Source organism: Scyliorhinus canicula, chromosome 27, assembly GCF_902713615.1.
Source record: "Scyliorhinus canicula chromosome 27, sScyCan1.1, whole genome shotgun sequence".
In the NCBI taxonomy this organism is placed as follows: domain Eukaryota; kingdom Metazoa; phylum Chordata; class Chondrichthyes; order Carcharhiniformes; family Scyliorhinidae; genus Scyliorhinus; species Scyliorhinus canicula.
The window spans coordinates 16,308,057-16,378,718 of record NC_052172.1 but is presented as its reverse complement, the minus strand read 5'-3'; the positions used below and the strand labels follow the sequence as shown (position 1 = coordinate 16,378,718).

Sequence of the window (70,662 nt, the reverse complement as noted above, 5' to 3'; positions counted from 1 at the left end):
CCCATTGAGTCTGCACTGGCCCTTGGAAAGAGCACCCCCTACTTTAGCCATCCCCATAACCCAGTCTAATCTTTTGGACACTAAGGCAATTTATCACGGCCAATCCACCTAACCCGCACATCTTTGGACCGTGGGAAGAAACCGGAGCACCCGGAGGAAACCCACGCAGACACGGGGAGAAAGTGCAAACTTCACACAGACAGTAAACCGAGGCTGGAATCGAACCTGGGTCCCTGGAGCTGTGAGGCGGCAGTGCTAACCACTGTGCCACCCTACTAAGTATGAGGGAGATGGAATAACATCGGTTGAGATATATTCACTAACAGGGCTGGGACAAGACGTGCAACAGTAGGAGGAAGCTGCATTGTCAGTCAAGCTATAGCTGGTAATGGTGGGTTCTAACTGAGCAGGTGCCGTCGTGACAGTGCAAGGGGTAATGAGCCCCATGTGGGGGAGACCGATTGAGGTTGTATTACTGAACCGACAGGGAGGGCTAAGCAACTGGGCGTTACTGTGGTTGGAAAGGTCAAGCTTGAGCAAGTCTGCAGGCCAGATCGCAGCTGAAGGCTTCAACATTTCCGCTCGAGGCAGCACGGTGGTGCAGTGGGTTAGCACTGCAGTCTCGAGGCGCTGAGGTCCCGGGTTCGATCCCGGCTCTGGGTCACCGTCCGTGTGGAGTTTGCACATTCTCCCCGTGTTTGCGTGGGTTTCGCCCCCACCCACAACCCAAAGATGTGCAGAGTAGGTGGATTGGCCACGTTAAATTGCCCCTTAATTGGAAAAATGAATTGGGTACTCTAAATTTATTTTTAAAATATTTCCGCTCAAAACATAAAAACCCAAAAGAAAAGACATCATCATGAATAGTTTTTTCTTTTAATTCAAACATAAGGCCCTTAAATCAACAAGTAATGTTTAAAAAAAACTCAAATCTACAAATGAATGTTCTGTTTAAAAAACAAAAACTCAAGTTGTGTTTTCACATCTCTGCCCGTGAATTAGACCCACGTGTCGTACAACTGAGCAGATACCGACATCGGGCAAAGATCACCAACTGTGCCAGTGTGTGTCTCCCTATGCCCCCACCTCCTCCACAGATGCCACTGGCTCCTCATTGGCATACAGGCTCCGCACGGGTCCCTGGCTGATTTCCCCCACTTCCCTATAGTGTCAACAGTAGGGCAGTTTGTATGAACGGGTAAGGGGTTGGAAGATTTCTTTCTGGGGAAGGACAGTCATCCGAATTCAATCCTGCCCTAGTTCAGCCCCGTCTCTTTAAATTTACCAATCACCCACCTCGTGCCCCCTGTGGTGACTTGCGCCCCGAAGATGCACTTGTAATCAACCGGGATTTAAAAACACAAACGGGAGCCAAGGAGTTGGATGGGAGGACCAGCACGATGATATGCGGCAAGGAGAGGAGAGCCACAGTACGAGTGTAGCAGCAGGTGGCGGGGAAGGGCACGCAGACACGGCATGGGGCAGTTCCCCAGCCAACTGCCCACACTCCAGCTCCACGTGGGTATGCCCTCTGTCCGAAAGCCCTTCGCTTCCACATAAGAGTGTCTCATCGCTCTGCGATCCAGGTGCAATCCGCTTCCTTGTCCCTGAAGAGGTTCACAGGGATGGAAAATGCAAATCCCGGGATGATCTCAACCCCCCTCCCCCCCCCCCCAACCCATGGAAGCAGGGATACTGTAATCAGTCATAGCCAATCCTACCCCATCCCTCTACCTGTTCAAGAGAGGCTAACTCACCAACAGGGCAAGAAGTCAAACCTAAAATCTTCCTGTTTCGTACAGCTCACTCAATAAGCCAACAATGCAGTGGGAGATTCTGTATTACAACGATGGCTTATTTGTTTGGATGACCCGAAGACGTGTCCAGTTCAGAATCCAACAACCTCTTTACCCAGCAGCTGGTACCATGCGTCACCATGTCCTTCTTCAGCTTGAACTTCTCACCGCACGTCCCACAGGGGTAGAAGTGGCTTTCGAGGTGTTGCTCCAGGTCGGCCGCACTGAGGACAATCTCGAAGCAGACCTGGCACAGAGCCTGGCCCTGGGTCAGGTGGCAGGTCATGTGGCGGAGGTGCCTGTGTTTCCGCTCGTTCCCCAGGCCGCAGAGCTGGCACTCGTAGCGGGCGGTGCCGGTGTGCGTGGCCACGTGGAGCCGCAGCTCGCGCTCCCGCGGGTACCCCTGCCCACACACCTGGCAGAAGAACCGCCTCTCCTTGCCGTGGGCGGCCAAGTGTTGAGTCAAGTGGCCTCGCTTGAGGAAGCCTTTCCCACAAACCTCGCAGGAGTGTTTGCGCAATCGTTTTTGTTTCCTCGAGCCGGCCGCTGTTTTGCCGAGATGGCGTTGCTGCTTCCCCTCTGAAGCCTTGCCGCCCTTTTTGCAGTGAGACGCCCGGACGGGTTTGCCCGGCGCCCCTTCTGACCCCTTCTTGCTGCTGGCTGGCGCCTTGGACCCTTTGGCCAGCCGGCACTCCACAGACTGTATCCTTTCTAAACCTGGGTCCTGGCGCTTGTGCTGCTGACCGCTGCCATGGCACCCACGATACTCTGGTACACAGCGCCGTGAAGAGGAGCGGGTGGCTATGCCATTTTTCTTCCCACCGGCCTTTCTCGCCCCCAGCTGGCTCATCGGTTGATCCTCCGAGGGGTGGCAGCCATCACATGCCTGGCAGCGCCACCCTTTCCCCCGCCGCCGCAACACCTTGCGCTCCTCCGTGCCAACGATACTGCAGGTGTGGTGGTCAGGAAAGCCTCTGGCGGCGGACGCCATTGGTGGTGCCCTGGGCCCCTCGCTGCCCGGCGTGTCCTCGTCTTCGCTCAGCTCGGTCTGCTCCGAAAGCTCACTGTCGCCGTCCAGGCTGCTGTCGGAGCTGCTGAAGAAGCCGCCTTCCCGGGCGTTCTCCAGCACCAGGTCGTCATCGCCCGGGAACCTCACTTCGCCCTCCTCCAGCTCGTAATCCTCGGCCTGCTCAAAGAGAGGGGGCGGCAAGGCGGCCCCCGCTTCCTCCCCGCCAACTCTCACCACGGTGACGCCGCTGAGTTCCAGAACCAGGGGCGCCTGCTCCTCCTCCTCGGGGTCTTCCACCTTCGGCCACTTCAGGCCAGGAGGCCCCGCGTCCTTGCCTGCTGCCTCCTGGCTCTCGGAGCAGCTGTCTCCCCCCGGCCTCTCGGCCAGCTCTGCTTCCCGCTTCACCTCGGGGGCGACGCTCCAACCCTCCACCGCCTTCGGGTCTTCCTCCACTTCCCTGGGGGGCAGGCAGCTGGTGACGTGCTCCAGCAGCCGTTGGGTGCAGTCAAAGGCCAGGCCACAGTGCGGGCAGTGACACGGCTTCTCCGCGTGGCTCTGAAGGTGCTCACTCAGGCCCTGCTGCTCCTCGAATGCCAAGTCGCAGTGGCGGCACAGTAGCTTTTGTAATTCCTGCGTAACCTCCGGGGTCTCGGCTTTGATGGATATCGGGGCCTGGTCATTTTGCTTGACCGGCGGTGCGGCGGGCGTACATTGGTCCTTGTCCAGCCCGGCACCAAGGACGAGCGGGTCGCTATCGCTGGAGGCGAGGGGAGCCCCCTCCTCGCTCTGCCTCTCCCTCGGCGCTGCCTCGGCCGCCGGGGCGGGAAACAAAGCCGCATTGTAAAGTTTCAGGAAGCTGAGCGAGGCCCTGAACCGCTCCGGGTCGGAAGGCGAAGAGTCCAGGCGGCCGGTGTACATCAGCTGCAGGATTAGGTCGAAGTGGTCAGGGCTGACGGCCTGCGAGCTCAGCACCACCTGTGAGGCCTCCTCCGGCTGGTTGACAAAGAGTCTGTGGAAGTACGAGCTGCAGGCCGCCAGCACCACCCGGTGGGCCCGAAAGTGGACGTCGCCCACGGCAATGGAGCAGTCGCACAGGAAGCCGTACTCCAGTTGGGAGCAGAGTTGCTGCAGCACATGCTCGCTGTGGCTGCACGTCTGCATTCTGCCCGTCACCTAAAACAGACCAGAAACCCCACCGTTAATAACAACGTCCGACACAAACACTTCCAGCTGAGAGCAAGAACTCTATAAACATATAAAACACGGAGGAAAAATCTAACATCAGCCACACAATAGGTACAAGGACAGGTGGCCAAAAGCTTGGTGAAGCCAGTAGGATTTATGGAGTAAGGGCAGCACGATGGTGCAGTGGTTAGCACTGCGGCCTCACGGCGCTGAGGTCCCAGGTTCGATCCCGGCTCTTGGTCACTGTCCGTGTGGAGTTTGCACATTCTCCCCGTGTCTGCGTGGGTTTCGCCCCCACAACCCAAAGATGTGCAGGGTAGGTGGGTTTGGTACTCTAAATTTATTTAAAAAGAAGAGGATTTATGGAGTATTTTATGAAGCAGGAGAGGGTTAAGAAATCCCTGTACGACCTTCCCACCTATAGTTCAGCGAAGAACACTGTGGGGGGGATGTTCAAGAAGCCAGGTTTGGAGGCTTTTTTAAAGTGTTTTCTTTCATGGAATATTTATGTCACTACCACGGCCAACAATCATAGAATCCCTACACTGCAGAAGGGGGCCATTCGGCCCATCGAGTGCACCCACCCTCCGAAAGGGCACCCCCCTTCCCATCCCCATAACCCCACCAGACTTACACAGCTTTGACAAAGGCTCATCTGGACCCGCAACGGCAGCTCTTTTCTCTCCCCACAGATGCTGTCAGACCTGCTGAGATTTTCCAGCATTTTCTCTTTGCTAACCTACACATCCTTGGAACACTAAGGGGCAATTTTACAACGGCCAACCCCACCTAACCTGCACGGGTTTGGTCTGTGGGAGGAAACCGGAGCACCCGGAGGCAACCCCTGCAGACACAGGGAGAACGTGCAGACTCCACAGTGACCCCAAGCTGGGAATCGAGCCCAGGACTCTGGCGCTGTGAGGCAGTAGTGCTAATCGCTGTCCCAGCGTGCGCCCCATCCCCCTGAACTGAGTGTCTCGCTCGGCCATTCCAGAGGGACAGTTAAGAGTCAACCCCATCGCTGTGGGTCTTGAGTCACGTGAAGGCCAGACCGGGTAAGGACGGCAGATTTCCTTGCTTTCCCTCAAAGGGTTTTTACGACATTCAATGACAGGTTTAGGGTCACCCTTACTGAGACTCGCTTCATATTCCTGATTTATCAACTGATTCCACCAACTACCGTGGGATTTGACCAGTAAATATTCCTGCTTTCAAACCCCCTCCACCAATATCAGTCAAACACTCTTCCTTAGGGCAGCACGGTGGCCTAGTGGTTAGCACAACCGCCTCACGGCGCTGAGGTCCCAGGTTCGATCCCGGCTCTGGGTCACTGTCCGTGTGGAGTTTGCACATTCTCCCCGTGTCTGCGTGGGTTTCGCCCCCACAACCCAAAAATGTGCAGAGTAGGTGGATTGGCCACGCTAAATTGCCCCCTAATTGGAAAAAATAATTGGCTAATCTAAATTTTTTTTTAAAAAACACTCTTCCTTGACTAACCGATAGGAATCAACCAAGTATTATCCAGTCCAAAGATGTGGTTAGGTGGAATTACAGGGATAGGGCAGGGTAGTGGGTCGCGGTAAGGTGCTCTTTCAGAGAGCCGGTTCAGACCCGATGGACCGAATGTACAATAGGGATTCTATGATTATTTGCCCAATTGAGCCCCGCTCCCCATCTTCTTTGCCCAATTGTACCCCATTCCCTCCCCCTTTGCCCAATCGTACCCTGCCCCCTCCCCCTTTGCCCAATTGTACCCCATTCCCTCCCCTTTGCCCAATTATACCCCATTCCCGCCCCCTTTGCCCATTTGTACCCCGCTCCTCCCCTCCTTTACCCAATCGTACCCTGCCCCCTCCCTCTTTGCCCAATCGTACCCCCCCCCTTTGCCCAGTTGTACCCAGTCACACACCCCTTTGCCCACTTGCACCATACCCTTTTTGTGGGGCAGAGCAACCGATCGGCCCATCCAGAAGGGTGCAATGGCACGGCGGGGCCGCGGCATGTTCGGGTCCGCGCTGACCTCCTGCCGAGGCTTTTGTGTGGAAACGTGGGGATGTTTTTGTGTGTGTGTGTGTGTGTGGTTTTTTTTGCACGACCTGCTCCATTCAAACCGGATGGCTCCGGCGCCCGTGAGGACCCTGCATCGACCCCCGATTCACCCCCCCCCCCCCCCCCCCCCGGTGGGAACTCACCTGCCCTCCGCCGCTTTCTGCTGCTCTCCCGCTGCAGAGTGAATTGCTACAGTCTGAGTGACAGCTGCTCAGCCAGGCCTCCCTCCCGGGCCAACGCTCCAAGCACTTCCGGTGGCTGGCCGCACATGCGCGGTGCGCACCGCCGCGGCCCGCTGCACGCCGGGAGTTGTAGTTTCTCTGCTCAAAACACTGGCTCCCCCAACATTGGAGCTGACCTTTCCAGCCCTGGAATCCACACTCTGGGAGGGATGTGATAGCCCTTAATCATATAAATTTTTTTTTTTAAATTTAGAGTACCCAATTCATTTTTTCCAATTAAGAGGCAATTTAGCGTGGCCAATCCACCTAGCCTACACATGAAATGAAATGAAAATCGCTTATTGTCACGAGTAGGCTTCAATGAAGTGACTGTGAAAAGCCCCTGGTCGCCACATTCCGGTGCCTGTTCGGGGAGGCTAGTACAGGAATCGAACCGTGCTGCAGGCCTGCTTTGAAAGCCAGCGATTTAGCCCAGTGAGCTAAACCAGCCCCTTTGGGTTTGGGAACATCTTTGGGTTGTGGGGGCGAAACCCACGCAGACACGGGGAGAATGTGCAAACTCCACACGGACAGTGACCCCAGAGCCGGGATCGAACCTGGGACCTCGGCGCCATGAGGCAGCAGGGCTAACCCACTGTGCCACCGTGCTGCCTCGCATTTGAGATATACATAAACCATTGGCCAAGGGGCGGCACGGTGATGCAGTGGTTAGCACTGCTGCCCACAGCGCTGAGGACTCGGGTTCAATCCCGGCCCCGGGTCACTGTCCATGTGGAATTTGCATATTCTCCCCATGACTGCGTGGGTCTCACACCCACAACTCAAAGGTGTGCGAGTTAGGTGGATTGGCCACGCTAAATTTTTTTAAAAATAAATTTAGAGGACCCAATTCATGTTTTCCAATTAAGGGGCAATTTAGTGTGGCCAATCCACCTAGCCTGCACATCTTTGGGTTGTGGGGGCGAAACCCACACAGACACGGGGAGAATGTGCAAACTCCACACTGACAGTGACCCAGAACCGGGATCGAACCTGGGACCTCGGTGCCGTGAGGCAGCAGTGCTAACCACTGTGCCACCATGCTGTCCCATATTAATCTTTATTAGCACTGCAATTAAGTTACTGTAAAAAGCCCCTAGTCGACACATTCCGCCGCCTGTTCGGATACATGGAGGGAGAATTCAGAATGGCCAATTCACCTAACAAGCACATCTTCCCGGAGTTGTAGGAGGAAACCGGAGCACCCGGAGGAAACCCACGCAGACACGGGGAGAACGTGCAGACTCCGCGCAGTGACCCAAGCCGGGAATCAAATCCTGGCAGCAGTGGTTACCACTGTGCTGCCTTGCGAAGGGGGCAGGGTGTTGCCTGACCTGCGAGTTTCAGTTACGAGGGAGGATTGGATAGACTGGGGTTCATAATCATAGAATCCCTTCAGTGCAGAAGGGGCCCATCGAGTGCACTGGCCCTTGGAAAGAGCACCCTACTCAAGCCCATACCTCCATCCTATTCCCGTAACCCAGTAATGCCACTTAACCTTTTTGGACACTATGGGCAATTTAGCATGGCCAGGGCAGCACTGTGGTGCAGTGGGTTAGCCCTGTTGCCTCACAGCGCCGAGGTCCTAGGTTCGATCCCGGCTCTGGGTCACTGTCTGTGTGGAGTTTGCACATTCTCCCCGTGTTTGCGTGGGTTTCACCCCCACAACCCAAAAGATGTGCAGAGTAGGTGGATTGGCCACGCTAAATTGCCCCTTAATTGGAAAAAATTAATTGGGTACTCTAAATTTATTTTTTTTTTAAATTAAAAAAAATTTAGCATGGCCAATCCAGGCCAGGATTCTCACCCAAAGTCAGTGGAGTAGCTCACCAGGCTAAATCGCTGGCTTTTAAAGCAGGCCAGCAGCACGGTTCGATTCCCGTACCAGCCTCCCCGGACAGGTGCCGGAATGTGGCGACTAGGGGCTTTTCACAGTAACTTAATTGAAGCCTACTCGTGACAATAAGCGATTTTCATTTTCATTTTCATTATACGCGGCGTTCTTGTCCGACATTCTGAAAGAGCACCCTAACAAGGCCCACTCCCCCCCCCCCCCCCCCCCCCCCCCCCCCCGCCCTATCCCTGTAACTCCAGTCTAACCTTTTGGACACAACGGGCAATTTAGCGTGACAAATCCACCTAGCCCGCACACCTATTTTTTGTACTATGGGAAGAAACCAGAGCGCCAGGAGGAAACCCGCGCAGACACGGGGAGAACTTGCAGACTCCACACAGACGTGAGCCAAGGCTAGAATTGAACCCGGGACCCTGGTGAGGCAGCAGTGCTGACCACGCCGCCACCGTGGCACCCATTAAGAAAATGGGTTATAAGACCATAAGACAGAGGAGCAGAATTATGTCATTCAGCCCATCGAGTCTGCTTCACCATCCAATCATGGCTGATATGCTTCTCACCCCCATTCACCTGCCTTCTCCCTATAACCCCTGATGCCCATATTAATCAAGAACCTGTCTATCTCTGTCTTAAAGCGACTTTGCCTCCATAGCCTTCTGCGGCAAAGAGTTCCACAGATTCATCACCCTCTGGCTGAAGAAATTCCTTCTCATCTCAGTGTTAAAGGATCGTCCCTTCAGTCTGAGTTTGTGCCCTCGGGTTCTAGTTTTTCCGACTAGTGGAAACAACCTCTCCACGTCCAGTCTATCCAGGCCTCTGAGTATTCTGTGTCATAATATGCACTCATGCACATAATGAGGTAAAGACAGGCAGTGACAGACACCCAGGCTAGCCAATCAACACACAGGACAGAACACAACCAATCACCAGACAGAACATCAGAGGGTGGTCTCCTACTATAAAACACACGAGGCATCAGCACTCTGCCTCTTTCCACCTTGACAACTGTAGTGACAGTCAGGGTGTATATATCATTTAGCACCTTCTACACGTGGCTCAGAGCTAGTCTGGTCTAGTGAGTTAGAGTTAGCACACTTCGAGTAGTAGAGTGTCAACCTACAGCAAGCTGTGTGCATTGTTACAGAAGTTCAATAAATCGTATTGAACCAACGTCTAAGTTTGGTGTCGGCTTTCCAGTACAACTGCATCCAGTTACAGTCCGTGTTACCCCAGGGTGAATAACACGACATTCAGTAAGCTTTAATAAGATCCCACCCCAACCTTCTAAACTCCATGTTTTCCTTCGAGCAGAGTTGGTTGGGGGGGGGGGGGGGGGGGGGACAGGGCTAAGGTGAATAACATTATGAGGGGCATAGATAGACAGGAAGAAACATTTTATCTTGGAGGAGGGATTAATGACGGAGGAGGTGGACGGCAGGCATCATAGAATACCTACAGTGCAGAATGAGGCCACTTTGCCCACCGAGTCTCCACCAGCCCTCCGAACGAGCAACCCATTCAGGCCCACTCTCCTGCCTTATCTCCGTAACCCCACCTGACTGTTGGACACTAAGGGGCAATTTAGCGTGGCCAATCCACCTGACCTGTATATCCTTGGACTGTGGGAGGAAACCGGAGCACCCGGAGGAAACCCACGCAGACACGGGGAGAAGGTGGAGACTCCACACCAACAGTGACCCAAGCGGGGAATCGAACCTGGGAACTTGGCGCTCTGAGCCAGCAGTGCTAACCACTGTCCCACCGTGTTGCCCTGTCGAGAATGATTGACATGTATAAAATTATGAGGGATAGAGTAGAATGGAAGAAATATTTTCCCTTGGTGGAGGGATCAATGACCAGCACGGGCAGCACGGTAGCATAGTGGTTAGCACAATTACTTCACGGCTCCAGGGTCCCAGGTTCGATTCCCGGCTTGGGTCACTGTGCGGAGTCTGCACGTTCTCCCCGTGTGTGCGTGCGTTTCCTCTGGGTGCTCCGGTTTCCTCCTACAGTCCAAAGATGGGTGGGTTAGGTGGACTGGCCATGATAAATTGCCCTTAGTATCCAAAATTCCCTCAGTGTTGGGTGGGGTTACTGGTTTATGGGGATAGGGTGGAGGTGCGGGGTTGGGTAGGGTGCTCTTTCCAAGAGCCGGTGCAGACTCGATGGGCCAAATGGCCTCCTTCTGCACTGTAAATTCTATTTTAAAAATTTAAGGTTGGGGCAGGAGGTTCGATGGGGATGTGAGAGGGAACGTTTTTACCCAGAGGGTGGTGGGAGTCTGGAACATCGCTGCCTGAAAGGGTGATGAAGGCAGAGACCCTCATAACATTTAAGAAGGATTTAGATGCACTCTTGTGAGCCCAGGGCAGACAAGGCTATGGGCCATGTGTCGGAAAATGGGATTAGAATGGTTAGGTGGTTGTTTTTGACTGTAGCAGATGCGATGGGCCGAAGGGCCTTTTCTGCGCTATAGACCTCAAAGATGCTATGACCAGGTGCTATGACTCTGTCAAAACTAGGATGAACTGCAAATAGGATGAGATTTACACTGTTGTGGGGGTGGTGAGGGCCTCGTGGAGCAGTGGGGCTGGATAGAGGGCCAGCCATGAGTGGAGATTGACCAAGGCGTCATGGACTAAAAGGACAAAGGGAGGTGTAAATGGTGGTGAAGATGGTGGCACATTCAGACATCAGAATTATAACTTTTGTTAAGCCACAGCTAGAATACTGGGCACGACTTGACTAAATGGGAACAAAGTCTCATAGCGAGCAGGTTTAGCCACGTGTTTCCTGGCACTCACAGCACCAAGTAACACATGGGTATAAAACGGCACTCGCATTAAATAAGGGGCCTCAGCAGGGAACACACAGCCGAGACTGCACATAGCCCCGTTTTCTACATCGAGGAGCTCCGCTCGCTAGAAATCTGCGTTATAGCGAGGGTATAGCGCCATTTAAAAATGGCGTCCCAATCCTGAAAAAGAAAATCGCTTATTGTCACGAGTAGGCTTCAATGAAGTTACTGTGAAAAGCCCCTAGTCGCCACATTCCGCCGCCTGTCCGGGGAGGCTGGTATGGGAATCGAACCGTGCTGCTGGCCTGCTTGGTCTGCTTTAAAATCCAGCGATTTAGCCCAGTGCGACCCCCAACACACTGTGGGAGAGTTACCCCCCAACACTGGCCCAATCACCAGCTTGGCCTTGCCATCCTGGCAGTGCCAGACTGGCACCCACAGGTGGGGGTGCAGTTTGGCCCTGCCAAGGTGCCCAGGTGGTACCAGCAGTGCCAGGGTGCCACCCGGCCCAAAGGGCATGTACCCGAGGGGCCTCCGATCCGCTGGGGGACCCCCCACGAGTGCCGATCGGCGCTCGCCCCAGGTCCCCGAGGCGATGGGGATCAATCCCAACTCCTCGGGAATCTGCACATGACAGGGAGACTCGCTGTCTCACTCTAATAGGCAGTGACCCTGCCCACAATGGGCGGGGTTTACATCGCAACATCTCCCAAGGTTGCGTTAGATCTCGCGAGGCGTTGCGAGCCTGGTAGATTCCGGGAGTGGGGTCTCCCGGCTTTTATCGGCCATTCTGTGCCGCAGCTAGCTACTCTCTCGGTGGAACGTGGCCATTCAATCCCGCCCATTGTGTTCAGTATTGGTCACTGCACTACAGGACGGAGGTAATCGTACGGGAGAGGGGAGGCAGAGGCGATTCTCCAGGATGTTGCCTGGGGTGGAGCATTTTAGCTATGAAGAGAGGCTGGTTAGGCCGGGGTTGTTTTCTTTGGAGCGGAGAAGGTTGGGGGGGGGGGGGGGGGGGGCTGAGGTGTACAAAATTCTGAGGAGTTCTTTATTACGGGGAGTTTGTTGCTGTCGGGAGTGAGGAAAGCGGAATACTCGGCGATTGTCTTTTTGGATCATTTGGTGGATGTGGGTCCTGGAGAAGGGGCCAGCACAGAGGCCGGTGTGGAGGTTGGATGTGGGGCTGGTTTCAGATCCGAGTTTTAGTGTGAGGATGGGGACGGTGATTGATGATTATGTGGGTTCAATAAGAAAAGGGGAGGTCTCACCATCAGTGGTTTTGGGAGGCGCTGAAGGCAGTGGTGAGGGGCGAGTTCATCTCGTATAAGTCGCAGGTTGACAGGGAGGCAAGAGGGGAGGGGCTGGTGGATGAACTCTCGGAGGCTGATGGGAAATTTGCGTAAGGTTCCACTCCAGAGTAGAAAGGAACTGCAGGCGCGGTTTGACCGTCTGCCTCCGGGGAACGCGGTATGTCAGTTGAGGCGGGCGAAGGGCTTGTGTGCGAATGCGGGGACAAGGCCCGTCGCTTGTTGGCGGTGCAGCTCTGCCAGCAGGTGGCCTCGCGAGAGTTTGTTCAGGCCCGGGATGGGGCGAGGGGGTTAGTGGTGGCTCCTGAGGATTTGAGGAGTTTTACAAAAGATTGTATAGGACGGAGCCCTTGGAGGATGAGTCGGATATGAGGGATTTCTTGGAAAGGGGGGGGGAGTGTCTTAAAGTAGTACAGGAGGATAGTCATAGAATTTACAGTGCAGAAGGAGGCCATTCGGCCCATCGAGTCTGCACCGGCTCTTGGAAAGAGCACCCTACCCAAGGTCAACACCTCCACCCTATCTCCATAACCCAGTAACCCCACCCAACATTAAGGGCAATTTTGGACACTAAGGGCAATTTAGCATGGTCAATCCACCTAACCTGCACATCTTTGGACTGTGGGAGGAACCCGGAGCACCCGGAGGAAACCCACGCACACACACGGGAAGGACGTGCAGACTCCGCACAGACAGTGACCCAAGCCGGGAATCGAACCTGGGACCCTGGAGCTGTGAAGCAATTGTGCTATCCACAATGCTACCGTGATAGGGCAGGGTTGATGGGGCCAGTGAGGATTGAGGAGGTTTGGTAGGGAAGATGGAAACGGGTAAGACACCGGGGCTGGATGGGTTCCCGGTGAGATTCTATCAGATGTTTTTAGATACGTTGGTGTCACTGCTGGTGCCGCTGTTTGAGGATGGGGGTGGCTAAGGGGACGCTCCCAGAGACGATGAGACAGGCATCTATTCCGCTGTGGAGTGTGGGTCATATCGACCAATATCCCAGCAAAATAAGGATGTCGAGATTCTTGCCATGGTGTTGGCACTTAGGTTGGAAGAGTGCCCTGCGCAGGTGATTGGGGAGAGTCAGACAGGGTTTGTAAAGGGTAGGCCGTTCTCCTGAATGTGCGGCGCTTGTTAAACGTGGGGCTCTCCCCATCAGAAGGAGGGGAGTCAGAGGTGGCAGTGGCGCTGGATGCGGAGGAGGCGTTTGATCGAGTACAGTGGAGTTATTGGTTTGCGGTGTTGGAGCGGTTTGGGATTGGACCTAAGTTTGTGGCGTGGGTCTAATTGTTATTTGTTATTTGGGGCCTCACGGTAGCATGGTGGTTAGCATCAATGCTTCACAGCTCCAGGGTCCCAGGTTCGATTCCCGGCTGGGTCACTGTCTGTGTGGAGTCTGCACGTCCTCCCCGTGTCTGCGTGGGTTTCCTCCGGGTGCTCCGGTTTCCTCCCACAGTCCAAAGATGTGCGGGTTAGGTGGATTGGCCATGCTAAATTGCCCGTAGTGTAAGGTTAATGGGGGGATTGTTGGGTTACGGGTATACGGGTTACGTGGGTTTAAGTAGGGTGATCATTGCTCGGCACAACATCGAGGGCCGAAGGGCCTGTTCTGTGCTGTACTGTTCTATGTTCTATGTTCTATGTTATATAAGGAACCGAAGGCGAGTGTTCATACAAATGAGGTGAACTTGGGATCATTTCAGCTGCATGGGGGAACAGTGTAGAGATGTCCCATGTCCCCTCTCTTGTTTGCACTGGCCGTAGAGCCCTTGGCCATTGCGCTGTGGTGTTCAGGTAAGTGGAGGGGGATAGAGAGGGGGGGGTGTGCATAAGGTGTCCCTGTACACCAATGACCTTTAGTTGTATATTTCTAACCCGGGTGTGTCGGTGGGGGGTTTAATGGGGCAGCTCAAGAGGTTTGGAGCATTTTTGGGATATAAACTGAATTTGGAGCGAGTGTTTTGTTGTTTCTTTTCCGGGGGCGGGGGCCGGCTTGGGGGGGATTGCTGTTTCCTGTGGTGACCACTCACTTCAGTGCCTGGGGGAGGTAGGTGGTTGGAGACTGGGCGTTTTATGGAAGGATTTTGGAAGAGGATATGGCGTGGCTGGAGGGGATTAAGGCCAAGTGGGAGGAGGAGCTGAGGGTGGCGCTGGAGGAGGGGTTGTGGTGTGAGGTGTTGTGGAGGGTGAATGCCTCAATCTCTTGAGAGAGGCTGGGGTTAATACAGTTAAAGGTGATGCACAGGCCCAACCTGACGAGGTCGAGGACGAGCCGGTGGTTTGAGGGGGTGGAGGACATTTGGGAGCGGTGTGGGGTGGGTCCAGCCATATGTTCTGACCCCCTGCCCAAAGTTGGAGAACTTTTGGAGGTTGTTTTGCGACCATTTGCAGGTAATCAAATCATTACAGATCCAGGATTATCCCTCTCCCTGGATCTGTAATAATTTGATTACCTGCAAATAGTCGCATTCCAAGCATTGTCCAGCATCTCTGACTTTGTCTATACTGTATAAATGTTTCTGGAACATACCTCTCCATTCACCTGAGGAAGGAGCTGTGCTCCGAAAGCTCGTGTTTGAAACAAACCTGTTGGACTTTAACCTGGTGTTGTAAGACTTCTTACTGTGCTCACCCAAGTCCAACACCAGGATCTCCACATCATGGCTACCTTATTTTGAGGCTATGTCCCCTAGTTCTGCTTTCACCCGCCAGTGGAAACAACCTGCCTGCATCTATCCTATCTATTCCCTTCATAATTTTAAATGTTTCTATAAGGTCCCCCCCTCATCCTTCTAAATTCCAACGAGTACAGTCCCAGTCTACTCAACCTCTCCTCATAATCCAACCCCTTCAACTCTGGGATTAACCTAGTGAATCTCCTCTGCACACCCTCCAGTGCCAGTACGTCCTTTCTCAAGTAAGGAGACCAAAACTGAACACAATACTCCAGGTGCTGAGGTCCCAGGTTCGATCCCGGCTCTGGGTCAATGTCCGTTTGGAGTTTGCACATTCTCCCCGTGTCTGCGTGGGTTTCGCCCCCACAACCCAAAGATGTGCAGGGTAGATGGATTGGCCAGGCTAAATTGCCCCTTAATTGGAAAAAAAATTGAGTACTCTAAATTTTTTTTAAAACATCGAGTTCAACAACTTCAGACTGTCTCTCTTCCCCCCCACCCCATCCCACTTGGGCCGTGTTTCTTGTTCCTACTTGTCTTTTGACACACTGGTCACCTTTGTTCTGCTATTAACACATTCTGATTTCTGAATGGGCCCCTTTAGCATCTTCTTAGCCTTAATCACCCACATTTACATTCCTTTTGTCTTTATATCCACAAATATCTTTGTCAATCTCCACCTATCGCTGGCCCGGTATCCAGCCCCACCGCTCCACACCTCCCCACCCTCCATAACAGTATAACTCTCATCCTATCCCCAACATTGACAAAGAGTCATCCAGACTCAAAACGTTCCCTCTCCACGGAGGCTGTCAGACCTGCGGAGATTGTCCAGCGTTTTCCTGTTTTTGTTTCCGATTCCAGCATCGGCAGTAATTTGCTTTTATTTTGTGTCCCGACATTATTGGTTGTCAGTGACGCCCGGGGAGGTTACCTGTTGGAAGTTAAATATTCAACCACCGTGTTCTGGCAGCTTTCACGCATGTGGCCGTGTTGGCAGCAGCTCCAATGCTGTGTATAGAACATAGAACATAGAACAGTACAGCACAGAACAGGCTCTTCGGCCCTCAATGTTGTGCCGAGCCATGATCACCCTACTCAAACCCACGTATCCACCCTATACCCGTAACCCAACAACCCCCCCCTTAACCTTACTTTTATTAGGACACTACGGGCAATTTAGCATGGCCAATCCACCTAACCCGCACATCTTTGGACTGTGGGAGGAAACCGGAGCACCCGGAGGAAACCCACGCACACAGGGGGAGGACGTGCAGACTCCACACAGACAGTGACCCAGCCGGGAATCGAACCTGGGACCCTGGAGCTGTGAAGCATTTATGCTAACCACCATGCTACCCTGCTGCCCCTTCGCCTAGAAATCCTACGGTGCAGAAGGAGGCCATTCGGCCCATCGGGTCTGCACAGACCCTCCAAAAGAGCACCCCCACCTAGGCCGACTCCTCCCCCCCCCCCCACCTTATCACTGTAACCCCACATCTTTGGACTGTGGGAGGAAACCAGAGCACCCGGAGGAAACCCACGCAGACACAGGGAGAACTGGGCATTAAAGGGGCAGCAGGGTAGCATGGTGGTTAGCATAAATGCTTCACAGCTCCAGGGTCCCAGGTTCGATTCCCGGCTGGGTCACTGTCTGTGCGGAGTCTGCACGTCCTCTACCTGTGTGCGTGGGTTTCCTCCGGGTGCTCCGGTTTCCTCCCACAGTCCAAAGATGTGCGGGTTAGGTGGATTGGCCATGCTAAATTGCCCGTAGTGTCCTGATAAAAGTAGGGTTAAGGGGGAGGTTGTTGGGTTACGGGTATAGGGTGGATACGTGGGTTGAGTGGGGTGATCATGGCTCGGCACAACATTGAGGGCCGAAGGGCCTGTTCTGTGCTGTACTGTTCTATGTTCTATGTTCTAAAGAGTGCCAGATTTCAAGACACTACCTGTATTACCAGAAAACCCAGACACCTGACTGGAGTAGTCACAGAAATACTGTGGCTACCAGAGCAGGTCAGAGGCTGGGAATCCTGCGGAGAGTAACTCACCTCTTGACCCCCCCCCCCCCCAAAGCCTGTCCACCATCTACAAGGCACAAGCCTGGAGTGTGATGGTTATATACTCCGCTTGACTGGATGAGCACACTGTGTGTGTGTGTGTGTGTCTCTCTGTCTTTCTCTCCTTGTCACTGTATACAGTAAGAAGTCTTACAACACCAGGTTAAAGTCCAACAGGTTTGTTTGAAATCACTAGCTTTCAGAGCGCGGCTCACCTGATGAAGGAGCTGCTCTCCGAAAGCTAGTGATTCCAAGCAAACTTGTCGGACCTTAATCTGATGTTGGAAGTCTTTTTACTGTGCTCACCCCAGTCCAATGCCGGCATCTCCATATCATGCCTGGATGAGTGCAGCTCCAACAACACTCAAGAAACTCAGCACCATCAAGGACAAAGCAGCCCCACTTGATTAGCACCCCATCCCCGAACTCCCAGCACCACCTTCAATATTCACTCCCTCCACCACCAACGCACACTGGCAGCCGTGTGTACCATCGACAAGATGCACCGCAGCAACTCGCCAAGGTTCCTTCAACAACGCCCCCCCCCCCCCCCCAAAGCCCCGATCTCTACCACCCAGAAGGACAAGGGCAGCAGATACCTGGGAACCCCACCGCCTGCAAGCTCCCCTCCAAGTCACTCACCATCCTGACTTAATAATAATAATCTTTATTGTCACAAGTAGGCTGACATTTACACTGCAATGAAGTTACTGTGAAAATCCCCTCGTCGCCACATTCCGGCGCCTGTTCGGGTACACAGAGGGAGAATTCAGAATGTCCAATTCACCTAACAAGCACGTCTTTCGGGACTTGTGGGAGGAAACCGGAGGAAACCCACGCAGACATGGGGAGAACGTGCAGACTCCGCACAGCCAGTGACCCCATTGGCCGTTCCTTCACTGTCGCTGGGCCAAAATCCTGAAACTCCCTCCCTAACAGCACTGTGGGTGCACCTACCCCACAGGGACTGCAGCGGCTCAAGGCCACGGCTCAACACCGTCTTCGCAAGGGGCAATTAGGTATGGGCAATAAATGCTGGTCTAGCCAGCGACGCCCACATCCTTTGAATGGTTTATTTTTAAACCCCCACACTCACCTCTCCTGTTCACAGTGCACAGAAATCCAAGGAAAAGTAGCCAAACTTAACAAAGAAAAGCAAGCTTTATTCTACAACCATGTTTCTGGGGTATTTTTTAAGACAAGTCATTTTTTTGACAGCTTTGTGTCCAGCCTCCTTCCACTGTCCAAAATAAAAACTGACCGACAATCGACTTCAATATAAATAAACTTAAAACTTTCCCCCTGTTCCCTGGGAGAAGTCCCTCAGAAACCTGTCCCTATTATAAACATTATTATCGTCGCCATTACTATCTACAGATATTATTTTACATCTGTACATTTAGCCAAAAGTCTTTCTTCTTGTCCTCCTTACGTCTCACTCCGCACTTAGCGCCTTGGCTTCTTGCCCACTGAGTTGCGCCCGTTGCTACGGTACAGAGACTGCTTCTCCGGGTTGAAGCCGCAGTATTTCAGGGTGTGGGCGCCATCGCCCGTGGCCCGGCAGAGCGGGCAGACGTAGTTGCGCAGGATGGGGCACAGCACCCTCCCGCCCTCCGCCTTCAGCGTGTGCGAGGAGTACACCTTGCGCGACTCCCCGTTGTGCTTGCAGAAGGTGCAGATGCCGCTCGCCTTCCTGGCCAGCTGCTCCAGCCCCGCGCTGCTCCCGTCCGAGGAGGGGTCCCTCTCCTCCACCACCAGCGGCCGGAAGGCACCTTCGCCGGGCGGGCTGACCCGGCCGTGCTCCTGCCCGCCGCTGCCAGGCCGCCAGATCTCCTCGACCCTCATCGACAGCTGCAAGTAGTCCTTCCATAGATCGAACTCCTGGTCTGCAGGAGGGCGTTTGTGAGTGACTCTCTCCATGGCTGCCCTCCAGCTGCAAGCACTTTTTAAACAGTTCTCCACCACAAGTCATTAAAGGTGGAGAAGGGAGGGGTTCTGGCACTGAAATAACAAGGGGGTGTGTGTGTGTGCACAAGAGTATTTTAATTTTAAAACCCAGTTTGTTGTATCATCTAGTCCCTGGATACTAGACAGATGACAGGTTGACAGACAGATAATTCTGCACCCTCTCTCTCTACACACCTCCCCAAGCCCCTGACATAAGTGCCAAACTAATACGTTATTAAATTGAATAGAAGTGCCTTGTTTTCTTGCATTTTTTCACGGAATGAATGCAGAATCAAAAACAAGACAGCGAGATTCATGTGCAATGAGTTGCATTCGCACATAAATCTGCAGAGCAGACTGCACGTCTGCTGAAGTTGCACTGTGCAGTTTTGTGTGTGTGTGTGTGTTGGGAGAGGGAGGTGGGGCGCGGGGGCTGCAGGAAGGGAAAAGCAGTAAACAATGTATTGCCTTAAATATCCACGGGGCTCGCTTGCACAGAGCCACCTCGTCTGACTGTTTCACCCAGACCCAAGAGTAACCCTGCCACGCACTGAACCGCGGACAGGGCGGTGCCCATTCCGTCAGCCCACGGCCAAAGCCAATGGAAGTACCAGCCTCCCCGGACAGGCGCCGGAATGTGGCGACTAGGGGCTTTTCACAGTAACTTCATTGAAGCCTACTTGTGACAATAAGCAATTTTCATTTCATTTCAAGTGCTTTCCAAGCGTGGCCGCCGCCAATTTGCGCACAGCAAGATCCCACAAAACAACAACGCGATCGCGGCCGGAGAATTTCTTTTTATTTCCCGGCCGCATTGGTTGAGGGATGGGCCAACGACACTGGGTGGAGGACTACTTCCCCTTCCCCCCCCCCCCACCCCCCACCCCCCTCAACTCGCCACGGGATCTTTTCCTGAGGGTGGCCGGACAACGGTTAAAGCCTCATCGTTCCAAAAGGCAGCAGATCCGTGGGCGCAGCACTCCCTCAACTCCCGGGGTGCTGTGCTCGAGTCTCCTGAGCGGGACTCCATTCCCTTGCATAAGGGCTCCCAGCAGGCCCGAGGAGGTGGATACAAACGGCAATTTATTTTAAGCCAGGAGAGAAGGCCGCAGGGCGACGTCCAGCACAAAGGCCTCAACCGGGACTACCGATCATGCCGGTCCCAATCTGGGCCGGCTTTTATGAGGCGATTACCCCGAGCCCCGGCTGGTGGGCCATCGCCTATTAGCGGAAGATCTCGCATTCCACGAGCCCCACGTGGAGATCAATCAGGCCGTCCCCGTGAGTTCCCGTGAGGGCCATTACACCTCGGAGCTACGGACCCACTGCAGTTTCAGTTCCTCATAACTGAACTCCCCTCCTTGGTAAACACCCTCTCCCCCGGGGCTGGCCTGGCCATTCTTCCCAATGCAGCATTGTACATCACGGTTGCCACTCGAGGCGCATGTGGCAAGCTGGTCCAGTAGCTGGTTCTATTCCCGATTAAGACATTGAAAAACGATCAACGCCATACGCCCTGATGTGGCCAACATTCACCTTCATCTCACGGAACGTGGATGTGAACTTTAAACATTTTGAGAGCATGAGGACTTAAGAAATGGGAGCCATTTGATCCCTCGAGCTTGTTCGATAAGGTCATGGTTGATGTTCGGCCTCAATATCAGCTGCTCCGCACGTATCCGCTGATTACCTTAAAGGTCATAAATCTATCCATCTCATTCTTGAATATACTCAATGGGTATCTCCAGCTCCCTGGGTAGAGAATTCCAAAGATTTACAGGCCTGTGCGTGAAGAAATCTCTCCTCATTTCTGTCCAAAATGGCCGACAATCCTGGGACTCAAACCTCCTGTTCTGAACTCTTCAGCCAAAGATCGAGTCACTCAGCATGTTTGGTTTAGCACAGGGCTAAAGAGCTGGCTTTTAAAGCAGACCATGGTAGGCCAGCAGTGCGGGTTCAATTCCCGTACCAGCCTCCCCGAACAGGCGCCAGAATGTGGCGACTAGGGGCTTTTCACAGTAACTTCATTTGAAGCCGACTCGTGACAATAAGCGATTTTCATTTTCATTTTCATTGTTGGCAAAATGGTACCGTGAACAGCAGAGTGTGTGTGTTTTTTGATTGTTGAGAGGTGTTATTTCCTTTGTCGATGGTTAAGTAAATATTCACCAGTAAAGTGAATCCCTTTACCTGCATGTGTGTGTCGGTCTTTTCAATTGAACATAGAACAGTACAGCACAGAACAGGCCCTTCGGCCCTCGATGTTGTGCTGAGCATTGTCCGAAACCAAGATCAAGCTATCCCACTCCCTGTCATTTTTTAAAAATTTAGAGTACCCAATTCATTTTTCCAATTAAAGGGCAATTTAGCGTGGCCAATCCACCTACTCTGCACATCTTTGGGTTGTGGTGGCTGTGGTGAATGTATTATACTAATAATCCACCAGTGTATTTGTATCTGTGCTATGCTGTTGCCATTGTGGGCTTCTCCTATGGGCCATTGTATGGCATTATCCATAGGGGAACATGTTGGGGCATGTATGGGCTCCGCCCATGGCTCCTCCCCTTGAAGGGAGGTATAAAGAGCAGTCGACCTGCAGGCAGTTCTCAGCATTGGTTCAGTCGCAGGCAGGCACTGTTCTAAGTTGATTAAAGCCACGGTTTACTTCTACTCATGTCTCGAGTGAATTGATGGTCGCATCAGTGGCGAAACCCACACAGACACGGGGAGAATGTGCAAACTCCACACGGACAGTGACCCAGAGCCGGGATCGAACCTGGGATGTCGGTGTGCCGTGAGGCAGCAGGGCTAACCCACTGCGCCATCCCACTCCCTGTCATTATAGAACATAGAACAGTACAGCACAAACTTGGTGCGTGTGACAGTCACCGACTGTAGCAACACCTAGTCAGTGACTTCCATGCCTTGCTATCGCGAGCTCCTGTTTTCTTAATATCTCAAACGGCCGATGTTCCAGTGGAGGATTCGGGCGGCACGGCGACGCAGTGGTTAGCACTGCTGCCTCATGGCGCCGAGGACCCGGATTCGATCCAGGCCCCAGGTCACTGTCCATGTGGAGTTTGCACATCCCCCCCCCCCCCCCCCCCCCCCCCCGTGTCTGCGTGGGTCTCACCCTGACAACCCAAAAGATGTGCAGGGTCGGTGGATTGGCCGCGCTAAATTGCCCTTTAGTTGGACAAGAAAGGAATGAGGTACTCTAAATTTAAAAGAAAAGTTCCAGGGGAAGATGAAGAAAACGCTTCAAAGACACTCTGAAGCGCGCCTCGAAGCATTGACATCAATGACTGGGAGGAGGTTGCGACAGTCGTTCAAAATGGTGACAACGTCGTTGTCCATCAAGCTGATTTTAAGTCACTCACAACGTCTCCAGAATGAGGTGGAGAGGAGGCGGGAAGGCCAAGAAAATGGAAGCCATTATAACCCCCATGAGACCCACTGGGGGAGGGGGGGCGGGGGTGACCTGATTAATCTCCCGTGAACCTAGTGGAGTAGAAGCTCCCCCCTCGAGGGGCCTTTGCCCCCTCAGTGGCCCTAGTTAACTCAGTTCCTTAAAAGCCGGCCTAGGTAGGAGCTGAGCGGCAGAATAGTCCCGGCTGGGACTGGGACTTGTAAATACTTGACTTTTGGTCATAAACCTTCCCGGCTCCTCCTTGATTCCTAAAGAAGCATATCCTGCTCTCCAGGATCCACTGCCTCTTGGGAGCCCCTGCCCCACCCGCCCAAAGATCTGCGGGTCGGGATTCAGTTGCATGACGAGCCATGCAGAAACTTGAGGCCCGAGCTATCACCCTCGAATCGAGGGAGAGCCGCCGACAATTGGACATCACCAGGAGATCAAAACTAAGGGGGCCATCAATGTCGGAAGGTCGCTGATAAATCCAGCAGGGAATTTAGGAGAAACTAGAGTGGTGAGACTCACTACTACAGGAAGAAATTAAGGTGAATAGTATAGATGTATTTAAGGATTGTGGTGATATGATTTGCATACCTGTCTGCCATTGGGGCAGAACACCGGCTTACCATTGGCCCTGGTCGGTCATGTGCCTCTCGACCGATTGGTCGAGAGGCTGAGTTAACCACGCCTCCTTGCCGAGGTATAAATAGTCAAACGCCCGGCGGTCGTCTATTTTATTGTAGACAACCGCAGGGCTAAGTTCTAGTTTATTAAAGCCTAACTTTTGTAAAGCAACTTGTCTCTCGTGCAATTGATGGCATATCAAGGATACATGAGAGAGAAAGGAATAGTAGGTTATGTGGATAGAATTGTGTGAAGGGGGATGGAAGAAGGTTTATATGGAAAATAAAAACCAGCATGGACCAGTTGGGCCAAATGATCTGCGGGAATGTGCTGTAAATACTCTGTAAAATACACCTAAGATTCTAACAATGGTTTAACCAGTGATTTGTGCAGGTTAAGTATTGTCGCTGCTTAGGCCTTTATGTATAAAAGCTTGGTTTGAATATTTCACTTGACCATATCAGCTACTCATAAAGCCTTAGGCTTAGGCCCATACTGCCATCTCCGCTCCTTGTTAAAACGGTGCCTCTTCACGCACCGCCGTACAATTCTCGCTTGTTCTTCACGACTCACACTCCTCCACCTCGATTTTCATCTGACATTTACCCAGCTGATCGTGGTCCCCTCTGAAGAATTTTGTGTTCCAGACTACCGCATGCGGTGGAGAGTGGAGGGGGGGGGGTCCCGTGTTCTGGACGTCCAAAGGGAATGGCGGGGGCTGCCCGAGGGGTGATGGTGGTGGGGGGGGGGGGGGGCGGGGGCTGCCCGAGGGGTGATGGTGGCGGGGGGGGGGGGGGGGGGGGGGGAGAAAACACCTCCAGTGGTAATCGATGCCCTGCCATGCGCCGAGATGAAGCACGTGTTTAACCTGGCCTGTCCCTTTAAGGCTGCTGCAGAGCTCATCCATACATCCTGAGGCCAACTCCTGAGTTTGGGTTTGGGTGCGCAGCTGACGGCTGCTCATCAATACCGGACTTCTCTTATGAGAGTCACAAAAAGCCGGCACACGACGTTTGTTTGTTTTTCCCCTTTCAAGGTTCAACCAAACTGCAACCTTTGAAGATGAGGCGAATGGATCCACGCCAGATTTAGCTAATCTCCGCTACTCATTGTCAGAGGATGTGCCATTTTCAAAGAGAATGTCTGACATTGAAAGAGCGCCTTCCACGACATCCCAAGGCATCTTGCATCCAGTACAGTATACCGTTGTTGTGGGGACTGTGGCAGCCATTTTAAATGTGCATCGCCGAGGGAGCAGCCATTTTGTAAATGCCGTTGCAGCCAGCAACCATTTTGTGAAGGGTGTTCACTCTTGTCGGAGGGAAGCACTGCGGCTTGGCATGTTCCCACAAACAGTCATGCGATAACAACTTATAGTCACATAGGGCCTTTATCGTACCATGAAACATCCCTGTTGGCACTTCACAGGGGCGCCATGAAATAAAGTTTGACACATCGAGCTACCTGGAGATCAGATAGTTAGATTTTAAGCAGCGCCTTAAAGAGTGGCAAGTGCGGAAAATTCCAGAGCTTTGGGCCCGTGAGGGCAGCTGGCTGCCATGTTTGGGGGAGCAGTCATTGCTGGGAATATATGCACAAGGGCCCAGAGGAGATCTGTGAGGTAACCATATCAAATTGTGAGGTTGATCGAGGGATAAATATTGATCAGGGCATTAGAACATAGAACATAGAACAGTACAGCACAGAACAGGCCCTTCGGCCCTCGATGTTGTGCCGAGCCATGATCACCCTACTCAAACCCACGTATCCACCCTATACCCATAACCCAACAACCCCCCCCCTTAACCTTACTTTTTAGGACACTACGGGGAATTTAGCATGGCCAATCCACCTAACCCACACATCTTTGGACTGTGGGAGGAAACCGGAGCACCCGGAGGAAACCCACGCACACACGGGGAGGACGTGCAGACTCCACACAGACAGTGACCCAGCCGGGAATCGAACCTGGGACCCTGGAGCTGTGAAGCATTTATGCTAACCACCATGCTCCCGTGCTGCCCACAAAAAGGCATTAGTGGGGACTCCCTCCATATTTCAAAACAGTACAAAATAGGACTGAAAAAGAGCCGCACAACATCTTATCTGAAAGACATCACTCATTCGGTACTGTACTGGGAGGGGTGTGAATCACAGTTTTCAAAGTCAGAGGTGAGGGTTGTAGCCATCTGGGATGGCCACTTCCAGAATACAAAATGGATGTTTGCAAAGACTATAGGGAAACATGGACAATGTTAGGAAAGCAGGCAGAGAGCCTGGATGCATATTGAGAAGGCAACTCCCAGACGAGACTGAAACTGTAGGTCAATTAGCATATTGATGGCCCATCTCCGGGAACAAAGGAATAACATTTAAGTAACTGATCTAGCTCCAGACACCCCGGCGCCAGAAAGACACAAACAAAGCAAGGCCAATGGCCACCAAAGACACACCCAGCCATCAGGGCACCCACCCCTTTATTGGTCGAGATCAATACCAGTGATCAAGATGCGGTCCAATTAATTGGGGCCAAGTTCAAGGCCCGCCCTAAAGTGCGCGAAGCCCCTTCAGTTATAAGAAGAAGCCCCCGAGAGAGAATCGCTCTCTTGGCCTCGGCTCTAGAAGCGGAGAGACCCGTCCACCAGCTGAATCAGAAGCAGTAAAGTCCAAGGTCAACGCTCGCCATCAGACGGACGACCTTAGCTGTTCTCCTATTACACCTTCACACCCAACATCCTCAGATCCGAACGGCCATTGTTCCTCTGACTGAGTGGGCACCCGAAGCTGAGGTATAGGCGTTAGCGTTAGAGATAGTTTAGTTTATGGTATTTTGTGCATGAGGTAGATGTTACTGTGTGTGTAAATAAATAGTACTGACTTTGATCTAACTAACTGGTGCATTGGTTAGAACATAGAACATAGAACATTACAGCGCAGTACGGGCCCTTCGGCCCTCGATGTTGCGCCGACCCGTGAAACCATCTGAAGCCTATCTGACCTACACTATTCCATTTCCATCCATATGCCTATCCAGTGACCACTTAAATTCCCTTATCGGGTTCTTTGCTCAGTATTCGGGTTTGAACCTTGTGGCGGTATCAAAAGATACCTGGCGACTCTAGAGCAAACATAATCAGGATTAAATGAAATGAAAATCGCTTATTGTCACGAGTAGGCTTCAATGAAGTTACTGTGAAAGCCCCTAGTCGCCACATTCCGGCGCCTGTCCGGGGAGGCTGGTACGGGAATCGAACCGTGTTGCTGGCCTGCTTGATCTGCTTTAAAAGCCAGCGATTTAGCCTTGTGAGCTAAACCAGCCCCTAAGGAAGGCGACCATATTGACCGCCATATTTAGAACCAGATAAACAGAGCAACAGGGTGCTCCCAACCAAGATGCAAGTCTGTGCCATTGTTCCAGGACCGGTTTAGCTCAGTGGGCTGGACGGCTGGTTCGTGATGCGTAGCGAGGCCAGCAGCGCGGGTTCAATCCCCCGCACCGGCTGAGGTTATCCGTGAAGGCCCCGCCTTCACAACCTCGCTCATGGCCTGAGATGTGGGCGACCCTCAGGTTAAATCACCACCAGTCAGCTCTCCCCCCCCCCCCCCCCCCCCTCAAAGCAGCCTATGGTCATCTGGGACGAGGGCGACTTTATCCAGGAACAATATAATCTGATCAAGCAGAGGTGGCGGTGGTGTTGAGGGAGCCCTTTCAGATTAAACTGGGGGTTCGTATGTCTGGTAGATCTGGATCAGTTCATGTAAAGGTTAAATTGTATTCAGTGCTGGAGACCAAGAGCACAGGCCCTATTCCGGGAGCAAGGTTACTGTAAGCCTGCAGACTTCACGGCTCCGCACTGCTTCGTCCCTGGAGAAGTATTCTATACATTGTTGCTTTGCATACACTTCAGTTTCAAACAAAACTTTCCTCTAACTTTGCACCAGCAATATTTCAATTCTCCAACAATCTGAGCAGGGCACGGTTTTGGAGAGCGGGGTGGGGGGGGGGGGGGGGTGACGACAGAGGTTGAAGGGGCTGATTTAGCACAGTGGGCTAAATGGCAGGCGTTTAAACCATGCCAGCAGCGCGGGTTCAATTCCCGTACCAGCCTCCCCGAACAGGCGCCGCAATGTGGCGACTAGGGGGCTTTTCACAGTAACTTCATAGCGAGGCTGTTTAGCACAGGGCTAAATGGCTGGCTTTGAAGGCAGGCCAGCAGTGCGGGTTCAATTCCCGTACCAGCCTATTTTATTCAATCATAGCATCCCTACGGTGCAGAAGGAGGCCATTCGGCCCTTTGAATCTGCACCGACCCTCTGAAAGAGTCCCCTACCTGGGCCCACTACCCTGCCCCCGTAACCCCAACTAACATTTTGGCCACTAAGGGACAATTTAGCACGGCCAATCCACCTAATCTGCACATCTTTGGACTGTGGGAGGAAACCGGAGCACCCAGAGGAAACCCACGCAGACACGGGGAGAACGTGCAGACTCCACACAGTCACTCCGAGGATGGAAGTGAATCCGGGTCCCTGGAGCTGTGAGGCAGCAGTGCTAACCACTGTGCTGCCCTTTCTGACTTAGAGTTATAGCCCCTCCTATCCCACCAAGGTACAACAAAATGGCGACGTCATTTTACATTGTAATAGGCGGCCACATTTTCAAAAAGCACTTTGCTGGTTGCAATAAGCACTTTGGCAATTCCTGAGGTCATGAAAGGCAGTCACACTGCAATGAAACATTTCCCCTGTGGAGGTGCTGCAACGCCACCCATGGCAGGAGGCTAGAGCTGCAGTATGGGAAGTTTACATAGGACTTCCCATTACTCTACAAGCGAGGAGGCATAGGAATTTAGAATGAAGATGTGATGATGAGAAATATATGCTCTGGGCTGAATTACATAGCCACAATTCACCATCAACAGCAACTTGTACTTACGTGGCACCTTTGATATCACATAAGACCAGAAGATGGAGGAGCAGAAATAGGCCATTCGGCCCATCAGCCATTCAATGAGATCATGGCTGATCTGATATGATCATAAAATGCCCCAAGGTTCTTCACAGGAGCGTGGACACAAAATGTGACACTCCTGGCCACGCCAAATTGCCAAGACTCCTTCAACAGCGCCTCCCAAGCCCACGGCCGCTACCATCTAAAAGGGCAAGGGCAGCGGACGCAGGGAACACCATCACCTGAAAGTTTCCCCGTCAAGTCACGCACCATCCTGACTTGGAAATATATCGGCCGTTCCTTCACTGTCGCTGGGTCAAAATCCTGGAACTCCCTCCCTAACAGCACTATGGGAGTACCTACACCACATGGACTGCAGCGGCTCACGGCGGCAGCTCGCCCACCACCTCAAGGGGCAATCGGGGATGGGCAACAAAATGCTGGTCAATAGCCAGCGACGCCGGGAAAGAATAAAAGAATGTGCGAGTGTTGTCCATTGAGCAAGGCGACAGTGTAATGCAAAATAAAAAGTTATGTCTTTCAGGCTCAGGCAGCCTTGCTGTGTGTGCCCCAGCAGTTTCTGTACGACTCAAGCTTTGCAGTGTCCACATTTTCTCACTATCTCCGATAAATGAACACAATGTCTCATGGGCCACTTGGAACAGAAGACGTCACCATTAGCTACCCCGGCTGCGATCCAAAACCTTTTTCCCAAAGAAGGATCTAGGCAAAGGGACACACTGTGACTTTAAAGTCATGCGGGCTGCACAAAAATGAAGTTAGATTTTTATGCCAGCTCCACCCGTGCTGCCTTCGGGCGGTTACATTTGTACTAGCGAGGAACACATCCATCCTCCCCTATTCCTACATGTACTAGGATGGCCTGCCTCAAGGCCCCAGGCCGCCCCTCCAGTCGGAAAGATCTGTTGCCAGTTTCCTGAGCTCCCAGGGATGGTATTCTTCACGTGCAAGTGGATCACTTCTCTCTGCTGAGCAGGAACCGCAGCGGAGATAAAATAATGAATGCCCAGCCCCACAGTTATAGAACAGTGCAGCACAGAACAGGCCCTTCGGCCCTCGATGTTGTGCCGAGCAATGATCACCCTACTTAAACCCACGTAACCCGTATACCCGACAATCCCCCCATTAACCTTACACTACGGGCAATTTAGCGTGGCCAATCCACCTAACCCGCACATCTTTGGACTGTGGGAGGAAACCGGAGCACCCGGAGGAAACCCACGCACACACGGGGAGGACGTGCAGACTCCACACAGACAGTGACCCAGCCGGGAATCGAACCTGGGACCCTGGAGCTGTGAAGCATTGATGCTAACCACCATGCTACCGTGAGGCCCTTGAATGCCACAGTCCCACCACCGCAGATTGGTAAAATATGAATTCAATAATAAAATCTGGAATGAAAAATCTCACGGTGGAAGCCCAGGGCAACACGGTGGCACAGTGGTTAGCACAGTTGCTTCACCGCCCCAGGGTCCCAGGTTCAGCTCCGCACTGTCTGTGCGGAGTCTGCACTTTCTCCCCGTGTCTGCGTGGGTTTCCTCCGGGTGCTCCGGTTTCCTCCCACAGCCCAAAGATGTGCAGAATAGGAGGATTGGCCATGATAAATTGCCCTTGGTGTCCAAAAACAATTGGCTGGGGTTACGGGGATAGGGTAGAGGTGTGGGCCTCAGGTAGGGTGCTCTTTCAGGTACCGGTGTAGACTCGATGGGCCGAATGGCCTCCTTCAGCACTGTACATTCTATGATTCTATGAATGAAACCATTGTCGATTGTCGTAAAAGCTCATCTGGTTCACTAATGTCCCCTTTAGGGAAGGAAATCTGCCGTCCTTACCCGGTCTGGCCTACAATGGTCCTCAGCAATGGGGTTGACTCTTAAATGCTCCTCTGATATAGCCCCAAGCGAGCCACTCAGTTCAAGGGCAATTAGTGATGGGCAATAAATGCTGGCCCATCCCAGCGACGCCCACATCCCATGAATGAATGGAAAAACATAGAGTCGCATCAAATTTGAAAGCACGGTGTGTTGTCCTTGAAGGGACAGATGTCGTGATTGTCTCTTTAAGGGCAACACAACAGATTAAGTCACATGACCTGTGCTGTCCTTAAAGGGACAATCACCGCACATGGCAAAAACATTGCCCCAACAAATGTTGGAGCTCCAAGCTTCCTGCACCTTACCCTATCTAACCCTATCACCATAACCATCCAGTTTCTTCTTCAATGCATTGGTAGTAATCACCACTCTATATGACAGCGCGCTGGCATACTTGAGTCAGTCTCGACCCCAGTGGCTGGGTTATACAAGTCAAATGGACGATGGCTGCATTAATCCGAAAGATGTGGCCCATGGTAAGCTTGCTATGGGCGCGAGGCCAACGGGTTGCCCACGTCTGCAATACAAGGATGCCCAATACAAGCGGGAACCCAGGCTAACCGGGACCGCATTCGATATGTGGGAGGTTTTTCCTGCTGACTGGGGTGTCTTAGTCTCATACAGTTTTACAGCACCGAAAGAGGCCCTTCGGCCCACCATGTCTGCTCCGGCCATCAAGCACCTATCTATTCTAATCTCATTACCCAGCACTTGGTCCGCAGCCTTGTGTGTTGTGGAGATTCAAGTGCTTCTTCAATGATGTGAGGGTTCCCGCCTCCACCACCCTTTCAGGCAGGGACTTCCAGATTCCCACCACCCTCTGGGTGAAAAGGTTTTTCCTCAAATCCCCGCTAAATCCCTTGCCCAATACCTGAAATCTATTCCCCCACCCCACCCCCTGGTTATTGATATCTCTACTAAGGGGAATAGTTCCTTCCTGTCTACGTTAAGTAAGTCCTTCCCAATTTTCTGCCTCTCGATCAGGTTCCGCCTGAGCCTTCTCTGCTCCAAGGAAAACAACCCCAGCCTAACCAGCCTCTCTTTGGTCTGGAGACCAGCCAGGGAGGGAGTGTAAGAGGTAGAGAGAAGAAGGACCTACCAGATGGTGGAAAAGAGAGTGCGGCGGAAGGGAAAAACATCAGTCGATCTCAGGCCGATGCTATTCCATCCGTGCCAGCCTCAAGGAGGGGCCTGCCATTCGCAAATTGGCCTCTACGGCCACAGGTGATGTTGAGTCCAGATTTAACATACACCCCAGGCGCAGTCCATGGTCCTCTGGGAGGGATGGATGTCTGCATGAATGTGGCAGAGAGTGCCGCTCGCAGTTTCTCCTTCGTTCTACATGGGATTTATTAATGACGACCTTTTATTTATGATAACTACTGTCGGACGCCCCACAAGTCAAAACATCTCTACCGTCTCAAGTCATCTTTTGGTAAGACTTCCTAAGAAGACGAAAGGCCGGATATAAATTCAAGGTATTAAGGTATACAGAGGTCAGTTAAATGCCACCCACAGCAGATTGCACAGCATTGATTTTGGAGCTTGACACCCATAAATGGGCAGCACGGTGGCACAGCGGTTATCACTGCTGCCTCACGGTGCTAAGGACCCGGGTTCAATCCTGGCCTTGGGTGACCGTTTGTGAGGAGTTTGCACATTCTCAGGGTGCTCCGGTTGCCTCCCACATTCCAAAGATGTGCAGGTTAGGTGGATTGTCCCTGAGAGTCCAGGGATGTGGGGTTATGAGGATAGGGTGGGGGAGGGGGGCCGAGGTAGGGTGCTGTCTCAGAGGGTCGCGCAGACCCGTTGGGCCAAATGTCCTCCTTCTACACTGTCAGGATTCTATGGTACCGTTGAAATTACTCTTCGATGGGTCAACAAGGATTAGGCCTGCTCTTTAATGTCTCAATGGGGCGGGCATGGTGGCGTAGTGGTTAACACTGCTGCCTCATGGTGCCTAGGTCCCATGTTCGATCCCGGCTCTGGGTCACTGTCCGTGTGGAGTTTGCACATTCTCCCAGTGTTTGCATGGGTTTCGTCCCCACAACCCAAAGATGTGCAGGCTAGGTGGATTGGCCACGCTAAATTGCCCTTAATGTGAAAAAAAATGATTGGGCATTCTAAGTTTAAAATCAGGAGAGAAAATAAAATTAATTAGGGGCAGCGCGGTAGCATTGTGGATAGCACAATTGCTTCACAGCTCCAAGGCCCCAGGTTCGATTCCGGCTTGGGTCACTGGCTGTGCGGAGTCTGCACATCCTCCCGTGTCTGTGTGGGTTTCCTCCGGGTGCTCCGGTTTCCTCCCACAGTCCAAAGATGTGCAGGTTAGGTGGATTGGCCGTGATAAATTGTCCCTTAGTGTCCAAAGTTGCCCTTAGTGTTGGGTGGGGGTTACTGGGTTATGGGGATAGGGTGGAGGTGTTTTTTTTATAAATTTAGATTACCCAATTATTTTTTCCAATTAAGGGGCAATTTAGCGTGGCCAATCCACCTACTCTGCACATTTTTGGGTTGTGGGGGCGAAACCCACGCAGACACGGGGAGAATGTGCAAACTCCCCACGGACAGTAACCCAGAGCCGGGATCGAACCTGGGACCTCAGCGCCGTGAGGCGGTTGTGCTAACCACTAGGCCACTGTGCTGCCTAGGGTGGAGGTGTTGACCTTGAGTAGGGTGCTCTTTCCAAGAGCCGGTGCAGACTCTATGGGCCGAATGGCCTCCTTCTGCACTGTAAATTCTATGATAATCTATGACAATCTCAATGGTCGTGGCTGAACTACAATTCCCAGAAGCCAATGGGAGATAAACTACGACTCCCAGAGGGCACCGCGGGTCGCGCCCCGCCCACTGCTGAACGTCATGACGTTTTGTCTTGTTTTGAACGTGGCCCGGAAGTGGGGGTTAAAGGCCCTTCATGGGGAGGAGCTGAGCTGGAGGGACAGGTAAACACCTCACCTGTTGCACCTGGGCAGCAGGAGAGGGAGAGACACATTTACAAACTCTGCTTTCTTTCAAAATGAGCTGTGGGAATGATTCATTTCATTAAATTAGATTAAATTCTAATTCAGGAGGAAATTGAAACTGTGACAAAACAGACTGCTAAGTCAGCAACAGAGGGGTGTATCCTGGTAGCCTTGCTAACTACTGCCAGCAGACTTAGCACAGACTGTGATCAGGCCCCAGATTGTCCTGAGCCTCTGCTAGTTGCTGCTTCGCCGAGACGATTGTCTGATGTGGCACCTCATGGCGCTGAGGACCCGGGTTCGATCCCGACCACGGGTCACTGTCCGTGTGGACTTTGCACATTATCCCCGTGTCTGCGTGGATCTCACCCCCAGAAACCCAAAAAGATGTGCAGGGTAGGTGGATTGGCCATGCTAAATTGTCCCTTCATTGGAAAAAAAAAGAATTGGGTACTCGAAACCCTGCTTCCCTTCGAAGTGCTGCACGGGGATCTGAGAGACTCCTGTGCAAATAGCGACACTTCTGGGAGTCCCTGCATGTGCCGACGCACGCCCTGAAGTACTGAACAATCCTTGGATATCTCAGTACGCCCCAGGGACTTGGTAAATCACCCTCTAAATACTGGTGGTCTCCTGGGGATCCCCTATAAATATTGACACACTCCTCGAGACACCATGTAAATATTCACACACTCCCAGGGACCCTCTGTAAATACTGACGCACTCCTGGGATCGCCTGTAAACAGTGACAAACTCCAAGACTCATCCTGTAAATGCTGCCACACTCCCCGGAGACCCCCTGTAAATACTTACACACTCCTGGAACCCCCTGTAAATACTGACACGTTCACTGGGGACCCCTCTGTAATACTGATACACTCCCCGACACCCCCTGTAAATACTTACACACTCCCCAGGGACCCCCTGAAGATAGAGCCACACTCCCTGGAGACCCCTGTAATTGCCGACACACTCCCCAGGGACCCCCTGAAGATAGAGCCACACTCCCTGGAGACCCCTGTAAATACTGACACGCTCCCCGGGGACTCCCTGTCAATACTGAGGCACACCCCGGGGACCCTCTGTAAATACTGACACACTCCCCGGGGACTCCCTGTCAATACTGAGGCACACCCCGGGGACCCTCTGTAAATACTGGGCGAAACTATCCCCCTCACGACGCTGCAAACACAAATCCCTCTTGGGCCTAGAATCGGACGTCCGGCCAAAATCGAGATCCGCACCAGGCGCCGATTTGGGCGCTGTGCTCCGGTCCCTCTCTGGCATTGATAACGGGATTTGCGCCCCGTGCCGGGGGCAGCATGCAAAAGCGGCATTTGCACGCATTGAAATGTGATTGGCGCTTTTGTCCCCGTTTGCTCCGGGCCTTCGCGTTGCCCCGTCCCTGTCACGAAGCGCGGTTACCTACGGGCATTTACAAACGGGGACCGGGGTCCGTGGCTGCAGAGGGGGATAGAGAAGGTGAGCAAAGTTCAAAAAAATGTTTTAAAATTGCACTGCATGCTGGGGGTGGCTGCCGGGGCTGGGGGGTGGGGGCGGAGGAAGAATAGCCGAAGAGCGACGTAGTGACAGCTCCGAGGGTTCGGAGTCTGTCCCTGCCATTGGGGTGGCAGGGCTTCGGCTGCCGTTGCTGCAGGATTTGTTTTAACCGCACCCATTGGTGCCAGTTACAGCTCTCTGGCTGTCTGCTCACTGTGTCTCCTGTAAATGTTCACAGAGCCTCTGATCATTTGGGAGCCCACCCAGGCCGCCCCTGTGGAAACCCTCAGACCCCAGCTGACCCATCACCGGGGTGGTTGTGGCCAAGTTCAATCAGTGTCGACCAGGTGCAGCCACTCCTCACCGCACTCGTCAGCGGCACAGCCCCACTGCAGAGGAAGCAGGGGAATAGCTGAGCTCACCCCAAACAAAGGACACACGCACCCTGGCCGCTGGCACCCTCCTTGGCACACTGCCCCATCTCAGGGCAGAGGCCTCACCTGTGACACTACCAGCTAGCCCCCCCCCCCCCCCTCCCTCAGGACCACCAGCAGTCCCCAAGCCCTGTCCACTGTGCCCCTGCCCCAGCCAGGTTGTCAAAACGTGTGTGTCACACCCAGAGCCCCACATCACACGGCAGCTACGCTCCCAGCAGACGCACACGTCCCTTCCTCACCCCCCCCCCCACCCACCCTCTCTGTAGGACCTGCCCACACACAAGCCTCCAAGCCTAGAGGCGATTGGTGGCACACGGTGACCCTCTCCACCCCACAACCAGGTGCCACCCTGCTGGCGAGATAACACACGGCCCTCCCATTGAGGACACCCACAGTAGACGGCACTGGGGAGAAACAGGACAGGGGTCGCAGAGCCTATCGCTAACACAGGTTACAGCAGCCACCGATACTCCCCACATCACAGGCCCGGTGCCACTCACTGGGACGGGTGTAGTGTGGAAGGTAACATATTGGGGGGAGAGGCTGAGGGGTGCAGGTGGGTTTGGGGGGGACATGTGTGATTGAACCATCAATTCACCAGACACGTGTTTCCGATGTGAATCTAGGCTTTAATCGACTTACTTCAGAGCCAGCCTGTTACCTGTCGATGAACTCCTAGTGAACTCAGGCTGACTCTGGACAAGGGTATTTATACAGCTGCACTAGGGGGAGGAGTCGTGGGCGGAGCCAAGGGTGGAGCCCAGTACAAGTACCTGAGTGCTCCCAGCGCTACTCCCCCTAGTGGTAGGATAGCGCTACTGCGCTTACAATAACAGTGTGAATTAACATATATACATCTATATTACATTCACCACAATGTGGAGCTGGAGTGTAACTCAGGGCGACCATGTGGCCTGTTGGATCTGGATGGACTCGGGAATACTCACCTTGCTGACGTGTCTTCACTCCCCCCCCCCCCCCCCCCCCCCCCCCTCCTGCAGAGAATAGATTTCGGAGTACACCCAGCCGTACTCACTGTCTACCTGGCCGCAGCTGCCGTTGTGGACGAACGGAAGCTGGAGGCATAGGGCCTGTGTTCCGGGAGGATCCTTCACAAGAGGAGCCTGCCCCAGCAGGACAGGGACCAGCCGGTGAGGCTCCAGTGCCGACCGTCCAACAGGCCGAGGAGGAGGTGTGAAGGAGGCAGCGCATGATCGCAGGTGCATACCGCAGGGGGCCTATCCTTCAAGGAGATGCCAGACCGCCTGGGCCACCAAAGACTTTGACTGACCAGGGACACCCTGGCGCACCTGGCACAGTGGGGGTCTGGAGGAGGGCACCAGCCCCCGGTGACCGGCAAGGCGACGGTCACCCTGAGCAGTTATGCCTCTGGGTCTTTCCAGGGTCCAAGCAGGCAGGGCAGTCTGGGACCTTTCAGACATTGGCACACACAGGCATCTGCGCTGTGACGGATGCCCTATGCGCCCAGGCGTCAGATTGTATAATCTTCAGTCTGGACAGGAACACGGGCAGCAGGATTTGTCACCATCGCAAGCATGCCCCAGGTCCTGGGAGTGATTGATGGCACACAGTCCCCCTACGAGCACCGGCTGATCAGTCAGACAGTCTTCCTACTCCCCGAATGTGCATTGGTGTGTGTGACCACCAGCTGCAGGTCTGCGCCCGACATGCAGGTAGCGAGCACGATACATGCATCCTGGCGCATCGGTTCCCGGCACCTTCAAGGCGCTCCCTCGGGTGAGGGGTTGGCTCTTGGGTGATGAGTGTTACCCACTGAGGTCATGGCTAATGGCGCCTGACCCCAGACCGACGGGTTATAGCGGCGCCCATGCGGTAAGCGGGAACATCACTGAGCGGTGCATCGCCATGCTCAAGGTTCACTTCCGATGCCTGGAACGCTCCGGTGAGGAGCTCCAATATAGCCCCAGGAGGGTCTCTCACATCGTGCTGGCCTGCTGCATCCTGCCCAACATCGCGCAGCAGAGGGGGTACATGCTGGAGGAGGAGGAAGAATGTCAGGCCTCATTTGACGTGGAGGGTGAGGAGGATGGCCAGGGAAAACTGGGCATGGAGCCTGGGTTGGCAGGGCAGGCTGCCCAACGTGTGCTCCAGGGCCACTACACACAGGACAACCTCATCACCTCCAGATTTGCCATAGAAGAGGCAGTTCCGTTGCCCTGCCTCACCTTTCCATACTCCCCCGAGCCCCCACACCCCCTTCCAAGTGGTGCCCCCTCCCCATAGCCGCTCTCGCCTTCCCCGTCTCTCCTCCCTTCACTCCATCCCATCGCCCCCCACCGAGGGTCCTACCACCATCACCTGGGTTGGCAGTATCTTGTCCACGGGATGGAGGATGATGGCGACTCGCTCTGAGATGAGCTCTGGTGCTCCTCATCGTTTGAGAAAGTCTGACTCCTACCTTCAGGATCGCTTTCCACTGTCCGCCCGGACGTTCCCTGCATGTGTGCTGGCCAGTCTGTCTCAGAGACACAAATATTCTTTGAGGTGGTGGGGGCCGGGGCGGGGTCGGTTATGGAGATGGGCGAGTGGCGATGGGTCACTCACTGAGTAAGCTATCCTACAGGCCGGCCTCACCCTTCTGGCCACGTTCCCAACCGCCTCTCACACACTCCCCAGAGACTTACCCCCTAGAAATACCAAAACACGCCTCAGGGACCCCCTGTAAATACTGACACACTGCCCGGGGACCCCCTGTAAATAGAACATAGAACATAGAACAGTACAGCACAGAACAGGCCCTTCGGCCCTCGATGTTGTGCCGAGCAATGATCACCCTACTTAAACCCACGTAACCCGTATACCCGTAACCCAACAATCCCCCCATTAACCTTACACTATGGGCAATTTAGCATGGCCAATCCACCTAACCCGCACATCTTTGGACTGTGGGAGAAAACCGGAGCACCCGGAGGAAACCCACGCACACACGGGGAGGACGTGCAGACTCCACACATACTGACACACTCCCCGGGGATCCCCTGTAAATACTGACACACTCCCCGGGGATCCCCTGTAAATACTGACACACTCCCCGGGGACCCCCTGTAAATACTGACACACTCCCCGGGGACCCCCGTAAATACTGACACACCCCCCCAGGGACCCCCCTATAAATACCAAAACACTCCCCAGGGACCCCCTATAAATACCAAAACACTCCCCAGGGACCCCCTGTAAATACTGACACACTCCCCGGGGACCATCTGTAAATACTGACACACTCCCCAGGGACCCCCTGTAAATACTGACACACTCCCCGGGGACCATCTGTAAATACTGACACACTCCCCGGGGACCCCCTGTAAATACTGACACACTCACCGGGGACCCTCTGTAAATACTGACACACTCCCCAGGGACCCCCCTATAAATACCAAAACACTCCCCAGGGACCCCCTGTAAATACTGACACACTCCCCCAGGGACCCCCTGTAAATACTGACACACTCCCCAGGGACCCCCCTATAAATACCAAAACACTCCCCAGGGACCCCCTGTAAATACAGACACACTCCCCGGGGACCCCCTGTAAATACTGACACACTCCCCGGGAATCCCCTGTAAATACTGACACACTCCCCGGGGACCCCCTGTAAATACTGACACACTCCCCGGGGACCCCCTGTAAATACTGACACACTCCCCCGGGGACCCCCTGTAAATCCTGACACACTCCCCCGGGGACCCCCTGTAAATATTGACACACTCCCCGGGACCCCCTGTAAATACTGACACACTCCCCGGGGACCCCCTGTAAATACTGACACACTCCCCCGAGGACCCCCTGTAAATACTGACACATTCCCCGGGAACCCCCTGTAAATACTGACACACTCCCCCAGGGACCCCCTGTAAATACTGACACACTCCCTGGGGACTCCCTGTAAATACTGACACACTCCCCGGGACCCCCTGTAAATACTGACACACTCCCCGGGGACCCCCTGTAAATACTGACACACTCCCCCGAGGACCCCCTGTAAATACTGACACATTCCCCGGGAACCCCCTGTAAATACTGACACACTCCCCGGGGACCCCCTGTAAATACTGATACACTCCCCGGGGAGTGTATCAGTATATTCTGTTTATATATAGAATAACAGATACCCGGGAGTGAGTTACAGACTGGAATCTAATCGAGGGGTTCAGGGTGGTTTATATATAGAATAACAGATACCCGGGAGTGAGTTACAGGCTGGAATTTAATCGAGGGGTTCAGGGTGGTTTATACATAGAATAACAGATACCCGGGAGTGAGTTACAGACTGGAATATAATTACAGTGTTTATTACTGTGTTAATTACAGAGACTAACACTTACCCAGCATTGAATCCAATGAGGGAGAGGGATTGATTTTACTAAAAGAAACTGATAGATAAGAAAACCTTTCCAGCTCCCCAGAGGATAGGGAGTGGGTGAGTGGAAGTTAGTGATGATTCCAGTGACTTTCCAATGGCCCTTGGCTGGAAAGTGTGCGTGTGGCGGCACATTGGGTATTGGTTTGAACTGTGATGCCCCCCCGTACAGGAATAGCATGCCGACGCACACACTGTCTGAGCCCAGAGGCAAAGGGGTGCAGAGCCGCGGAGAAGTTTGAACTCCGGAGCCATGAGAGAGACGCCGTACAGATTTTGGAACACAAAAAACCCAGCTCGTTCTTCGGTTTTCTTTCTTTTAATAAATTTAGTGTACCCAATTCATTCGTTTTTTTCCAATTAAGGGGCAATTTAACGTGGCCGATCCACCTACCCCGGCACATCTTTGGGTTGTGGGGGCGAAACCCACGCAAACACGGGGAGAATGTGCAGACTCCACACGGACAGTGACCCAGGGCCGGGATCGAACCTGGGACCTCGGCGCCGTGAGACAGCAGGGCTAACCACTGCGCCACCGTGCTGCCCATTCTTCAGTTTTCTGTTGGACGCGCTGTTCGTGCCCAGATACAGACGGCAAATCAGCAGTTCCCTCACAATCCTCCAATTTTTAACGTATAATATCCGGAGATGACCTTGCTGTCAATACCTTGTATCAGTGTTCAAGAACACCAGAACTTTGCCTTCATGTGGGTCCCTTTCATAACCTTGGAACGTTCCAAACTGCCTTCCCACCCAGTGAAGTGCTCTCGAAGCCACAACGCAGGAGACGCCTGGAGCTAACTGGTGCACAGCAAGCACCCGCACGCCAGCCTGAGGGGCCAAACGGCCTCCCTACTGTGCGGTAACCAGCCTGCGAGGGACAGAACGAGCCTGACAGGGCCGAAGGGCCTCCAGCTCATCCTATATTGCTCGTATTGTGTGAGCACAGCCCCCCCCCCCCCCCCAACTGTGTCGGGGAGAGGAGGGTAACAGGCAGGAATGGGTTAATGCCTCAACACGACTGTCCCTCACTCCACACTCTGTAGCTATGTTGAGCTTTTTATTCTCCCTAACAAGCCCTGGCAGATCAGAGTAACTCTGCCGTCCATATATAGACATGCCGTGAATCCTGCCTCATGATAGGCTCTCGGCGTCTCGTAAGTGCCTGTCAACAAATGGCCTACCTCCCTTTTAGCTTTTGCAGATATTGTTAAACCAGGAAGGGTACTACAGTATTCCGGCTTTCCAAACACAGAGCCTCCCCGGCCACTTTCACCTTGAACGGGGGGCGGAGGGGGAAGGATTTATAGTCGGAAAGATGTTACGGGAAGCAGTTTGCCGCAGAATCTGAATCATTTTGATCTCCCTCCTTCCCCTGCTAATCTGTGTGTGTGTCTGTGTGTGCGCGCATATGTGTGTGTTTCAGACCTTCCCACTTGTGGCCTGCAGCAGATGGCAAAGCAGGGGCCTAGATTAGCAGCAACCTTGGACAGGAGTCACCGCACTCTGCTACCTACTTCTGTGTGATGAAGGTAAGAAGGGGAGTACCGGGGGGGGGCGTTCGAAAGAACTCGCAAGTTAAAATCAGGAAGGGGACAGCTTTCGGTGCGTCCCGAATTTATGGTTCTGTTGCCACTGGTAGCTCGGCCCCCAAGCTGTTTGTTGTGGGTTGCTTAACTCCTAGTCCTTTCCAGAACTGGCTTGCATCTCCCTTTATATTTCTGTGTGTAACGTCCCCCACCCACCCCCCCCTCACTTCCCTGCATCACCTCACACCAACCCCACCCCCTCCCCCTCCCCCTCTCTCGCCTCCCCCTCCCCCACCACCACCTTGAAAAAGGAAAATGTCACTTGTTTTAAACATGTCTCGTTCCCCGGCTGTGCGCAATATTTCTGACTTTCTATCTCTTCTGGGCTCTCCCCCCCCCCCCCCCCCCCCCCCCCCCAGTCAAACCCCAGCGTTGGCATCTCTCCCTCTGGCCCTGGCCTCCAGTGAGTGGGGTCTGCTGCCAGTCTGTTCGACGTGCACCTGACTCCAAAATGGCACAGAGGCTGCAAGCTGGGCTTCCTCGAGGGTCGGAGGGGGTCTTACGCTTCGACACCCCCAGCTGGGCCGCCACGATGTGATTCTTTGACGCAATGTGCTCCTATTCATAATAATCTTTATTATTGTCACCAGTAGGCTTACATTAACACTGCAATAAAGTTACTGTGATAATCCCCTCGTCGCCACATTCCGGCGCCTGTTCGGGTACACGGAGGGATAATTCAGAATGTCCAATTCACCTAACAAGCCCGTCTTTCGGGGCTTGTGGGAGGAAACCGGAGCACCCGGAGGAAACCCACGCAGACACGGGGAGAACGTGCAGACTCTGCACAGACAGTGACCCAAGCCGGGAATCGAACCTGGGACCCTGGCGCTGTGAGGCAACAGTGCTAACCACTGTGTTACCATGCCATCCCCTCACTGCTGCTTTCCCCTCTACTTGCGCTGAGGAGTGGGGGGGGGGGGGGGGGGGGGGGGAATAACTAAAAGGCTTCTCCCCATTGGAGCTGAAGGGGCAAGTCTAGGGAGAGAAGGCAATGATTAATTATTTCTCAGGGTGGTGGGATGCGGGGGGGGGGGGGGGGGGGGTCACTGGGAGAGTTGTCACCATCTCGCTAACATCCTGGGAAGGCAAAGCTGGATGCAGTTCGGGCAGTGGGGGTGGGAGCGTGGAAAGAGAGAGGCTAAATCACCCAGAGAGCTACGCTAATCGATCTACCCAGAGAGTCTGTGTCGGAGGTGATGACTGTGTTCGAGGCTGAGATTTCAAGGTGGCCCCTTGGTCCTGGGTTACCCGAGGGATTGTTAAAGAGGGGGGGGGGGGGGGGCCGTTATGGAGTCTGAGGTGGGGAAATGACCTTTGCAGTTAACCCTTGCAGAAGACACCCCCGGCGTACTTCAAATACTGACCCCTCTGAAGCAGCACTGGGCTGACCCCCCCCCCCCCACTCTGGAGACGTGGCAGTTTGCAGCAGGGGATAAACAGGGGTCTGCCAATCTCTCCCCCTCCCCACCCACCCAAGCCCCCGATGGCCCATTGTGGTGACGTACCCAATCCAATCCCAGATCTGTGCTGAGTCAGCAGCGGTGGGTGACAACACCTCCCGGCAAGGATTGCAGCTCCGAAATCGAAAAGAAGAAATGTTTGCATATATATAGCGCCCTACATACCCAACAGATACCGCGGAGCGGTTTCCAGCCATTGAGGTCCCTTTCGAAATGTCGCCGCTGTTGTAATGCGGGGATTACAGCCAATTTACGCACAGCAAGATCCCAGAAACAGCAATGTGGTAATGATCAGACGAACCTTTGTTTTGTGATGGTGATTGAGGGATAAGGATTGGGCAGCATAGAGAGGGGGGAGATCTTGCCCCCTCCCTCTTCAAAATGGCACCATGGGATCTTTCTTCAACCGCCTGAGCAGGCAGACATGGCATCGGTCTAACATCTCATCCAAGATGTATTTCATCAGAAAGACAGAACCTCTGACCGTGTAGTTCCCCAGGCCCTGTCTCCAGTTGGGGTACAGTTCCCCCAGGCCCTGTCTCCTATTGGGGTACAGATCCCCAGGCCCTGTCTCCAGTTGGGGTACAGTACCCCCAGGCCCTGTCCTGTTGGGGTACAGATCCCCAGGTCCTGTCTCCTGTTGGGGTACAGTTCCCCAGGCCCTGTTTCCTGTTGGGGTACAGATCCCCAGGTCCTGTCTCCTGTTGGGGTACAGTTCCCCCAGGCCTCTCTCCTGTTGGGGTACAGTCCCCCAGGCCCTCTCTCCTGTTGGGGTACAGTTCCCCAGGCCCTGTCTCCTGTTGGGGTACAGATCCCCCAGGCCCTGTCTCCTGTTGGGGTAGTTTCCCCTGGCCCTGTCTCCTGTTGGGGTACAGATCCCCAGGCCCTGTCTCCTGTCAGGGTACAGATCCTCAGGCCCTGTCTCCTGTCAGGGTACAGATCCCCAGGCCCTGTCTCCTGTTGGGGTACAGATCCCCAGGCCCTGTCTCCTGTCAGGGTACAGATCCTCAGGCCCTGTCTTCTGTCAGGGTACAGATCCCCAGGCCCTGTCTCCTGTCAGGGTACAGATCCCCAGGCCCTGTTTCCTGTCGGGCTACAGATCCCCAGGCCCTGTCTCCTGTTGGGCTACAGATCCCCAGGCCCTGTCTCCTGTCAGGGTACAGATCCCCAGGCCCTGTCTCCTGTTGGGCTACAGATCCCCAGGCCCTGTCTCCTGTCAGGGTACAGATCCCCAGGCCCTGTCCCCTGTCAGGGTACAGATCCCCAGGCCCTGTCTCCTGTCAGGGTACAGATCCCCGGGCCCTGTCTCCTGTCGGGGTACAGATCCCCAGGCCCTGTCTCCTGTCAGGGTACAAATCCCCAGGCCCTGTCTCCTGTCAGGGTACAGATCCCCAGGCCCTGCCTCTGTTGGGGTACAGTTCCCCAGGCCCTGTCTCCTGTTGGGATACAGTTCCCCGGGCCCTGCCTCTGTTGGGGTACAGATCCCCAGGCCCTGCCTCTGTTGGGGTACAGTTCCCCAGGCCCTGTCTCCTGTTGGGGTACAGATCCCCAGGCCCTGCCTCTGTTGGGTACAGATCCCCAGGCCCTGTCTCCTGCCAGGGTACAGATCCCCAGGCCCTGCCTCTGTTGGGGTACAGTTCCCCAGGCCCTGTCTCCTGTTGGGGTACAGATCCCCAGGCCCTGCCTCTGTTGGGGTACAGATCCCCAGGCCCTGCCTCTGTTGGGGTACAGTTCCCCAGGCCCTGTCTCCTGTTGGGGTACAGATCCCCAGGCCCTGCCTCTGTTGGGTACAGATCCCCAGGCCCTGTCTCCTGCCAGGGTACAGATCCCCAGGCCCTGACTCCTGTCAGGGTACAGATCCCCAGGCCCTGTCTCCTGCCAGGGTACAGATCCCCAGGCCCTGCCTCTGTTGGGGTACAGTTCCCCAGGCCCTGTCTCCTGTTGGGGTACAGATCCCCAGGCCCTGCCTCTGTTGGGGTACAGATCCCCAGGCCCTGCCTCTGTTGGGGTACAGTTCCCCAGGCCCTGTCTCCTGTTGGGGTACAGATCCCCAGGCCCTGCCTCTGTTGGGTACAGATCCCCAGGCCCTGTCTCCTGCCAGGGTACAGATCCCCAGGCCCTGTCTCCTGTCAGGGTACAGATCCCCAGGCCCTGTCTCCTGTCAGGGTACAGATCCCCAGGCCCTGTCTCCTGTTGGGCTACAGATCCCCAGGCCCTGTCTCCTGTCAGGGTACAGATCCCCAGGCCCTGTCTCCTGTCAGGGTACAGATCCCCAGGCTCTGTCTCCTGTCAGGGTACAGATCCCCAGGCCCTGTCTCCTGTCAGAGTACAGATCCCCGGGCCCTGTCTCCTGTCAGGGTTCAGATCCCCGGGCCCTGTCTCCTGTCAGGGTACAGATCCCCAGGCCCTGTCTCCTGTCAGGGTACAGATCCCCCAGGCCCTGTCTCCTGTCTGGGTACAGATCCCCAGGTACTGTCTCCTGTTGGGCTACAGATCCCCAGGCCCTGTCTCCTGTCAGGGTACAGATCCCCGGGCCCTGTCTCCTGTCAGGGTACAGATCCCCGGGCCCTGTCTCCTGTCAGGGTACAGATCCCCAGGCCCTGTCTCCTGTCAGGGTACAGATCCCCAGGCCCTGTCTCCTGTTGGGCTACAGATCCCCAGGCCCTGTCTCCTGTCAGGGTACAGATCCCCGGGCCCTGTCTCCTGTCAGGGTACAGATCCCCAGGCCCTGCCTCCTGTTGGGCTACAGATCCCCGGGCCCTGTCTCCTGTCAGGGTACAGATCCCCAGGCCCTGCCTCCTGTCAGGGTACAGATCCCCGGGCTCTGTCTCCCGTTGGGGTGAGGTTCTTCAGGCATCGCTTGCGCACCACCAACTCCGGCCATTTTCCACACCAGCACAAACAGCAGGCAGAGAGGAGGAGGATAAAGCCGAGATTCAACCTCACGATTCCATGCACTGAGCTCACAGTCTTTGAGCTGAAATCAGAGGGGCAAGATCGGACTGAGCAGATACCCCCATCCCACAGGCAGTGAGAGGAAAATCAGGGTGAGGGAGATGCACGTGCCCCCCCCCCCTCCTCACACCAATCGATACTGCGGTGTTATGAACAGGAGCCAGACAGCGTTACCCCTCTAATGCCAAACCCAGGTCCAGAGACGGGTAAAGCAGGTTTTCTATTCCCACATCAACATTTCCTTGGCTTTAAGGGTATATTTTTCCTTCATTGAACCCCTCTGCATTCTCCACAGTTCGATTGGCATTCCATTTGCTTCCTCCACCACCGACGCACAGTAGCAGCCGTATGAACCGTCGACAGGTTTCACTGCCGCACCTGGTAGGGATGGTCACCGTGCGGTTTCTTGCACAAGTGATCATCCATTCAGCGGCAGCAAGCCGGCCTTTTAGGACCAGTTAGGGCAGCGGGGGGAAAAGTAAGCCGAGCTTCCCCGCACCCCGGACCTTCTCGTCAGACTCCCCAGTCTGCAATTGGGATCAAGAACCCCGGCACAGTGGTTAGCACTGTTGCCTCACAGCGTCAGGGACTCGGGTTCGATTCCGATCTAGGGTAACTGTGGAGTTTGCACCTTCTCCCTATGTCTGCGTGGGTACGGGCAGCACGGTGGCCTAGTGGTTAGCACATCCGCCTCACGGCGCTGAGGTCCCAGGTTCGATCCCGGCTCTGGGTCACTGTCCGTGTGGAGTTTGCACATTCTCCCCGTGTCTGCGTGGGTTTCGCCCCCACAACCCAAAAATGTGCAGAGTAGGTGGATTGGCCACGCTAAATTGCCCCTTAATTGGAAAAGATAATTGGCTAATCTAAATTTTAAAAAAAAAAATGTCTGCGTGGGTTTAATAATAATTATCTTTATTATTGTCACAAGTAGGCTGACATTAACACTGCAATGAAGTTACTGTGAAAAGCCCCTAGTCGCCACATTCCGGCGCCTGTTCGGGTACACGGAGGGAGAATTTAGAATGTCCAATTCACCAAAAGAGCACATTTTTCGGGACTTGTGGGAGGAAACCGGAGCGCCCGGAAGAAACCCACGCAGACACGGGGAGAACGTGCAGACTCCGCACAGACAGTGACCCAAGCCGGGAGTCGAATCCAGGTCCCTGGCGGTGTGAAGCAACAGTGCTAACGACTGTGCTAACGTGTTGCCCACGACCTTCCGGAGGATTCCGGGTGTCCTCCGGTTTCCTCGCACAGTTCAAAGATGTGTAGGTTAGGTTAGATGGTTAGTTGCATTGACTGTGCTAAATTTTTCCCTTAGTGTCCGAAAGGTAATGCAGATAGGGAGGGCCTGGGTAAGGTGCTTATTTGGAGGGTCGGTGCAGACTCGATGGGCCGAATGGTCTCCTGCACGGTAGTGATTCTATGATTCTATTCAATAAATGCTGCAGGACCAATCGGGAATCCAAATGAATAAGTGTCTGCTTCTAAACTGGAATCTAAATTATTTCAGTCTTCTTATCCCACACCTAATTGTCTCCCTCCTTTTCTAAAGGGGTTGGTTTTTTTGTTGGGGTACAGTGGTGATGTTGCTGGATCAGTAATTCAGAGACCCCAGGCTAATTCGCTGGAGACATCCGTTCAAACCCATAAGGCTGGTGGAATTTAATTCAATTAATTAAAAAAAAATTAATTTAGAGTGCCCAATTCATTTCTTCCTATTCAGGGGCAATTTAGCGTAGCCAATCCACCTACCCTGCACATCTTTGGGTTGTGGGGGTGAAACCCACGCAGACACGGGGAGAATGTGCAAACTCCACACGGACACTGACCCAGGGCCAGGATCGAACCTGGGTCCTCCGCGCCGTGAGGCAGCAGTGCTAACCACTGTGCCACCGTGCCGCCCTAAATTCAATCAATTAATACTAGACTCAGTAATCATCAATTGGCCGTTAAAAGCCCATCTGGGGGGCAGCTCGGTGGCACAATGGTTAGCATTGCTGCCTACGGCGCTGAGGACCTGGGTTCGAATCCCGGCCCTGGGTCACTGTCTGTGAGGAGTTTGCACATTCTCCCCGTGTCTGCATGGGTTTCGCCCCCACAACCCAAAAAGATGGGCAGGGTAGGTGGATTGGCCACGCTAAATTGCCCCTTAATTGGAAAAAAATAATTGGGTACTCTAAAATTTTTTTTTTTTTTAAAAGCCCGTCTGGTTCACTAGGCGGAAGGAAATCTGCCGTCTTTACCGGGTCTGTCCTACACGTGACTCCAGATCCACGGCAATGTGGTTGACTCTTAGCTGCTGACCCAGCACTCAGTTCAAAGGGCAATTAGGGGTGAGTCCACACCCTTACGAAAGAGTAAATTTCAAAGAAATAGGCACCTTTGAGGGGCTCAATCTCCTTCAGGAGCTCGCTGGGTATCACTCTGCCCTCCCAGACTGAACTGCGTGGGTTCAAATGCCAGCCCAGAGACTTGGCGCAGAATCCTGGCTGGCCCCTCTGGTGCAGGACTGAGGAAACCCCGCACTGCCAGAGGTGCTGTTCCTCAGAAGAGATGTTAAACTGAGACCCTACTGGGGTTGGGGAAAAAAAAGTCAGTGTTTTTTTTTAATATCCACCTGAAGGGGCATTAGAGGCCTCAGTTCAACATCTCAATGGAAGAGAAAAGGGAGACATAGTATCAGCCAAGATTGGATTGAATGGTGAGGCAGGCTTGATGGGCCGAATGGTTTACCCCTCTTATTTCTTATGTGTGTTCAGGAGCCCAATAGATTGCGATCCATGTATGTAATTTATATATGGTTACTTAGGTTAACGTATTCAGAGGGCAGCACTGCTGCCTCACGGCGCCGAGTTCCCGGATTCGATCCCGGCTCTGGGTTACTGTCCGTGTGGAGTTTGCACATTCTCCCCGTGTCTGCGTGGGTTTCGCCCCCACAACTCAAAGATGTGCAGGGTAGGTGGATTGGCCAGGCTAAATTGCCCCTTAATTGGAAAAAAAAAATTGGGTATTCTAAATTTATTTTAAAAAAATTAATAAAGTTACGGTGTCCAGTTTATATGTCTGCTAAAGCTGTGATTAAGGGGTGTTTTTTTAGTTTCTTTTTCTGCCCTGCCCCACGTCTGTTGTTTTTAGTCTCGGTAGCATTGTGGATAGCACAATTGCTTCACAGCTCCAGGGTCCCAGGTTCGATTCCGGCTTGGGTCACTGTCTGTGCGGAGTCTGCACATCCTCCCCGTGTCTGCGTGGGTTTCCTCCGGGTGCTCCGGTTTCCTCCCACAGTCCAAAGATGTGCAGGTTTAGGTGGATTGGCCGTGATAAATTGCCCCTTAGTGTCCTAAATTGCCCTTAGTGTTGGGTGGGGTTACTGGGTTATGGGGATAGGGTGGAGGTGTTGACCTTGGGTAAGGTGCTCTTTCCAAGAGCCGGTGCAGACTCGATGGGCCGAATGGCCTCCTTCTGCACTGGAAATTCTGTGACAATTCTGTGAGTTCTGCTCTGGATTCCTGAGGACAGGAGGTGTGTTTCTCAGACTGACTTCTGAAAGCTTCTCCCCCCAAGGACGATCTGTAAGCCATTGAGTGTCAAACGTAATGATAAGTGGCATTTGATCTGAGTGTGTGGATTTATACTGCGTAAGAGAGAGTGCTGCTCAGCGGGCACGTGAACTCTGATTGGTCGAGGAGTTGACATGGAGAAGGCATCAGGGAAGAGTTAACTGCCAAGCTGTTGCCTGACTTCAGAGCAGGCAGGTCGACTCTGATTGGTCAAGCCATCACCCTGAAGAATGACCCAGGGAATGGCTGTCCCCCAAGCGTTTGTTTAATGGGAAGAGGCGCAATGTGTGGCCAAGTTATTTCTGTTAGTGCAGGGCAGGGGCTCTGTGTATGAATACGTACAGCTTCCTGTAAATGGGCCATAGTCTTAGCCCGGCAGATAATCTCAAACTGATTGCCGGTGTAATTCTCAGCACAGTCAGGATTGTTCAGCAAGTGCTGGTTTGTGCCAATGTTTCTGAGCCTCCTCCAATGTTTTTTTCCCTTATCCTGTCAGCATATTCTTGTGTTTCGTTCTCCCTCCTTAATGCGTGTCTCTAGCTTTCCCTGAAATGCATCAGTCACTCCCTGCGTGTGAGTTCCACATTCCCTGGATGAAGACATTTCTCTCGAGTCCTTTGTTGAAGTTACTAGCGACTATCTAAGTCTTACTTCAGGACTTCTCTCTCTCTCTCTCTCTCTCTCTCTCTCTCTCTTTTCCTCTCCTCCCCCCCCCCCCCCCTCCCCCGCCCCCCCTTCTCTTTCCTGGAGACATGACCCCCCCTGGCCAATTCCAGCCTATCATGATAGCTGTAACCCCTTGGTTCTGCCCTCACCCTCGTGAAACCCGTTTGCACCTTCTCAAGTGCTTTTGTATCTTTCTGCCGACCAGAACCACGCACAGAAGGGCAGCAGGGTAGCCCAGTGCTTAGCACAGTTGCTTCACAGCTCCAGGGTCCCAGGTTCGATTCCCGGCTTGGGTCACTGTCTGTGCGGAGTCTGCACGTTCTCCCCGTGTCTGCGTGGGTTTCCTCCGGGAGCTCCGGTTTCCTCCCACAGTCCAAGGACGTGCAGGTTAGGTGGATTGGCCGTGATAAAATTTCCCTTGGTGTTCAAAAAAGTTAGGCGGGGTTACTGGAATAGGGTGGAGGTGTGGGCTCTTTCCAAGGGCCAGTACAGACTCGATGAGCCGAATGGCTTCCTGCCCTGTAAAATCTATGATTTTGTGACATTCCAGCCAAGGTTTGACGCATGTTTAACATAACTTCAACAAGGCCATTCAGCCCTTCAAGCCTATTGGGCCATTCGTTGCGATCTTGTCTGATCTTCCATCTCAGGGACTCCTTCCTGCATTATCCCAAAATACCTTCATCCCTTTAGTACAGGCAGCCCTCACACGTACGGCATAATTCGATAGGCTGAATGGCCAACTTCTGCTCCTATATCTTATGGTCTACTTGGTTCCTGTCAAGTGACTGGGGTGAATGTTGATGCCTGCACGCCACAGGGCAAGTTCCTCGGTTAGTGTGGGATACATAACATAGCGGCTTGATCACTATCCGTTGCCTGTTCAGCCTTGAATACCTACGAGGCTGAGCGTGTATTAAATACGTATAAATGCATTAAAATCGCAACAGCTATGTTAAAAATATTTAACAGAATAAAACATTTGGTTCAAACCCAATGGGGCAGCAGGGTAGCATGGTGGTTAGCATAAATGCTTCACAGCTCCAGGGTCCCAGGTTCGATTCCCGGCTGGGTCACTGTCTGTGTGGAGTCTGCACGTCCTCCCCCTGTGTGCGTGGGTTTCCTCCGGGTGCTCCGGTTTCCTCCCACAGTCCAAAGATGTGCGGGTTAGGTGGATTGGCCATGCTAAATTGCCCGTAGTGTCCTAATAAAAGTAAGGTTAAGGGTTACGGGTATAGGGTGGATACGTGGGTTTGAGTAGGGTGATCATGGCTCGGCACAACATTGAGGGCCGAAGGGCCTGTTCTGTGCTGTACTGTTCTATGTTCTTAAGATTGGGGCTGGCTTAGCACAGTGGGCTAAACAGCTTGTAATGCAGAACAAGGCAGCAGCGCGGGTTCAATTCCCGTACCGGCCTCCCCGAACAGGTGCCGGAATGTGGCGACTAGGGGCTTTTCACAGTAACTTAATTGAAGCCGACTTGTGACAATAACCGATTACTATTATTAAGATGGTTAGACCTGTCCGGTCATGCAGATGGATAGAATGGCGATGCGCCTGTACGAATGTGCTGTCGTGGCGCACAGAGTCAAAACAGAGCTTGTCACGTCCAAGTGGGGTGTCAATTTATAAACATGGCAAGTGCCATTCGGAGGGCTGCCTGTATCCCGAAATCTGTCGATCTCTGTCTTGTCGTCTCACAACTGAGCTCATGGGCTGGAGACTTCCCAAGATTCACAAGCCTCTGGCTGAAGAAATCGCTTCAGAATTCAGTCCAATATGGCCGCCCCCTCATTCTCACACCTCGAACCCTGAGGTTTGGACTCTCCAGCCGAACTTGCGTGGGGGGGGGGGGGGGGGGGGGGGGGGGTGGCGCAGTGGTATTGTCAGTGGTCTACTAAACCAAAAAGCCAGGGTAATCTGGGGCCGCAGGTTCGAATCCCACCACAGCAGATGGTGCAATTTGAATTCAGTAAAAATCTGGAATTAAAAATCTAATAGTGACCATGAAACCATCTGGTTTAATCTGCCGTCCTTACCCCGGTCTGGCCTACATGTGACTCCAGACCCACTGCATCATGGTTAACTCTTAATTTGCCCTCTGAAATGGCCTAGCACGACACTCAGTTCAAGGGGTGTGGTGGTACGACTAGGAGGTTTACGGTACCTATCTGCCATTGGTGCAGAGCACTCGCTGCCCATTGGCTCAGGTCGGTCATGTACACCTCTGCTGATTGGTTGAGGCTAGTCATGTGACTGCTCACCGATTGGCCGAGAGGCAAGTAGTCCCGCCTACGAGGCAGGGTATAAGAACCCGTAGGACCCGGCAGTCGGCCTTTCTCTGTCAGTCGACTGCACACCACTAGTTGATTAAGGCCTGATATATGGAACTTCTTCACGACTCGAGTCCAATTGATGGTACATCAAGGGGCAATTAGGGATGGGTCGAAAATGCTGGGCCGAGCCCAGCGACGCCCACACCCCACGAATGAATAAAAAAACAAATCCTCCTAACATCTGCCTTTAAGAATTTGATACGTTTCGATGGGATCACCTCTGCTTCCAAACGCCAGAGAACACAGGTCTCGTCTAACTCAACCTCTCCTTGCAGGATAATCCCCTCGCCCCAGGGTCTCGGTCTCGGGAACCTTTCATTGTGCTGCACCCAAGCCGAACGCCTGCTCCCTTTATGGCTGTCACCGCATTGCTGGCTGTGGGACCTTGCTGTGCGTGAATTGGCTGCAACGTTCCCCTGTATTCATTGCGTTTAAATTCTGTCTTTCTCGTCAAGCTATTGAGTCCTCTGTCCTAATACCTCCTCATCAAAGTGGCTCAGTGTCAAGCGCTGCCTGATTATTCTCCTGTGAAGCAGATTGCGACGCTTTACTATGTTAAACGTGCTAGAAAAACACCAGCTGCTGTTGTTGTTTAAACAACTGATTTATTCTGTGGAGAATGTTTCATTGATGTGTGTGTGTGCAAGTGGAAGGGGCTTTAGAATATTGCACCTGTGAACTCAACACTTATGCGTGGGCTCGTGGTACCAATGCTTTGCTCAGGGTGGGACTGAGATTCATAGCCGGAGTCGGCGCAGTGCTGCGTCCCGAATCAGCTGATCGGAGACGGGGGGGGGGGGGGTTCCGTTTGGCCTCTCCGAAGGGGGGAGGGGGCATCACGATCGGTGTCGGGTACTTGGGCTCAGTGACGGTCCTGCCTTTGGTCGAAGAGCGCCTGACGCCTGAAGGGACGGCCCAGGTGACGGAGGTGACTCGATGGGCAGCCCCCCCCGCCTCGGTTTAGAAGATTGAGACATCGAGTCCCACTCCAGAGACTTGAGCCCCTACCTCACCCCCCCCCCCCCCCCCCCCACACACACACACACACACCCTACCCAGTGACGCCAACGCCCCGTGAAAGAAATTTTGAAAAGGAAAATAGAATGCGGGCTGGCAGTCCCAGTGTGGCACAGAGGAAGCTCTGCCCTGTCAGAGGTGCCGTCATTCTGATCAGCTGTTAAACCGAGGCCCTCTCAGCCCTCTCAGGTAAGTGTTCAAATAAAGTCCCACAGCCCCATTTCAAGAATCAAAGGGCAGCACGGTGGCGCAGTGGGTTAGCACTGCAGCCTCAGGGCACCGAGGTCCCAGGTTCGATCCCGGCTCTGGGGTCACTGTCCGTGTGGAGTTTGCACATTCTCCCCCGTGTCTGCGTGGGTTTCGCCCCCACAACCCAAAGATGTGCAGGGTAGGTGGATTGGCCACGCTAAATTGCCCCTTAATTGGAAAAAATTAATTGGATACTCTAAATTTATTTTTAAAAAGAATCATAGAATTTTAGAATTTACAGTGCAGAAGGAGGCCATTCGGCCCATCAAGTCTGCACCGGCCCTTGGAAAGAGCATCCTACCCAAGCCCACACCTCCACCCTATCCCCGTAACCCTGTAACCCCACCTACCCTTTTTGGACACTAAGGGCAATATTGGTCACTAAGGGCAATTTAGCACGGCCAATCCACCTAACCCGCACATCTTTGGACTTGTGGGAGGAAACCGGAGCACCCGGAGGAAACCCACGCAGACACGGGGAGAACGTGCAGACTCCGCACAGACAGTGACCCAAGCCGGGAATCGAACCCGGGATCCTGGAGCTGTGAAGTAACTGTGCTACCGTGCTGCCCGTGATCCCAGGGCAGACAAGGCTATGGGCCAAGTGCTGGAAAATGGGATGAAAATAGTTAAGTGGTTGTTTCTAACCGGCGCAGATGCGATGGGCCGAAGGATACTGGAAAAACAGTATCGTTTAAAAAGAATTTTTCCAATTAAGGGGCAATTTAGCGTGGCCAATCCCCCTACCCTGCACATCTTTGGGTTGTGGGGGCGAAACCCACCCAGACACGGGGAGAATGTGCAAACTTCACACGGACAGTGACCCAGAGCCGGGATCGAACCTGGGACCTCGGCGCCATGAGGCAGCAGGGCTAACCACCGCGTCGCCGTGACATCCTACACCCCACCATCCTGACCAATATTCACCCCTCAACCGCCATCATTTAAAGGGAGATTATCTGGTCGTAACAACATTAAAAATAGGGTCCGAGTGGGCCATTCAGACCTTCAAGCTTCCTTCCCCACCCCCCCCCCCGTCAAACATTGGTGTTCGTGGGAGCTTGCTGTGCACCAATTGGGGCCACGTCACCGACATCACAACGGTGCCGGCGCACCAGTAGAGCTTTCGTGGCCGCTGGGCGCGTTTTGGGATGTCAGTGGGTAGACACAACAGAAATGCAAGTTTATTTTCCCCCTTCAGTCCGAGTGAGGCTGTGGAGAACGATCGACATCCCTTCTACACCAGCAGTGGGTAACCTGCGACCCTGGGAGGGGGGGGTCCCATGTAGCCCATCTAGGGTCTGAGTGCCGGTCCCACGAGACATTTTGTTGACCGTTGCCCCCGCCCCCCTGGCAGGGATGTCACATTCCGCTGATTTCCGTCCATGTCGTTTCTTTCCTACCAGTATGAGTCATCGAGGTCCACAACGCAGAAAAGACCCTTCAGCCCATCGCATCTGCGCCGGTCAGAAACAACCACCTAACTATTCTAATCCCATTTCCCAGCACTCGGCCCACAGCCGTGTCTGCCCCGGGATCGCAAGTGAACATCGAAATCCTTCTGAAATGTTGTGAGGGTTCCCGCCTCCGTCACCCTTTCAGGCAGCGAGTTCCAGACTCCCACCCCCCCTCTGGGTGAAAAGGTTTTTCCCTCACATCCCCTCTAAACCTCCTGCCCCTCACCTTAAATCTCTGCCCCCTGGTCATTGATCCCTCCACCAATGGGAATTTCTTCCCTGCCCACTCTCCCCCGCCCCTCATCATTTTATACATCTTAATCATGTTCCCCCCCCCCCCCCAGTCTCCTCTGCTCCAAGGAAAACCCCAGTGTATCCAATCTCTCTCCATAGCCGAAACTCTCCAACCCAGGCAACATCCTGGTAAATCTCCTCTGCACCCTTTCCCAGTGCTATCACATCCCTCCTATAATGTGGAGTCCAGAACGGCCACACAATACTCTAGCTGCGGCCTAACCAACGGTTTATACAGTTCCAGCATAACTTCCCTGCTCTTAAACTCTATGACTCAGCTAATAAAGGCAAGTGTACCATCTGCCTTCTTAACCTCTGTATCCACCGGCTCTGCTAGCTTAAGGGATGGGTGTACATACTCACCAAGATCCCTCTGATCCTCGGTGCTTCCCAGGGTCCTGCCGTTTATCATGTATTCCCCCTGCCCTGTTTGTCCTTCCCAAATCCATCACCTCACACTTATCCGAATTGAATTGCATTTGCCGCTGATCAGCCCATCTGTCCAGTCCGACTATATCCTCCTGTAATCTAAGGCTCACTATTTACCACCCCACCAATTTTCATATCATTCGCGAACCTACTGATCAACTTTCCGACATTCATTTTTTAAAATATAAATTTAGCGTACCCAATTTTTTTTTTCCAATTAAGGGCCAATTTAGCGCGGCCAGTCCACCTAACCCTGCACATCTTTGGGTTGTGGGGGTGAGACCCATGCAAACAGGGGGAGAATGTGCAAACTCCACACGGACAGTGACCCAGGGCCGGGGTCGAACCTGGGTCCGCAGCGCCGTAGTCCCAGTGCTAACCACTGTGCCACCGTGTTGCCCTTACCTTCCTCCATTCATGTCTAAATCATTTATATAAACCTCAAACAGCAAGGACCCCCAACACTGATCCCTGCGGGACCCCACTGGACACAGGCTTCCAGTCAGAAAAACACCCCTCGACCATCACCCTCTGCTTCCTGCCACTCAGCCAATTTTGGATCCAATCTGCCAAATGTCCTTGGATTCCATGGCCTCCTACCTTCGCTAACAGTCTCCCATGTGGAACCTTAACAAAAGTCTTGCTGAGGTCCAAGTCGACTACGTCAAATGGACTTCCTTCATCCACACACCTGGTCACCTCTTTGAAAAATTCAATTGAGTTGATCAAACATGTCCTCCCCTTAACAGAACCATGCTGACTGTTCCTGATTAATCCCTGCATCTCCAAATCCTACCAACTGTCCTGGCTTGAGACAATTCACACCTCTGTGATTATCCCTCTCTCCAATCGCTCCGTCTGGACCTGTAAAGACTTAATTACCTGCACAGACTCACATTCGAAGTATCGCCCGGCATCATTGACTTTGTCTATATATGTTTTTGTGGAGGCCACCTCTCACCTGATGAAGGAGCAGTGCTCCGAAAGCTAGTGATTCCAAACAAACCTGTTGGACTTTAACCTGTTGTAAGACTTCTTAGTGTCTCCAAATGCGGATCAATTCAGTCTCTCAGAATTGCTTCCAATAGTTTTCCCACCACTGAGGTTAGACTGCCTGGTCCTGTAGTTTCCCCGTTTATCCCTTCTTGGAGACTGAAGTGATTCGCTCGTACAGCGAGGGCGAATGAAGTGAGGGGTGAGTGAAGTGAGGGGCGAATGAAGTGAGGGGTGAGTGAAGTGAGGGGCTGAGTGAAGCGAGGGGCGAGTGAAGTGAGGGGCGAGTGAAGTGAGGGGCGAGTGAAGTGGGGCGAGTGAAGTGAGGGGCGGGTGAAGTGAGGGGCGGGTGAAGTGAGGGGCGAGTGAAGTGAGGGGTGGATGAAGTGAGGGGTGAGTGAAGTGAGGGGCGAGTGAAGTGAGGGGCGGATGAAGCGAGGGGTGAGTGAAGCGAGGGGCGAGTGAAGTGAGGGGCGGATGAAGTGAGGGGCGAGTGAAGCGAGAGGCGAGTGAAGTGAGGGGCGAGTGAAGTGAGGGGCTGAGTGAAGTGAGGGGCGAGTGAAGTGAGGGGCGAGTGAAGTGAGGGGCGAGTGAAGTGAGGGGCGAGTGAAGTGAGGGGCGAGTGAAGTGTGGGGCGAGTGAAGTGAGGGCATGTGCTGATTGCTCACAACATTGACTGTGAGAGCTGTGCGCTTCCTCGGTGTCCAATATGTAAACATCTAATTTGTTTTTAACCATTTGGAGTTGACAATTCTATAAGGGATTGAGGATTTTCTATGACTCGTTGTGAAATATTTGTATTAAATGCGGGTCATAGTGAGCGAACAAGCTCAATTTCAGTCCTGTGGCCTACTCAGCAGCCGAGGTAGCCCATCACCGCTCTACAGGCAGGGCAGGCAATAGGGGTATGGAGGGGTCTTGGCATATGGGTGAAGAACAAGCCTTCCTGCGATTCAACAGCTCTCACACTCTCTCTTTTGTTTTGCAGACGAGGAGAAAATTGGGACGATCTCCTTCGACGTGAATGACCCTGAAGTGGGCCAGTAAGAGCTGGGGCCTGGCGAACGCAAAGGATGGAACAAAACACTTTCTCTCGCATAAGACTCTGGTGCCCCAGGCCTCTCGGCACCTATTCCCAGAACAAGCCATGCTGCATCAGTGTCAAAAAGACCATGGGCGATGCCAGGTCCAAGGAGAATGAGGCCTCGTGCTCGGAGAACCTGCCCCCTGCTTCTGCCAACCCCGGAGGTGGCACGACCCCAGGGGACGGGCAAGGGGAGGAGGGGCGGGTCATGCTGGACACCTGGTACGTCATCAAGCCGGGCAACACCAAGGAAAAGATCGCCTTCTTCGTGGCGCACCAGTGCGGGGGTGGCGGAGGCCGGAGCAACGCGGTCAAGGTCAAAGGCAACTGGAGTACGGACGGGACGAAACCCAAGAGGAGGCGGAAGTCGCATGACCCGACCAAAGCCTGCCCAGCAAGGCCGAGGGAGCCCTGCAGGCTGGCCGAGAGGCTGTGCGTCTGCTCAGAACCCGTGGAGCCGCCCTGCGAGAAGGACCCGGTTTCGGTGGCGGAGATGGTGGCGCGGGTGGAGCAGCGGGCGACCTCCCCCCCGCAAGGGCAGAACCGGCCGCCCCCGGAGCCGTGCGAGGGAGCAGCGGGCGACACCTCGCCCCCGCCGCCACCAATGGTAGTCCCCGAGGAGCAGGAATCCAGCCGGGGACGGGAGGGGTCCGCCGACACCAGGCGGGTGGCCGAAGCCATCGCCCGGATCGAGTCCGCCCAACGGGTGGGCGAGGAGGCCGGAGGGCGGCGGAACGGGCTGGCGAAGGGCGAGGGGGCCGGCGGCGGGGGGCCGGCGGGGGGGGAGCGGACCACCTGCTCCGCCGGCGAAGTGCGCATCGCCTTCCGGGTCGCCAGCGGGGACGCCCGGTCGCCCGCGGAGGCCCAGTCCGCCGGAGGGGGGCCCGGCTGCATCTTCATGAGCTGTAACCACACCGTCTGCAGCGGGGCCATGGAAAAGATCACCTGTGACCTCTATCATATCGTCAGCCCCTCCTCCTCCTCCGCCTCCGCCCCTGACTTCGCACCCGGAGGCAGCGGCAACAGCAGCTTGGCCCGCTCCCAGTCAGATGTAGAGATGGCGACGTCCCACCCAGTTGAAGAGCTACGGAAGGACAGCCCGCCTGAGGGCGCCGCCGCAGCCAGCCTTCCACTTCCCTCGGAGAAGAATGCGCCGCGGGACTGCCTGAACGGCTTCCACGTGGAGGTGGTGGTGACGGGCGGCGTGGACCAGTGCGTCTTCTTTGGCCGGGAGGGCGCCCCAGGCGACAAGGAGGACACGGTCTGCGTGACGGTCAGTGGCCCGAGCCAAGATTCCAAGTGTCTCGCCTGCGAGGACCCCCCGCCGGGCCAGCTCTTCTTCCTCCATTCTCTGGCCCAGAGTCCCGAGGCTGACCCCTCGGGGGAGGAGCCCTCCGATAGGAAACCCTCCCCCGCCAGGTCGGGCCACCCGGAGTCCAAGGAGAAGCCCGTCCTCCTGAGCCCCGAATCCGACCCGCAGGACGCCTCACTCTACTGCCTTTACCGCCACGTATCGCACGACTTCCTGGAGATCCGCTTCAAGATCCAGAGGCTCTTGGAACCCCGGCAGTACCTGCTCCTCCTCCCCGACCACGTGACCCTGAAGATCCTCAGCTACCTCCCCACCCGGGCCCTGGCCGCCCTCAAGTGCGTCTGCCACCACTTCAAGGCCGTCATCGAGGCCTACGGGGTGCGGGCCACCGACTCGCGTTGGAACCGCGACCCCCTGTACCGCGATGACCCCTGCAAGCAATGCAAGAAACGCTACGAGAGGGGCGACGTCTCGCTCTGTCGCTGGCATCCTAAACCTTATCACCACGACCTGCCTTATGGACGCTCCTACTGGATGTGCTGCCGACGGAAAGACAGGGACACGCCAGGCTGCCGCATTGGGCTCCATGACAATAACTGGGTGCAGCCCAGTGACACATTAAAGAGGGAGGAGGGGAGGTAAAACAAACAATCCAAAATGGACGCCTGAGGAAAGCTTTTTTTAAAAAGAAAATCCTCGCCCTCCCTCCCTCCTCCGTCCTGTGATTGAACATTCTGGCTTCTTGTGTGCTAGATCTATTTAATTTTTGTTCTGTTCGAAGAGGGTTTGCGGATCGTATGGTTATGAGATTAATTGTGGAGAGCATGATAAAGATTGTGTTTTTTTTTTCCTCTTCCCTTGTTATCCAAATATATTGAACCGTAATTTAAGATCAATGAAAGTGCAGCTTCGTTCATCCGCTCCCCCCCCCCCCCACCCCCACCCACCCACCAGGGGCAAATCCTCCTGAGCGGCCTCCTTCAGCGACCACCCTGACCACTCCGCCGGCTCCCACCCCACCCCCACTCCCTCTGGCGCCATCGGTGCACACGACTCGCGCACGTGGGAAACCAAGTTAGCGGATGCGAACCCTCCCTCCGCCGACCTCTCCCTGCTCCCCTCCCACCCACACCTCGCCCGCCTGCGGCTCGGCTTGCGCGACCTATGACTGCAGGCCGTTCCGAGTCGGAAGGCCTGAGGCCTGTGCTCCCGGGTTCGAGTCCCACTCCAGGACCTGTAGCCACGGAGGAGTGTTCAGGACGAGGATCGGCAGTTTGATCAGCGTCACTCGGTAATAGAGAAGCTGAATATTGCTGAAAAGAGGGCCACGTTGCTGATGTTTTCTGCGTTGCATTCATCTGGACAAATGCAAGAAGTACCACAATCTATCTCATAAATTCAAACTACCTCAACAATCTATACTGTGGCAGACTGTTGCGATCCTTTGAAATTTGGTATTCCTGCATTTGTCTTGATGAGTGCGAGACAGAAAGCTTCAGCAGCACACCTCTTTTCAGCAATGATCCGGTTACCCATCCTTGTAAGATTTTGGCCACTCTTCGCCAAAGCGTGGTGGTGGTGGTGGGGGTGGTGGTGGGGGGGGGGGGGGGGGGGGGGGGGTGAATGAGCGTGAAGATACAAATAAATCTGAGGTCAGTCCTTTCCCCATTGATAGTGGCCGCCAGGCGAGCGTGGCATTAGAACCGGCCCTCCACAACCAGTCAATGGACGCCTGCGGAGAATAGGAGGGGAGGGGTGGGTGGGTGCAACACTAGAATCCCCCCCCCCCCCCCAGCCCTCCTCAACCAGGGGGAAGAGAAACACCTTCAGAAAGCGAGAACATGGGGCAGCACGGTGGCGCAGTGGGTTAGCCCTGCTGCCTCACGGTGCCGAGAGGTCCCAGGTTCGATCCCGGCTCTCGGTCACTGTCCGTGTGGAGTTTGCACATTCTCCCCGTGTCTGCGTGGGTTTCGTCCCCCACAACCCAAAGATGTGCAGGGTAGGTGGATTGGCCAGGCTAAATTGCCCCTTAATTGGAAAAAAATGAATTGGGTACTCTACATTTATTAAAAAAAAGAAAATTAGAACATGAGGGAACAGCGATAAACAAAAGGTTTATATTTATTGCCCAGAATTGATTTGAAGTGAAATGGCAACCGGCATGAAACATGGGTCACAAACGCTTATTGAGTCCAAACCATATTGTTCACCATAGGTCGGCCATTTTGGGGAAAATTCGGCTCGACAGATTACAGTATTTCAAAGGAATTATGAAAAGGCCGGTCTAAATTCAGCCAGAAACTAAATTGCAGCGGATTTGGCCGGGTGGGAACCTTTGACCAAGGCATTTGTTTACCAGAGCACTCTGTCCATCCCTTCCTAAGATCCACAAGTCAACAAACCCATGGTGGGGGCGCGGTACGGTGGGCGCAGTGGGTTAGCCCTGCTGCCTCACGGCGCCGAGAGGACCCGGGTTCCATCCCGCCCCCGGGTCACTGTCCGTGCGGAGTTTGCACATTCTCCCCGTGTCTGCGTGGGTCTCACCCCCCCCCCACCAAACAACCCAAAGATGCGCTGCAGTAGGTGGAATGGCCGCGTTACTTGACCCCGGAAATGGAAAGAAATAATTGGGCACTCTTAAATTTATAAAGAGAAACAATCCCATGGTGGGAAGGGTGGGAGTTGGGCCTCGCGTCGTCACTCTCGTTGGTTACCTTGCGGGGCCCTCTGCTGCTGACCCGACTGGAGTTCACAGGCCAAAGGTCAGAGCTCGGGTCCTGCGGTCTGTTTGTGTGGGAGGTAGCGGGGGGGGGGGGGGGGGGGGGAGCGCAAAACCTTTGCCGCCGGATCATTGAGAGCGTGCCCCTCTCCGCGCAGGCTGCCCGGCGAATCGACAATACAACATTTACCTCACCGCTGAAACCACAATTAAGCACTACGGAACGAAACGAGAACACTGTGCCACACACGGGGACGTCGGGTTAGATGACACGGTCAAAGGGGTCGGTTTTGTGAAGTGTCTCGGCTGGAGAAAAGGGAGGCGGAGATCTTCAGGGAGGGAACTCGAGAGCTGGGGGGGGGGGGGGGGGGGGGGGGGGGGGGAGGGGGGGGGGGGGGGGGGGGGGGGGTGAGGCCTACACTACTGAAGGTGGACAAATGAAAACCCAACAAACCGACTCAAAACGCTTAACGTCCCCTCTGACCCTAACCCGCCTCGAAAAACCCTCACTCTAAACACGGTGCTCCTGATTTTGGTCTTAGGCATGTGAAATATATTCTCTTGAAGGGGCATATGTGCTTTTTGAGTTCCAATCAGAACTCCCAGGTGGGGATCGACAATGGAGCTGGATTAAATTAAATCATCAGCCACGAAAACACATCACAAGTGTTATATCCAAATATTTCGGCACAGATTTCCTGGTTTGGCACAGTATCAGAAGGAGACTCGAGTCAGTGTCCTGTCACTGGGAAGTTAAAGATTCCCTGAATGTTTTTTTAAAAAACATATCTGGTAATAAACTTATTTTGTTTTTGCAATGATGTGATGGTTGTATTGTTTAGGGTATTTAACCAGAATTCAAACCGGTTATCTTGGCAAATGCTCCATTGCAATGGCGGAGGGAGATTGCTGCAATGTCAGGGGTTCAGCTAAGACGTTAAGCGTAGGCCGTAACGTTCTTGGGTCATGCCTCAGTCCAGAGTCCTGATCATACCACCTCGGCGGACACTCCGAGCCTCACACCCTGAGGGAGTGCTGCATCGTTGGGGGCCTTGTCCTGCTGGGTGAGACACTAAACGGAGAGGTGTCCGCCCTCTCAGCCAACGGGCTGACGATACGCGTGACCTCTACCGCCTAGAGGGGCAACAGGCTCATGGGGAACCCCGCCACCCACAAGCTCCCCTCCGACCCACTCGCCGACCCCACTTGGAAATATATCGGCCGTTCCTTCACTGTCACTGGGTCAAAATCCTGGAACGCCCTCCCTAACAGCGCTGTGGGTGCACCTACACCACAGGGACTGCAGCAGCTCAAGAAAGCGGCTCACCCACTACCTTCTCAAGGGGCAATTAGGGACGGGCAATAAAGGTTGGGCACTGGCCTTCGACGCCCACATCCCATAAATGATTACCAATAAAATATTGGCACGCAAAGCGGAGGAGGGAGGGGCATTCTCCTCTGTCTCCTGACCAAAATTCCTCCCTCAACTAAACCCATCTCACCAGAAACAAAACCAGCTGAACTGCCCATCAATCTTCTTGCTGCCTGTGGGATCTTACAGTGCACCGAGTGGTTTGGCTACACAGCAGTTATTGCACTTTATGCGAGTGAGGGGATTCGAGTTAGAACATAGAACATACAGTGCAGAAGGAGGCCATTCGGCCCATCGAGTCTGCACCGACCCACTTAAGCCCTCACTTCCACCCTATTCCCGTAACCCAAAAACCTCTCCTCACCTTTTTTTACTCACTATGCGCAATTTATCACGGCCAATCCACCTAACCTGCACGTCTTTGGACTGTGGGAGGAAACCGGAGCACCCGGAGGAAACCCACGCAGACACGGGGAGGACGTGCCGACTCTGCACAGACAGTGACCCAAGCCGGGAATCGAACATGGGACCCTGGCGCTGTGAAGCCACAGTGCTAGCCACTTGTACTACCGTGCTGCCCACGGTTAGTTCAAGATACAATCTAATTGCCAATGTTTAATTATTATTTTGTTCCATCCAATTTTGGGATCCGACTTGCCAGGTTCTGGAAATCGCTTTAGTGGGTGGAAGCATCGGTGAGTGGCTCCCAATACTGTCTGCATTGCGACAAGGCCGAGATGAGGCACTCGGGCAGAGCGGTGTTGCGGGCGGGCAATGGGGGGGCTGGGGACTCGGCTACGTATTAATACCCTGCCGTACTAACCTCAAATGATGTGACGGCGGGTTGGAGTTGATAACAATCATTCCAGATTTTATTGAACAAAAATGCTGAACATCCCCACCCCCGGGTCCTTCCGTTGTGACAGAGGTGGGTGCCGGGAAACCATCTAAAGGTCTTTGACTCGGTGGAATGCAGAACTGGATGAGTAAAATAGTATGGATGCATTTAAGGTGAAGCTGAAAAAAACAGGTGAGGAGGGAAAGGAATAGTGGGATATGCTGATAGGATGAGTGTGGAAAGTGGTTCATGTGCAACATAAAAACCAGCATGGAGAACTTGGGTAGAATGGCCTTTTCTATACGTTCTATGTAACACCAAACAATTTGCCTGAAGAATTATAGCATCAGAACTGTTTGGAAGCTCATTTTTCACAGCCACATTCTGCTCACAGGATTTCAGTCCAGTGCCCCCATAACCTTTTCCATCATAGACTCTGTAACACCTAACTTTCTGGAGTTAACAGATTGTATGAGATGATTAAGTAATTTAATCGCTTCTCTCAGTAAATTTCTTCTCTCACATTCCAGTTGCTAGCTTGGAACTACATCTCAGCTCCATCTAGCCGCCTTTGTACCAATCCCTTCATAGTCATAGAATTATAGAATTTACAGTGCAGAAGGAGGCCATTCGGCCCATCGAGTCTGCACCGGCTCTTGGAAACAGCACCTTACCCAAGCCCACACCCCCACCCTATCCCCATAACCCAGTAACCCCACCCAACGCTAAGGGCAATTTTGGAACAAGGGGTCATAGTTTGAGGATAAGGGGTAAACCTTTTAGGACTGAGGTGAGGAGAAATTTCTTCACCCAGAGAGTGGTGAATCTGTGGAATTCACTACCACAGAAAGTAGTTGAGGCCAAAACGTTGTGTAATTTCAAGAAGGAATTTGATATGGTTCGTGGGGCTAAAGGGATCAAGGGATATAGGGGAAGGCAGGATCAGGGTATTGAACTTGATGATCAGCCATGATCATAATGAATGGCGGAGCCGGCTGGAAGGGCCGAATGGCCTCCTCCTGCTTCTATTTTCTATGTTTCCTTTCCCCCTCATGTGGTCATGTAGAATGACCTTAAATATATCTATGTTATTGGCCTCAAGTAGGCCGCACGGTAGTGAGTTCAACATTCCCCCCCCCCCCCACCTTTGATGGATCTACCCACCGAGTCTAGGTTGTAGACACAGGCTTTCCATTTGACTGTGACGCCGCCCATGGCCGTACCACCTCAGCTCTCGCTTGAAGAATGGAGAGAGGGTTAACGGCGGGAAGGCGAACGCCTCGTGGAATCGTACATTTTTTAAAAGTCAATTTAGAGTGCCCAATTCATTTTTTCGAATTAAGGGGCAATTTAGCGTGGCCAATCCACCTACCCTGCACATCTTTGGGTTGTGGGGCCGAGACCCATGCAAACACGGGGAGAATGTGCAAACTCCACACGGACAGTGGGCCAGAGCCGGGATCGAACCTGGGACCTCGGCGTCGTGAGGCAGCAGGGCTAACCCACTGTGCCACCGTGCTGCCCTGTGGCATCGTACATAGCAAGAGGCAAAGTCGGTCATCCAGGCAGCAGGGACCCCAAATTGGCCACTGTACCTCATCCGGAGATGCTGAATACCCCTCGTTCAATGGTATCAATGACTTGGCACTGTTTCACTATCATTGGGTCAAAATCATGCAACTCCTCCCAGTGCATTTCTTATGGATCGGGGAGCAAACGATTTAAGGTAACCGACAAAAAGAAATCTAAAGAGGATGGGATGATTGGAGAAATAATACAGCGCATTCTGATGGCCTGAGCGTGGTACTAGAGAGGGTCGTGGATACAGATCGATAATCATTTTCGAAAGGCATTTAAGGCGGCACTGCATAGCTTCACGGTGCCCTGGGTTCAATTCCGGCCTTGGATGACTGTGTGGAGTTTGCACTTTGAATAATGAAAATCGCCTATTGTCGCGCGTAGGCTTCAATGAAGTTACTGTGAAAAGCCCCTAGTCGCCACATTCCGGCGCCTGTCCGGGGAGGCTTGGTCTGCTTTAAAAGCCAGCGATTTAGCCTAGTGAGCTAAACCAGCCCCTGTCTCCCCATGTCTGCGTGGGTTTCCTCATGGTGCTCCAGTTTCCTCCCACAGCCCAAAGATGTGCAATGTAGGTGGATTGGCCATGCTAAATTGACCTTTGGTGACCAGGGATGTGCAGGTTCGGTTATGGGGTTATTAAGATAGGGCAGGGGGAAGATAGCTTCTCTCCCGCTGTTACCAGACTCCTACATGACCCTCTTTTGGACTGACCTCATTAACACTACGCCCTGTTGCTTCATCCATATGTACATTGTATACCTTGTGTTGCCCTATTATGTATTTCCTTTTATTCCCTTTTCTTCCCATGTACTTAATGATCTGTTGAGCTGCTCGCAGCAAAATACTTTTCACTGTACCTCGGTACACGTGACAATAAACAAATCCAATCCAATCCAATGGCTGAGTGGATGTGGGTAGGGTGCTGAATTGCCCCTTAGAGTCCGAAGGTTAGGTGGGGTTATGGGGATAGGGTGGGGGGAGTGTGCCAAGGTAGGGTGCTCTCTCAGAGGACCGGTGCAGACTCGATGGGCCTTCTGCACTGTAGGGATTCTCTGATTCTAAGAAAAAGTTCATATTTACAAGGCTACGGGAAAGGGCGGAGAGATCTTTTAAGTTAACCAGCATATGCAGGTGGGATGAATGGCCACCTCCTGTCCTGTATGGTTCCTATCACTCCTAACAGCACTCAGGTGTACCTGCACCATATGGACTGCAGCTGCACATGAAGGCGGATCACCTTCTCAAGGGACAATTAGTGATGACCAATCAATGGCAGTGAGTCCCCGATCCAAGAATTGATAAAGAAAAACAGCCAGGTATGTAACTATGTTCACAGCGCTCCGCACAGACTGTGACCCAAGCCGGGAATCGAACCCGGGTCCCTGGCACTGTGAAGCAACAGTGCCAACCATTATGTTACCGTGCATTTAAGAAGTATTTAGATGTGAACCTGCGATCCCAGGATGTACAAGAATATGGGGCCAGGTGCTGGGAAATGGGATTAGAACAGTTAGGTGGTTAGACATAGACATAGAATTTACAGTGCAGAAGGAGGCCATTCGGCCCATCGAGTCTGCACCAACCATTGGAAAGAACACCCTCCACTCTATCCCCATAACCCAGCAACCCCACTTACCCTTTTTGGACACTAAGGGGCAATTTATCATGGCCAATCCACCTAACCTGTACGTCTTTGGACGACTGTGGGAGGAAACCGGAGCGCCCGGGGGAAACCCACGCAAGACACGGGGGAAAATGTGCAGACTCTGCACAGACAGTGACCCAACTGGGAATCGAACCCAGGACCCTGGAGCTGTGAAGCAACTGTGCTAAACACTGTGCTACCGGCACCAACACGATGGGCCCAAGGGCCTGTCCCGTGCTGTAGGCCTCTATGACTCTATAGGGATAGGTGATATTGTGACTGTCATGATATGCGGACACACACATAATGATATACAGACAAGCAGCTAATGGGCACAGAGAGCAGGACATGACCAATAAGCAGGCAGGACACTCAGGGGTGGGAACTGACTATAAAAGACACAAGGCACTCACACTCCACCTCTTTCCACTGATGAACATCTAGAGAGTCAGTCAAGGGTGTTGTTACAATCTCACACCCCCACCACGTGGCTAAGAGCTAGTCTGGTTCAGTCAGAGTAACCAGACTTAAGTTAGCAGAGAGTCGAACTCATAGAGAACTGTGCTAACTGTGCTAACTGTGCTATTAGTTCAATAAACCTGATTGAACTAACTTCAAGGTCTGGAGAATCTGATCTAACCTGCATCCAGTGTTCATAGAGCATTCAATGCAGAAGTGGGCCATTCGGCCCACCGAGTCTGCACCGACCCACTTGAGCCCTCACTTCCACCCTATCCCCGTAACCCAATAACCCCTCCTAACCTTTTTTTGGTCACTAATGGTAATTTATCATGGCCAATCCACCTAACCTGCACGTCTTTGGACTGTGGGAGGAAACCGGAGCACCCGGAGGAAACCCACTCACACACGGGGAGAACGTGCAGAAGTGTACCTAACACGACAGTGACTGGCAATGCAGAGATCCAGGGTAACGCTGACCTGGGTTCGAAACCTGCCACTGCAGGGAGGGAGGGGGGGGGGGGGGGGGGGGTGAAATTTGAATTTGTAATGCAAAGACCATGGGGGTGGGTGGGACCCGACCCCCCATCTGGTGACCCTTTTAGGGAAATAAATATGCCATTCTGGCCCACATATGACTCCAGATCCACAGCCCCCAGTCTGCCACTGTGGCGGTGCCACGAAAAGCCTATTTTGCAGTATTGTCAAGTTGCAGTAAAGCCAGCCTGGGAGGAGGTGGTGCCTCGTGAAAAGTAGACAACACCCCCAGTAAAATGTCATCATTCTGCGTCGATGCTTTGAACAGCTGCCAGCAGAAAGTGGAGGGGAGGATGTTTCAGAAGAGGTGGGATTTTAAACAGAGAAATTGACATGAAATCAACCAGGAGCAACTGAGGTCTGGGAACCACACTGAAAGATATATTTGCAACGTTTGCCTCTTCATTCTTGGGTGCGAGTGTGCCTTTATTTTTTTTTAAATTGCAGGTCTTGATCCGATTCATTGAGCGAGATGGCCAAGTCAGCCAGGAATCAGCGCGCCCCCCGCACCGACAGGCGCCCCTATCTGGCCAAGATGCCCCGGCTCGCCTACTGGCTCTTGGCTTCCTTCGCCCTGGCGCTGCTCTGCACCTTCTGGGGGCTTCATCTCACAGCCGAACAGCCAGGAGAGCCACTGGAGGACTGGACCCGGAGGAAGGTACGTGGCCTCCAAGGAGTAATTGGCAACATTAAAACTGCAACAATGTGACTCGGCCGAGAGACACGTTTCATTAAGGGACGCTGCTCTGAATTTAAAATCCCAACCTTAAAACTCGTACACTTTTCTAAAATCAGTTTAATTTATATCATTCAGATTGTTAGTTTTAAAAAAAAATAGAAGTTGCTTCAATTCTGTTGCAATATATGTTGTAACTCATTCCTAATTACACAAGTATATCACTATGTCCTGCATGGTTTTCTTTTAATAAATTTAGAGTATCCAATTATTTTTTTCCAATTAAGGGGCAATTTAGCGTGGCCAATCCACCTATCCTGCACATCTTTGGGTTGTGGGGGCGAAACCCACGCAGACACGGGGAGAATGTGCAAACTCCACACGGACAGTGACCCGGGGCCAGGATCGAACCTGGGACCTCGGCACCGTGAGGCAGCAGTGCTAACTAACCACAGCGCCACCCTGTAACCCAACCAAACCTTTTGGACACCTAAGGGGCAAATTTATTACAACCAATCCACCTCACCTGCACATCTTTGGACTGTGGGAGGAAACCGGAGCACCCGGAGGGAACCCACGCAGACACGGGGAGAACGTGCAGACTCCGCACAGACAGTGACCCAAGCTGAGAATTGAACCCGTGTCCCTGGCGCTGTGAGGCAGCAGTGCCAACCACTGTGCCACCCTGCCCCTCACCCGATTGGCTGCAGGAACTTTTTCCTCAATTGGGTAAACAATTTTTCAAAGCAGGCTCGAGAGGCAAACTTGTCTGCTCCTGTTCCTAGTTCTTTTTTTTTTTTAAATAATTTTTATTGAGAAATTTTGATTTTATACAACAATAACGCACCTTAGTAAAATACCGAAAATAACAATAATATTAACAATCATATACATTCGCCCCATCCCCATGAACAACCCAGCATTTTAACAACAACGCAAATTAACACACTATAAAGTTACAGAATAAACACTACAATAATGCACCCCCCCCCCCCCCCCCCCCCCCCCCGGGTTGCTGCTGCTATTGACCCAGTTACCTATCTCTGAGCCAGGAAGTCCAGAAAAGGCTGCCATCGTTTATAGAACCCTTGTATTGATCCTCTCAGGGCAAATTTGACCTTTTCCAATTTTATAAATCCCGCCATGTCACTGATCCAGGTCTCCACGCTTGGGGGCCTTGCATCCTTCCATTGTAACAGAATCCTTCGACGGGCTACTAGGGACGCAAAGGCCAGGACACCGGCCTCTTTCGCTTCCTGCACTCCCGGCTCCACCCCAACCCCAAAAATTGCGAGTCCCCACCCTGGTTTGACCCTGGATCCAACCACCCTCGACACCGTCACCGCCACCCCCTTCCAGAATTCTTCCAGGGCTGGGCATGCCCAGAACATATGGGTGTGGTTCGCAGGACTCCCCGAACATCTGGTGCACCTGTCCTCACCCCCAAAGAACCTACTCATCCTAGTCCCGGACATATGGGCCCGGTGCAGCACCTTAAATTGGATGGGACTAAGCCTCGCACATGAGGAGGAGGAGTTGACTCTCTCCAAGGCCTCCGCCCAAGTCCCGTCCTCTATCTGCTCCCCTAGTTCCTCCTCCCATTTAGCCTTCAGCTCCTCCACTGACGACTCCTCCACCTCCTGCATTACCTTATAGATGTCAGACACCTTCCCCTCTCCGACCCACACCCCCAAAAGCACTCTGTCCATCGTCCCCTGCGAGGGCAGCAAAGGGAATCCTGATCCTAGTTCTGATGTTCCTGGAAAGAACTATTTTGTCTAATTCCACCTTCCAGCTCTTGGTCTGTAGCCCTGTCGGTAACAGTACCACACACACAAAACTGGTGTTCTTGATGAATTATGGGGGATCAGGGGCTATGGGGAGAAGGCAGGAGAATGGGGATGAGAAACATTTCAGCCGTGATTGAATGGCGGAGCAGACTCGATGGGATGAATGGCCTAATCCTGCACCTAGATTTTATGGTGTTATAAAATCCACAAAGTGCAGAATGAAGCCATTCAGCCCATCGGCTCTGCACCGAACCCGCCAAAAGAGCACTCGAATCTCGGCCCACTTCCCCGCACCCGTCCCATAACCCACCTAACCGTTGGGCACTAAGAAGCAATTTTAGCACAGCCAATCCACCTAACCTGCACATCTCTGGACTGTGGGAGGAAACCGGAGCGCCCGGAGGAAACCCACGCAGACACGGGGAGAAAGTGCAAACTCCGCACAGACAGTGACCCGAGGTCGGATTCCAACACAGGGCACCGTGAGGCTATACAGTTTCAGCCATTGACACAATCGGGCCATTGGCCAGTGACCATAGAGGG

At 53.4% G+C, this 70,662-nt stretch overlaps 4 protein-coding genes across 4 annotated transcripts in view; 2 read left to right on the top strand and 2 right to left on the bottom strand.

The window, feature by feature from the left end:
* Positions 1–854: 854 nt before the first annotated feature.
* On the bottom strand, positions 855–6,294 carry LOC119958013 (zinc finger and BTB domain-containing protein 1-like). Its single transcript, XM_038786272.1, has 2 exons — positions 6,183–6,294; positions 855–3,978 (listed from the first exon to the last, which is right to left on the bottom strand). The coding sequence occupies exon 2, from the start codon at positions 3,964–3,966 to the stop codon at positions 1,855–1,857; it is 2,112 nt and encodes a 703-aa protein (XP_038642200.1). The 5' UTR covers positions 3,967–3,978; positions 6,183–6,294; the 3' UTR covers positions 855–1,854.
* A 12,010-nt stretch (positions 6,295–18,304) lies between these two features.
* On the bottom strand, positions 18,305–18,883 carry LOC119957711 (nanos homolog 2-like). Its single transcript, XM_038785790.1, has one exon. It carries the CDS (start codon positions 18,881–18,883, stop codon positions 18,410–18,412), a length of 474 nt encoding a protein of 157 aa, XP_038641718.1. The 3' UTR covers positions 18,305–18,409.
* Positions 18,884–40,130: 21,247 nt separating this feature from the next.
* fbxo46 (F-box protein 46) lies at positions 40,131–59,395 on the top strand. The gene is made up of 2 exons (XM_038786065.1): positions 40,131–40,633; positions 57,098–59,395. Exon 2 carries the CDS (start codon positions 57,183–57,185, stop codon positions 59,145–59,147), a length of 1,965 nt encoding a protein of 654 aa, XP_038641993.1. The 5' UTR covers positions 40,131–40,633; positions 57,098–57,182; the 3' UTR covers positions 59,148–59,395.
* Positions 59,396–67,891: 8,496 nt separating this feature from the next.
* LOC119957987 (glutaminyl-peptide cyclotransferase-like) overlaps positions 67,892–70,662 on the top strand; it is a 14,884-nt gene continuing 12,113 nt past the window's right edge. The window contains exons 1-2 of the mRNA XM_038786236.1: positions 67,892–68,011; positions 68,101–68,311. Coding sequence (XP_038642164.1) covers positions 68,126–68,311 — 186 coding nt within the window. The 5' untranslated portion in view covers positions 67,892–68,011; positions 68,101–68,125. The remainder of the gene's footprint in view (positions 68,012–68,100; positions 68,312–70,662) is intronic.

Excerpts from the sequence above, each read along its gene's own strand:
- LOC119958013 (XM_038786272.1), bottom strand. The coding sequence starts at position 3,966 with ATGCAGACGTGCAGCCACAGCGAGCATGTGCTGCAGCAACTCTGCTCC.
- fbxo46 (XM_038786065.1), top strand. The coding sequence starts at position 57,183 with ATGGAACAAAACACTTTCTCTCGCATAAGACTCTGGTGCCCCAGGCCT.
- LOC119957711 (XM_038785790.1), bottom strand. The coding sequence starts at position 18,883 with ATGGAGAGAGTCACTCACAAACGCCCTCCTGCAGACCAGGAGTTCGAT.